The following is a 72,089-nucleotide window of genomic DNA, read 5'->3' on the forward strand; positions in this document are numbered from 1 at the left end:
GATCAATTGTGAACAGAAATTGATCACTGGGACTAGTGAGATGGCATTGGTACATGCCACCTCGATGGGATTGAATTGGAATCCCCTGGTATGTTTCTAACTCTACCGTTTGAGGTAAGTCAGCTTGAGCATGTCCCAAATTGCACATCTCTTCCCTCTCTTATTCCCACTCTTATATTTAACAGTGATCACTTTTCAGTTAAGTTTCAGCACCTAAGAAGAATTGTGTATTGATTATAGTATTCAACCAAAAGTATTAAGTAGAACAAACAAAAAAAATACTAAGAGGGATAACATATTAAGTTGCTCATCAACAGTCAGGGTGAGGGCTGATCAAGTCACCGTTTCTCATAGTGTTCATTTCACTTTAACAGGTTTCCATTTTGGTGCTCAGTTAGTTGTCACCTATCAAGGAGAACAAGTGGTATTTGTCCCTTTGGGATTGGCTTATTTCACTCAGCATAATGTTTTCCAAATTCCTAACAGGGATCACTTTTCAGTTAAAATTAGAATACTATACAGCAGTCAAAAACAACGAAACCCGGTCATTTGCAACAAGATGGAGGAATTTGGAAAACATCATGCTGAGTGAATTAAGCCAGTCCCAAAGGGACAAATATCATATGTTCTCCCTGATCGATGACAACTAACTGAGCACCAAAGGGGAAACTTGTTGAAATGAAATGGACACTATGAGAAACAGTGACTTGATCAGCTCTTGTCCTGATGGTTGATGTACAATGTAATACTTTATCCATTTTAGTGTTTTTTTTTTTTTGTTCTAGTACTGTTGGTTGAACTCTGTAATTAACACACAATTATTCTTAGGTGTTTAAATTTTAACAATTTTATTTTTTAAAGATTCTGTTTATTTATTTGAGAGTCAGAATTGTGGACACAGAGAGAGAGAGAGACAGAGAGAAAGATTTTCCATCTGCTGGTTCACTCCCCAAACAGTTGCAATGGCTGGAGCTGTGCCAATTCAAAGCCAGGAGCCAGGAGCTTCTTCTGGGTCTCCCCCGTGGGTGCAGGGTCCCAAACACTTGGGACATCTTCCACTGCTTTTCCAGGCCAGTAGCAGAGAACTGGATTGGAAGAGGAGCAGCTGGGACTAGAACCGGCGCCCATATGGGATGCCGTGCTTCAGGCCAGGGCTTTAACCTGCTGTGCCACAGCACCAGCCCCAACCGTGATGCTCTTCTAATCAACTTCCTGCTTGTTCTTATTTTACTCACACTCTTCTTCTTCTTGCTCTTCAAAGCATGAACTTCATAACCTCTATATCTCTGTCTATCTTGGAGTTAACTTTTTGGGTTCAGTATACTATAATCTTCCTCTTGGAGGCAGATTTCCCAGACATATAGATAACATTTCAGAAGGTGCTTTATGTTTTTGGGAACAGCTTATTAATAGTTAGCTTCCACCTAAATTTTTTGTCAGGAATTAGCTGTTAATTTACTTTAATAAACTGATTACATTATAGATCTGTGAGTGGGGGTGGGTATTGTAGTGCAGTGGGTCAAGCTTCTGCTTGGAATGACAGCATCTCACATCAATGTGCCTGGTTCAAGTTCTGACTACTCTGCTTCCAATCTAGCTTCCTGCACTGTGCATCCTGGGAGGCAGTTGGTAATGGCTCAAGTATCTGGGTTCTTGCCACCTACATGGGAGCCCCAGATGTAATTCCAGGCTCCTGGCTTTGGCATGGCACAACTCTGGCTGTTACAGGCATTTTTGGGAGTGAACTGGCAGTATAAGATCCCCTCTTCTGCCTTTCAAATAAATAAAATAAAATAATTATACTTAAAATTAAGTCTCTGATTCCTTGTTTAATTCTCAGTTGGAGATTTAGAATTTTCCTTTCTGATTCAAAGGATGCTGCCTATTAGTAGAGTAACTGATTGAGTAGGCAGTGCTGAATAGTTATTGATGATAAGATCTGTGATCATTACAGGTGATTTGGGTTCTGGAGCCAGCATCTGATTATAACTATTCCTGTACAACCAACAGTGATAGTGTTCTGTGTCCCCTCCCCCTTTTAAAAGTCAAAGTTACAGAGAAGCAGAGGCAGAGAGAGAGACAGAGAGAGAGAGAGCGAGAGAGAGAGAGGTCTTCCATCCACTGGTTCACTCCCTAGATGGCCAGAGCTGCGCCGATATGAAGCCAAGAGCCAGTAGCTTCTTCTAGGTCTTCCACATGAGTGCAGGGGCCCAAGGACTTGGACCATCTCCTACTGATTTTCCAGGACATAGCATAGAGCTGGATCAGAAATGGAGCAGCCGGAATTCAAACCGGCACCCATATGGGATTCCAGCACTGCAGGTGCAGCTTTATCCACTACAACACAGAGCCACCCCTCCCGCATTTTTAAAACTAGTATAAATGAAACAATGCTGAATTTTTAGTAGTCATAACTGATGCTCTAACTAAATCATCTTTCATGAAGTGTAGACTAAGATCATCGTGAATAAATGATTACTCTTAGATGGAATTCTCATCCATCCACCATCTAACCATCCATCTAACCATCCATCCATCCATTCATCACCATCAAATGGTGAACACATGATTATGGAACCTCTCCTCCAACCTGGAAACCGTGTTGTATGCAGTAAATTCAGTTGTAGGAGCAAAGTAGATTTGGCCTGTGTTCTTGAGTTTCTTTCTAAAGAGGGAGTCAGTGAACAAACCTACCAGGATGAGTGATATTATCAGGTGGTCATTGCTGCCAGAGGGACAAAATAACCACAGTCATAGAATAACTGATAAGGGAAACTCCCTGTAAGCAGTTCAAGGTAACATGTAGGAAAAGGAGTTATTGTAGCTGAGAACTGAATGGCTAGATGCCAATATTCAGAGATGGTACTGGAGACAAATATTCCAAGCAGTGGAAACAGCAAGTATTGAAGCTTAAGAGTGGTTGCCACTTGTTTAGGTCAAAGAAGGCAAGGAAAGAAGCCAAATGAGGTCAAGAGAGGAGTAGAACAGCCTTATTCTGGGCAATCTCCATCAAGTTTAATTAGGGGCAAAGTATAGGTAATAGGAATAAGGAAAAAAACATGGCTTAGGTCCTAAAAACAGAAACAAATGTGAGAGTCAGAAACATGGATTCATTTGTACTTCTCACAATCACGTTGTTTGCTCTCTGTTACCTGTCACATCTTTCTTTCTTTCTTTCTTTTTTTTTGACAGGCAGAGTGCACAGTGAGAGAGAGACAGAGAAAGGTCTTCCTTTGCCGTTGGTTCACCCTCCAATGGCCGCCGCGGCCGGCGCACTGCGCTGATCTGATGGCAGGAGCCAGGTACTTATCCTGGTCTCCCATGGGGTGCAGGGCCCAAGTACTCGGGCCATCCTCCACTGCACTTCCCTGGCCACAGAAGAGAGCTGGCCTGGAAGAGGGGCAACCGGGACAGAATCCGGCACCCCGACCGGGACTAGAACCCGGTGTGCCGGTGCCGCAAGGTGGAGGATTAGCCTAGTGAGCCGCGGCGCCGGCCATGTCACATCTTTAATTATATAACATAGATAGAACATAAGTTCTTCAGTGTTAAGGACACTCCTGATTTTGGAATAGTCTAGGAGAGGAGTTGTATTCTTGTGTGATTGCTTTCACACAGTTGGATGTGGTTGGACTCCTTTGATCCAAAGTCAAGGGAAGCAGTTGACAGTTGACTTTGCCATAACCAAGACTTAATGGGGCTCTATCTGCTGTTTCAATCCTTATGCATTTGCCCTGCCATCTGCTGTTCTAGAGGCTCCCTAAAATATTTGTGTTTTATCTGAAAAATATTCCACATTAGGAACAGTGTTCTGACATTATAGAAGTTGTGTTTTCTTTAATCTACATGTCTTATCAGAACATGGTATGATGATCATTCCCTGTTGAATCAAATAACAACTCAGATCAGAAAATATCAAATGCAAACTTGGAGGTACAGGGAGAGTAAAGAGAGCACAAATTCTCAGAATATTAGTGTTGACAGTCCAAATTTTCTCTTCTTAAAAGGAGACTTTAATCAGATACCCAAATGAAGTCTGCAAACTGAAGTCTAGGATCCTTTGGTGTCCCACATTTGCCTGACAAATATATAATTGGCCACTTGCCTATGACAATCATAATGCAAAGATAAGTCATTTACAATTCAATCCAAATTAATATTAAATTTGGAGAGAAATAAACTATGTAATCAGAAAGAGTGATACTTCACATGGCCTAGAAAAAAATCATTCCTCAACAGTCGAGACAAGGGCTATTAAAAATCATTGAATCTTGGCAGGCGCCGCGGCTCAATAGGCTAATCCTCTGCCTTGCAGCGCCAGCACACCGGATTCTGCCCCGGTTGCCCCTCTTCCAGGCCAGCTCTCTGCTGTGGCCAGGGAGTGCAGTGGAGGATGGCCCAAGTGCTTGGGCCCTGCACCCCATGGGAGACCAGGAGAAGCACCTGGCTCCTGCCTTATTGTGGGGTTAATCTTATGAGTGTAAAGTTAACTGAAAATATATCTTTGTGAAAATTAAGAATGGTAAAAGGAGGAAGAAGGATGGGAGGAGGAAGAGGATGGGAGTATGTGCTAGAGGGAGGGTAGGTTGGGAATTATCACAATGTTCCTGAATCTGTATATAGGAAATACATGAAATTTGTATACCTTAAATAAAATTAAAAATAAAGCAGTCAGGTGGTGAAATTTCATGTCTGTGTTTCTTATTTCTCAGGCCATAGCTTACCACACCTCCACACTCCTGCTAAGTCAGAAGCTTGCATGGCACCAACTTTTCCAGGTTTTTATGTATATGGGTAGTGACAAGGGATGGGGATTGAGTGAAGGGTGACAGTGAGAACCCTCCATAAAGACCACATTCAATGAAAAACAGTGGATTCTTCTTTTGGGATACAGCTTGGAATAAGAAAAGGCTGGAGTCTCCATGGTAACTCCAAGGCAGCACCAAGATAGAACCCCCTTCCCTTCTATCTTCTCCTAATAAACTCATTTGTGTGAAGTGACCTGTGAACTTGTGAACCTCCAAGAGGTTTGAGGAGACATGCTCAGTAAATAATAAGCCTATTTGATTCAAGAGAGAAGATGAAATGTGGATAAAGAGATTTTGAAGTCAGAGGAGGGACAGGGAACTTCCCTTTAACTGGGAGAAACCTCTGGTTCAGAGGATCAGGGAAGGCTTTGGGTAGAGAACAGATGGGCCAATTTGTGCGAATTTAAATGATGAGGGAAGTGAGGGTAGGTACAGGGAGTAGGACCTGGGAAGGCAGGTCCATGGAAGCTGCACCTCCTCTGGGAGGAACAGTGTCACTTCTCTGTGAATTCTGTAGCACTCTCAACTGCAGATGGGTGATGAGGGAGGACTCTGAGGCAGACAACCTAAGTCCAAATCCCATCTGCACCAAGTGCTGACTGCAACATTAGACAAGTGACTTAATGTTCCATGCTTCCTTTAAGATGAGAACAGTGTAGTGTTTTTGTGAGGCATAAATAAACTAAAATGTAGAAAGTCTTTAGAACAGTGCTTGGAACACAAGCAAGTACTACCTAAATAATTGTCAGCTGTAGGAAATATATTTATGATAAATGTCCAAGGATACCCTAAGCCAATATAGACCCTGAAAACCATATTTCTACCTTACTTTACATAATTGCTCGCAAATTTATCCACATTCAGAAACAATTAAAATGTTATGTTTGAAAATAAGGTATTGCAGGTTGATCCAAGTTTACTTAAATTTATCTGACTCCTTTTATTAAAATAACTTTATTATTATTACTGTTTATGAACAAAATATCTCCCAAACATGTCTAGGGACTAGATAAGTTTTGTTATACACTGGAATAATGTTATATCTTAATTCAATTTTCACAAACTTTTAGAAGCTTCCTCATATTCCACATACTGTCACCATATTCATCAGTCCAGAAATCAGTTCTAATGCATTTCATATAAAAATGTTTCTTTTGCATTCTTTTAACCAAAATATTAAACTATGGTCGACATGTAAAAACATTATGTGTTTAGAATACAACATGTATTTTGATATGTGTATATGTTGTAAAATGACTAATTCAACTAAATAATATTCATCTCACATTCTTGCCAACTTTAGAGGTGAAAATATTGAATACTGAGCTCTTAACAATTTTCATGAAATGTTCAATGAAATATGAAAGACAAACAGTTGCACATCAATCACTAGATGACAGGCAGCTTTGCAAGCCTCTTTAATTTTCATAACACTATCATTAGCAGGACAACCATGGGATATACTGTAAAATGTGGTTCCTTTGGAGAAAGGACAAGGACATTAAATGCATGAAACACCAGGAAAATGTAAACTAGGACTGTCCTGAGCAGACAAGTGTGCATGGTCACTTCCCTAGGCTGGGGGCATTTCATTTCATTTCAGTTATAGGAAATGGAACACAGAGATTTAATTAAACTTCCCCAGGGTATGGCTATAACCTAGATATGAACGAGTTGTGCAGAGACTGCTCTCAACTTTATTTTCTTCCTTACTCAAGGATGTCTCATTGTGGCTCAGATGGATCCTTGTGGCCTTGACTCCCCTTCTGTGCTGTGTGAATTCTGGATTGATTTCTGAGCAAGTTCCACCATTTTCTGCTGGAAGATGTTGATCCATGTGCCCCCCTCCCCTCATCAGTTTCCTTCCTCAGTTACTCCAGTGGAAATACCTCATTCTCATCAGCAATATTAAAGTCATCTCATGCCTTTGATCTCACCTGGACTCTGCATCTCTATGGATGTCTCCACTCACAGGACTCCCTGGTTCCCTACAACCAAATTCCACCTGACATCTCCAGGACTCTAATCCCTAGCCCTTCCCACAGAGTTCACTCTCCTTGATCATATGAAACATACAGAACTGGTGTTTGTATGACAACATCATCCAGTACAGGTGCTTAATAAACAATCTCATAATTGATTTTGTGGACTAAGGCTTGACATTTAAAAGACTCCACTGATTATATTACATGTTTTTTCCTCCTCTAGGTCTTTTACAAGATAAAAGCTCTTTGAATCTAATAGTGGCAGAGAAAAACTTAACGTTGTGACACCCTTGGCATAGACATCTCCTCTATACTGTTCTAGATGAGGACTTTGGGGTCAGGGAGAGAGGTGGCAAGTGAGGAGAAAAAAAGGCTGGGGATTGGGTGAACCAAGGTCTCAGCCTCTCTTTTTGCTTGAAGCGACTATTTCCAAGACATGATCTAACCCCATTGCACCTAAAGAGTTGAGAGTAGGGCCAGGTTTGGAAGAAGAATCACAATCGGGTATCAACCCCTCTCTGATTCTCCTTGACTCTTTTGTCAAAACCCCGAACTTTACTCAATTTGACATTTCTCTAAAATGTGTGGTTAAAAGCTTAATCTTGTATATGTAACACAGTTGCTTTACTTCATGACATCTGTTTCATTAGATTAACATTGTTTCTTCCTTCAATTGCCATGTTTTTCTGATAACTGTAGATCCACCATCCAAGACATCTAGTCCTGAGGGATGTTACAGGGCTATGGAATAAGTATATCTTAGTTCAGATTCGCTGCTGAGCCAGTGGAATGATGTGGTCTCAGTATTGCTATATAAGCCCTGTAATGCATAGAATTAATCATGGAAAATTGAAAATAGATCCAAGTTAAAAATAAGAGGGGAATGAGAGAGGGAGGAGCTGTACAATTTGGCACATATTCCCACAGACTTACCCCTAAGAGTGAAGTGAAAAACTTGCCATAGGACTCCAAATCCCATAAGGTGGGTGGTACTAATCCCATCTTATGTGATAAAGTGATCATATTAAGTGTGGAATTGATCATATGGATAGGATTAAAAGTCAAAAAGATCTCATAAAGAAGGCCAAATGTCTGGTAATATCAATAGATAGAATTACAAAGGAGAGAAGATTCCAAAATGGGAAGCAGTCCACACAGCAGACTAATAGAATGACAGATGCCCAGCACTCTGATCTCAGAATCAGCCTCTAAGGCATTCGTATCTGGCTGAAAATCCAAGGGCAGCATTTCAGGCATGGAAAGCGAAGACATAGTAGCAAAACCGGTTCTGCATGAAAGATCTCCATGAAATATCCTCAGCTTAATATCTGGATTCTGTAAAAGTTCTGTAACATGGCTGGAAAGCACAGCACATGTGTATGTAAGTGAAGTACTTTGTGATGAAGTATGAATGATCTCCAGAGTCGGCGAACTCAAAAGGCTTCCATAGCCTTGGCAGCTCATGACAAGAGCCTAGGGTGATTACTGATGCCATAAACAAGAGTGTCAATTTGTTAAGTCAACAACAGGAGTCACTGTGCACTTACTCCTCATGTAGGATCTCTGTCCTTAATATGCTGTACATTGTGATTTAATGATATAACTAGTACTCAAACAGTACTTTTCACTCTGTGTTTCTGTGTGGGTCCAAACTGTTGAAATCTTTACTTAATGTATGCTAAATTGATCTTCTGTATATAAAGATAATTGAAAATGAATCTTCATGTGAATAGATGAGGAGAGGGAGTGGGAGAGGGGAGGGTTGCTGGTAGGAGGGAAGTTATGGGGGGGGACCATTGTAATTGTAATCCTTAAGCTGTACTTTGGAAATTTATATTCATTAAATAAAAGTTAAAAAAGGTATGGATCCCCTAAATAAAGAATCATATTGTCTGCAAAGAGGGATAGTTTGACTTCTTCCTTCCCAATTTGTATCCCTTTAATTTCTTTTTCTTGCCTGATGGCTCTGGCTAAAACTTCCAAAACTCTATTGAATAGCAGTGGTGAGAGTGGGCATCCCTGTCTGGTACCAGATCTCAGTGGAAATGCTTCCAACTTTTTCCCATTCAATAGGATGCTGGCCATGGATTTTTCATAAATTGCTTTGATTGTATTGAAGAATGTTCCTTCCATACCCAGTTTGCTTAGAGTTTTCATCATGAAAGGGTGTTGAATTTTATCGAATGCTTTCTCTGCATTATTTGAGATAATCATATGGTTTTTCTTCTGCAGACGATACGATTCTTTATTTAGAGGGTCCACAGAACTCTATTAAGAGACTATTGGAACTCATAGAAGAGTTTGGCAAAGTAACAGGATATAAAATCAATGCACAAAAATCAACAGCCTTTGTATACACAGGCAATGCCATGGCTAAGAAAGAACTGCTAAGATCAATCCTATTCACAATAGCTACTGAAACAATCAAATACCTTGGAATAAACTTAAATAAGGATGTTAAAGATCTCTACAATGAGAATTACAAACTCTTAAAGAAATAAATAGAAGAGGATACCAAAAAATGGAAAAATCTTCCATGCTCATGGATTGGAGGAATCAACATCATCAAAATGTCCATTCTTGGCCAGCACAGCAGCTCAACAGGCTAATCCTCTGCCTTGCAGCGCCGGCACACTGGGTTCTAGTCCTGGTCAGGGCACCAGATTCTGTCCTGGTTGCGCCTCTTCCGGTCCAGCTCTCTGCTGTGGCCCAGGAGTGCAGTGGAGGATGGCTCAAGCGCTTGGGCCCTGCACCCGCATGGGAGACCAGGAGAAGCACCTGGCTCCTGGTTTCGGATCAGCGCTAGGCGCCAGCTGCGGCGGCCATTGGAGGGTGAATCAACGCAAAGGAAGACCTTTCTCTCTGTCTGTCTCTCTCTCTCACTGTCCACTCTGCCTGTCAAAAAATGAAACAAAACAAAACAAATAAAAAACCCCAAAATGTCCATTCTCCCAAAAGCAATTTATAGATTCAATGTGATACCAATCAAAATACCAAAGACATTCTTCTCAGATCTGGAAAAAATGATGCTGAAATTCATATGGAGACACAGGAGACCTCGAATAGCTAAAGCAATCTTGTACAACAAAAACAAAGCCGGAGGCATCACAATACCAGATTTCAGGACATACTACAGGGCAGTTGTAATCAAAACAGCATGGTACTGGTACAGAAACAGATGGATAGACCAATGGAACAGAATTGAAACACCAGAAATCAACCAAAACATCTACAGCAAACTTAATGTCAGCAAGGATCTAAAACCAATTCCTGGAGCAAGGACAGTCTATTCAATAAATGGTGCTGGGAAAACTGGATTTCCACGTGCAGAAGCATGAAGCAAGACCCCTACCTTACACCTTACACAAAAATCCACTCAACATGGATTAAAGACCTAAATCTACGACCTGACACCATCAAGTTATTAGAGAACATTGGAGAAACCCTTCAAGATATTGGCACAGGCAAAGAATTTCTGGAAAAGACCCAGGAGGCACAGGCAGTCAAAGCCAAAATCAACTAAAGGGATTGCATCAAATTGAGAAGTTTCTGTACTGCAAAAGAAACAGTCAGGAAAGTGAAGAGACAACCAACAGAATGGGAAAAAATATTTGCAAACTATGCAACAGATAAAGGGTTAATAACCGGAATCTACAATGAGATCAAGAAACTCCACAAAAACAAAACAAACAACCCACTTAAGAGATGGGCCAAGGACCTCAATAGACATTTTTCAAAAGAGGAAATCCAAATGGCCAACAGGCGCGTGAAAAATGTTCAGGATCACTAGCAATCAGGGAAATGCAAGTCAAAACCACAATGAGGTTTCACCTCACCGCAGTTAGAATGGCTCACATACAGAAAACTACCAACAACAGATGCTGGTGAGGATATGGGGAAAAAGGGACACTAACCCACTGTTGGTGGGAATGCAAACTGGTTAAGCCACTATGGAAGTCAGTCTGGAGATTCCTCAGAAACCTGAAGATAACCCTACCGTTTGACCCAGCCATCCCACTCCTTGAAATTTACCCAAAGGAAATTAAATTGGAAAACAAACATGCTGTCTGCACCTTAATGTTTATTACAGCTCAGTTCACAATAGATAAGACCTGGAATCAACCCAAATGCCCATCAACAGTAGACTGGATAAAGAAATTATGGGATATGTACTCTATAGAATACTACACAGCAATCAAAAACAATGAAATCCGGTCATTTGCAACAAAATGGAGGAATCTGGAAAACATCATGCTGAGTGAATTAAGCCAGTCCCAAAGGGACAAATATCATATGTTCTCCCTGATGGGTGACAACTAACCAAGCACCAAAGGGGAAACCTTTTGAAGTGAAAGGGGCACTATTAGAAACAGTGACTTGTTTAGTCCTTGTCCTGACTGTTGATGTACAATTTAATACTTTATCCCTTTTAGTATTTTTTTTGTTCTAGTTAATACTATTCATTGAATTCTGTAATTAACACACATTTATTCTTAGGTGTTGAAATATAACTGAAAAGTGATCCCTGTTAAATGTAAGAGTGGGAATAAGAGAGGGAGGAGATGTACAATTTGGGACATGCTCAATCGGACTTGCCCCAAATGGTGGAGTTAGAAACGTGCCAGGGGATTCCAATACAATCCTATCAAGGTGGCATGTACCAATGCCATCTCACTAGTCAAAGTGATCAATTTCAGTTCACAGTTGATCACACTGGTAGGTCTAAAAGTCAAAGGGATCACGTAAACAAGACTAGTGTCTGCGAATACTAACTGATAGAATAAGAAAGGGAGAGAACGATCCAACATGGGAAGTGGGATACACAGCAGACTCATAGAATGGCAGATGTCCTAAACAGAACTTTGGCCTCAGAATCAGCCCTTAAGGTTTCAGATTTGGCTGAAGAGCCCATGAGAGTTTTAGGCATGGAAAACCAAGACACTCTGGCAAAAAACAAAAACAAAACAAAACAAAACAAAACAAAAAAACAAACAAAAAAAACCAAAAAACAAAAAACACCTAATGAAAGATCTCTACAAGTGAGATCCCAGTGGAGAGAACGGGGCCATAAAAGGAGGAAATACCTTTCTCTGAAGGGATGAGAGAACTTTCACTTTGACTATGACCTTTTCTAGATAAGATCGAAGTCAGAGAACTCAAGAGGCTTCCATAGCCTTGGCAACTCATGACTAGAGCCTCGGGTGATTACTGATGCCGTAAACAAGAGTGTCAGTTCGTTAAGTCAACAACAGGAATCACTGTGCACTTACTCCTCATGTGGGATCTCTGTCCTTAATGTGTTGTCCAATGCGAATTAATCCTATAACTAGTACTGAAACAGTATTTTACACTTTATGTTCTGTGTGGGTGCAAACTGATGAAATCTTTACTTAATATATACTAAATTGATCTTCTGTATATAAAGATAATTGAAAATGAATCTTGATGTGAATGGAATGGGAGAGGGAGCGGGAGATGGGAGGGGTGGGGGTGGGAGGGAATTTATGGGGGGGGAAGCCATTGTAATCCATAAACTGTACTTTGAAAATCATATTTACTAAATAAATATTTAAAAAAAGTATGAATGATCTCATACTTTCTAAAGAAAAACTATACATTTTGTAAAATTGGGCTAAGCTAGAGTTGAAGTGGTGAGAAACATAGGTTGGGGTGAATTGGCAATAAGATAGGCACTGTCTTTGGCCACCAGACACTAGAAGCAGCCATTCATAATTTTGACCCTGAGCATTCAGAGGGACCCTGGACCCAAGATTCTCTTGATACAGCACAGTGAAATGGATTTTGGGCATCTTTCCTCCAGAATCATTATACAATAAGTTGTTTTAAGCCATGTAATGCATGACAGCTTGTTACAGTAGCCAGTAGAAGCTCAAACAGAAGGTCCAGTGCCATGGCTCACTTGGCTAATCCTCCGCCTGTGCGCCGGCATCCCATATGGGCACCGGGTTCTAGTCCCGGTCGCTCCTCTTCCTGTCCAGCTCTCTGCAGTGGCCCAGGAAGGCAGTGGAGGATGGTCCAAGTGCTTGGGTGCCTGCACCCACGTAGTAGACCATGAGGAAGCACCTGGCTCCTGGCTTCAGATCCGTGCAGTGCACTGGCTGTAGTGGCCATTTGGGTGGTGAACCAACGGAAGGAAGATCTTTCTCTCTGTCTCTTTCTCTCACTGTCTAACTCTATCTGTCAAAATAAATAAAAAAATAAACCAAAATCTTGAAAAAAAAAAAAACTGAAACAGAACCTGTGACATCTCCATGTTTTATGTGGCAGGTGTCATGCTGGATATCCAGGATGGAAGGAAGAATCATTTGAGGATATTCAGTTTGTACATTTTCCTTCCCAAATATTTGTGGAATGTTTAAGTGGAGTTAACCACTCAACAGCAGAGTGCTTCTTTCTGAAGTTATTAGGAGAAGTTGATGAGGGAAGCATTTACCTAAGAAGTGGGTAAGAGGTTACACACTAAGGAGCTATCTGAGGGCATAGATTCAACAAAAAGAGTTTGGTGGATGGTGACACTTGAAAATGCACCTCAGATTGAGAAAGTGGTAAATTATTGACACTGTGCATGGCGTAGGTTAAAACTGCAGAGAAGGAGTGCGCACTAAGCAGAGTGACAGTTGAGATGATGAGGACATCACACTCATGCTGCTACTGAGGCTGTGAATAATGTGACTGGTGGCTGGTGAGACTGGGACCATCCCCAAGTCCAGGCCTGAATAATCCTATAACTGCTATTTACCCTTTACCCTCCTTCTCACTCATGGTCACAATAGTAGGGAGTCTGTGAAGTAAGGCAGAAGACTTTCTGACTATATATATATATATATATATATATATATATATATATATATATATATTGTGATGCCTGAAACTTCCAGTGCCTTTGGATCCTGGCTCTCTGCAATTGACACCTACCAACACCAAAAGACAAATTCATTATTAAAACCCCATGATTCAAGGACAGTGACTGTAGTTTAATAACAAGACACACAGATAAGTGCACGAGAAAATGATTTATTAAAGGAAGACATTGAAACCTTTACATTGAGAACTGAAGATCAGGGTGTTCTTGGAAGACGGTGGTAACCAGGATCCAATATAGCTTACATCTCATTGATTACATTCATTCACAATTTCTGCCTGAAATTGAGAGAATGTAGGAATAAAAAGTAAAGTCAGTCACACGTATCCTGGAGGTAACAGGTTAACAAATCCAAGACATCACTGAAAAGCTGATTTGAAATAAGTTTATCTTGGAACAATTTTCAAGTAGTGCATGTTTTTTAAAAATAATATGACCTGAAGACCTCACCCTGAGTGGCCCAATGGTGCAGTTCAGGTCTCTAATGGAAGAACTTGAGTAAATAAATGGACAGAAGTGCCCAGGAGTTGTTTTCTGTAATGTCTCAGGATAGTGGACTCTGCTTTCACTTCCAATGGAGGACCCAGGCCTGAGAGACTTGGAGCAGAACTGGGGTGGGACTTTGGGAAGCTCTACATTCAGGGTATAGATCCTGCCTCATGACCCATGCAATTCTTGGCAGTGAACTTCAGTTTTGATGGACTTTGAAAATGAACTCCATGATCCACACTCAGATGCAGATGACCTCAGATATCCCTCCAAATCACCAGCTTTCATGACATACCCAAGTGACTGCTCCTGTTATGCATAGCATAGGAGTTAAAGCAACAAGAGTGTCTGCCAAGGGTAATGGCAGGGAAGAGAGTTGGAGGCGAGGAGGGGAAAAATGGGTCCTTAGAAGCTGGGATGGTCTCCTGGCTCTTCAGAACCTAGTAGAGAAACTCAGCCAATGATCTTTCTGGCAGAAGACCTGCCTCACTTCCCACCCTCTCTCTGACTCCATGTTCAACATTCTCAAAACTCTGGTGAGACTCCCCAGTGACTGACACACCCTGGTGAGTGGAGTTTTCCCTCAGGATTTCTACTAGTCAGGAGCATAGGAGAGCTTGGCCCTTCAACATCACTTCCCGTGTTCCAGGCTCTCTATGTCATGACACAAGGAGGAAGAAGGCAACCAGGTGGATGACCTGAGATGGAGGAGCTTGCCCAGGAATATCTGTGCACCTGAGTTTAATTCAGCAGATGTACTGCTGGCATCCGCTTTGTGGCAAGGCATATTCCCATTACATTTGTACCCCATAGAGTGGCAAGCTGACCTCATGCCTGGTGGTATGGCTGAATAGGTGCCCCTTTATATGAAGGAGAAGAAATTACCAAGATTTTTCCAATCAAGGCTCTGTCACTATAAGACATTGTATCTGTGCATTTCTTTGCTTCCACCATTGCTTCTGAACCCGCTGAAGGTGGCCCATATTTGGCCAACTGTTGTCTGAACTGCTCCTTAGTAGCAAACAGGAATGCTGAGCTTTCAGAGACAACATCTGGGCAGACGACTGCATTGCCTAGAGCACAAAAGTAGACACAATTTGCATAAGGAAAGCCTTTTCCCCCATGAGTTTCTCATGGAAGACTACATAGCATTCCTAAGGTTTTATGTTTTTATTCTAAAACTGTGCTGATGGCAGGGAAAGATCCTCTCAGTAGCAACTTCATCAGAATTTCTCAGCAAGTGGTGAAACTCAGTTGAGAAAACCAGTTTCTGAATCACTCATTCAGTGTCTGTTTTTCTGAACACAATCCAATACTTTGCTAAGCTTTTCCATTAGCTGAAATTCCAATTTCTAGATTTTAACCAACTCAGTTTTCCTGTCCATTCAAGAAACCTGATTAGTCCTAGATGTTGAAGAAGAGGAGTTTGGGGCATCCAGTTTGGAAGTGAATGGTACTCAGAATCTTACCACAGATCTGAGATGTGAGAGACCACCTGAGAATGGCCAGAGTTGATTACTGCTTTAAAGTTTAGAGGTGCTATTAGAGACAAATTTGGGGAATTCAGAACGTGCCATTGTATGCAGAACAGCTAGAAGCTAAGTTTCAAGGACAATTAGTCTCCACCCAGGTGAGAATCTCATAAAGGACACTGTGTTGGGCTCTTTCATTCTGCAGGAAAGTATGGAACCCTTAGACTGAGGGGAAGGACCAGTGCCCATTCCTGACCATACTGGGAGTTGTCCAGAAACCTGTAGAAATCACTGCTCCTGGTCTTGATTCCCCATTCCCTGAGGGCTGGCCACCATCTTGCATACAGAAAGGATACTGCAGGCTCCACTGAGACCCAGTATACAGACAACATCAAGCTTTGGCCAGGATTTGAAGAGGATAGGATCAGAGACAATACAGTGAACCAGGAGTAGGTTCAGAAAATAAGAGGATAAATAAGACTTAGACAGTCTTGGCTCATCCTGAGGCAGGAAGATGTGTGAAGTATTGTTTTGTTGAAGGAGAAGATAGGATTAGTTTTAACTCAATAAAAATCTTAGTTCTATTAGACCTGCTCTACCATTATTGGAGCACCTCTATAAAGTCAATAATACTCTTTTGAAGGTTTATTATTCAGGGATTCAAAAATATGCCTAGTCTTCTGGGAAAAAGGAGCTCTATGGAATTCTTTCCATGCATAACTTTTCTAATATTTGAATTTATGAACACAGGTGTTGAGGATGGGCTGGGGTTTGCATGCAGCAAGTAAATCCAATTGCAATTCCCACATGCCACATTGCAGCACCCATTTGAGTCCAGGGTTCTCCCCTTCTGATCCAATTTTCTACTAATGTTCCTGGGAAGGCAGTGGAGGATAGGCTGACTACTTGGCCCCACCCCCACCCTTGTGGGATACCCAAAGGGAGCTCCTAGCTCCTGGCTGAAGTTTGACCCTGCTTTGGCTTTTATGTTCAACTGAGGAGTGAACCAGCAGATGAAGTGCTCTTTCTCTCTCAACTCTCTCTCTCTACCACTTAAATATATAAGTATGTAAATCTTTTTAAAAAGTCAGTGAGGGCTCAATTGTCACCTGAAAGTATCTGGGAGCAGAATGTCTGATCACTGCAGTTACCAGCTTCCTATTGACAGCTGGCCTTTGATAGGCTTAATCTCACTTGATTCTCTGCTGACTGGAAACACATGTGTCAGCCAAGGAGTGGGACTCTAACAAGACTTCCTAAAATTTCCTTCAGAGAGTTTTCATGTATGATTTCCTTAGCACTGGGAAATTGAAAAAAAATAAGCTTTGGGGTAAGCAGAATGGCCATTTTAGTAAATTTAGGAAAATCTTTGGAATGTTGGGCTCTTCCAGACCCCATCCCTACCCCAAATAATATCACCCCAAATAATAAGAGCAGGGAAGGCCCTTACCAGACTCATCAAAAATCATACTCACCCTCAAAGCAACAAGAGGCCAGAATGACTAGCACGAGAGACACTGACAGTTTCATGATCATTAATTTTCTGTTGAGCTCTCAGCTTTAGAAATTGAAGAGAGATCTATACTGCACTACAGGAGACCCTGGAGATCAGGGGAATTTGTACCTGATGAATGCTTCTGGTCCTGCCCACAGAGGCAGGTGCCAGGTCACAAGACTGGTGTCCAACCCTCCTTTCTGAGGGAGAGCCATTGTCACTCCCATACCCACATCTCTGTACACAGGGCAGCAGCCTGAGGGATCTCTGCTCTACATGCCAGCCATGAACTCAGAATGCCTTGAAATGACCTTTGAGCCTCAGTTTGCTTTTGAGATTTTGATTATTGTACCATTTTTCTGTCAACATAGAGTCACAAATGTGTTCTGAGAACGTGAGGGTTGGAGTAGAGGACAGGAAGATAGGGGTAGGAAAGCCGAGAGACTGGGCATTGGTTATGGCAGAGAGGTCCATAAGAAGACGCTAACTAGGGGTCTTTCACATGCACACTGATCCAGTTGAAAAAGCTGTTTCCTCTACTGGTCTCCCTTTCCGTTTCCTCCTAACTTAGTTATATTAAAGCATGGTTAAAGAAATGTTTACGTGAGAAATATCTCTTGAGAATCCAGCTGTTACACCTGATTGTGCTGAGCTCACAGCTCAGTCAACTTCTTTCCTTAAGTGTGACATGGGCATATCACAGAGGTTCACATTTTCAGTTCTGTAAGATCAAGTCTAGGGGGTGTTGTCAGCAAGCACACAGAGCAGGAAGTTCTGGAGGTGGCTTTTCTCACCAAACACAGATGGAATGATAATTCACAGATAAATTGCCTTTGTGAAAAATTTGAAACTAATTGAATGTCCTGTGTATCCAGGAGCATAATTGCAGATTCTCTCTAATAAGTAGGGACATTCTGGATACCCTTGCCCAGGGTACCCTGAACCCAGTGCAATGCCATAGTTCAGAAAGACATCTTTGATCTTAGGCAAGGAAAGGCATCAGACCTCATGTCCAGTGCTCTAACATTTTCTAGGGACAGCATTGTGGACTGGCTTTTGTCTGGAGAGTCTTGTGAGTGGTCTGAAACTGTCTAAGTACCCTTGGGAGAGTGCAAGTAATGACACTGCCTGGAGTCAGCGTTGATATTTCTCCTGCTCAGCATAGAATGAGCCCAAAACTACTGGATCATGATCCTTCCAGAAAAAGTAATTGTAGATTCTTGCATCTAGCACCTAAACTTCTCTCAGATGGTTGGTATAGACATCTCAAATTTATCTGTGATCCCAACAGGAAGACATCCTAAAAACAAAAAATGGTGGAGACTTGAAGATGGTAGGTGGATACCACAGGAAGATAGGAGATAGAGAAAAATAGAACACAGAGGAATTCAGGGTAGAGACCTTCTTCTATAGGATATTCTAACATTGAGTACAACTCAGTATACATTTGTACAAAACCATAACATATAAACCAGGAGTGAATTGTACTGTAATCTATGAACTTTGGACCATAGTAATATCTCATTGAAGGATCAGCTACTGTAATAAATGTAACACTCTTTTTCAAGAAGTTAGGGAAGGCTTGGAATGTGTTGGGCAGATGCTACATAGGAAATCTCTGAACTTTCTCTTTAAATATGGGTATAGCATTTCTCTAAAAATACCATTTTAAGCATAAGCGGAAAACTACCAATACTTTTAAGAAATGGACAAAGGATTTGAATAGACAGTTCCCAAAAGGAAAAATGCAAATGACCAACAAGGGTAAAAATGTCACTGGCCATCAGGGAAATGCAAATCCAAACCACAATGAGATATCACTTCACCCCTATTAGAATGGCTGTTCTGAGGAAGCAAGTAACAAGTGCTAGTGAGGATGTAGAGAAAATAGAACTCCTGTACACTGTTGGTTGGAATGTAAATCAGTACTGCTGCTATGGAAAAAATATGGTGATTTTTGAAAAAAGAAATAGAAATAGAACTACCATATGATCCAACAATCCCAGTACTGGGTACATAACCAAAATAAAATAGTTGTTTCAAAGAGATACTGCAGCACTGTTCACAATAGCCAAGATATGGATTAACCAAGGCATTCATCTTCAAATGAATGTGTAAAGCAAATGTGACATATATATGTGTGTATATACACACACACACACACACATACACACATATACACTCACACACAATTGGACAATATTCAGGCATAAAGAATATTTGTTATTTGCAGCAAAATGGATAGATTAACCTTTAAACTGGGGAACTCATTCCTGATGTATAAAAGTAAAGGATGGCTTTTACTTAATATATGTATAGGCTTTCTTCATGGACAGCTCATGGGCCTATTTATAATTCCCCCTTTATTATCACTACTACTCTAATTTACCCAGGAGAAAAGATATATCTTTGATCAATATGAATATTAATTCTAACCATTGATTTAAATATATGCACTACAAAAGATAAATTTGTATAATATTCTGTGACACATACACAATTTTTTCCATGTCTGTGTTACATGTTCCTTGCTATGCTTAGAAGCATGAAATTGTCTAAGCATAAAGCATGCCTAGAAACAAATATCAGGCTCATCTCTCAAAGCAGCCACTCAGGGTGACATCCTGAACCCTAATCCCATTGCTTTAAGTTTCTTGGATGAATATTTGATGATTGTGGAGGAAGGATGCAGCTGAACCGAAGCTGTAGTCTTCCTCTTTCCATCCCAGGGTGGGATATCTCTGCCCCTTTCCCCAAGGTTACCATTGCCATTTGACATAATCCCAAGAGCAAATCACAGAAGTGCTTAAGCAGAGTGAATAGCTTGTACAGAAGCCTGAGGGTAGTTGGCACCTCCCAAGGTCAAGGAAGGCAAAGACAATCACTACATTGGGTCAAGATGTGAAAATAAAAAGCCAGCCTCATCTGATGGAAATCCTAGCCAACCTTAACTAAGGACAGTTTAATATAATAAGAACAAGGAAAACAAACAGGGCACAGGTTTTGACCAAGTAGAAATATATGTGACAGCCAAGACACAGGTCCAATCCTCATTACTTGTGAATGTATTGTTTCTGTCTGGCATAATGTGACACCATTCATTACATAATTCAGCTGCTGCCTATGTTGTTCTCAGTTAAGAATACTCTTGATTTTACAAGTGGCTATCTGAGAGGGGTGTGTGCTTATGGATGTACTCTCTCTTTCACTCAGTGGACATTGATGGATTCCTTCATTTCCAAGTGAAATGATGAGCTCTACTATTGAAAGGAGTAACTTTCTACTTGCCTAGGACTTGATGGGGCTCTGGCTGCTGCCCAGGACATTATGATCTTGCCTTGCCACCTGTGCCAAAGGGCCCTCTTGCTGCTGCTTACCCATCTGAAAAAATACTTCACATAGGTATAGGTTTCCATACTAAATAGATGTGTTTTCTTTAACCTCCATTTTTTCCCAGGATATCTGGTTGAGTCATTCTCAAGTGAATCAGATACCAGAAAGCAGCTCAGGAGAAATTTGACTTGCAAGCTGGCATTCACAGGGAGAAGGAGAGCCAGAAACTCAGAAAACTGTGTTGTTTCTATAATTTTCTCTTCCCAAAAATGATTTTGATCAGGGTCCCAAAGGAAGTTGACAAACTAGAGAAGTCTAGAATCCTTCTGTGTCCTAAGTTTCTTATCATAACTTTTTTTTGAGCAGACTTGTTTGCAAACCTCTGGAGCTAACCCAGTTCCATTGCCTAGAGCAAGTCCCAGACATTGGTATTTTTTCTTAAAATTCTATTAAATGTATACAATTCTTTTGACAGGTAGAGTGGACAATGAGAGAGAGAGACAGAGAGAAAGGTCTTCCTTTACCGTTGGTTCACCCTCCAATGGCTGCTGCGGTTGGCACACCACGCTGATCCGAAGCCAGGAGCCAGGTGCTTCTCCTGGTCTCCCATGCGGGTGCAGGGCCCAAGCACTTGGGCCATCTTCCACTGCCTTCCAGGGCCACGGCAGAGAGCTGGACTGGAAGAGGAGCAACCGGGACAGAATCCAGTGCCCTGACTGGGACTAGAACCTGGGGTGCCGGCGCCGCAGGCAGAGGATTAGCCTATTGAGCCACGGCGCTGGCCTATTTTTAGCTTTCTGAAGTGTCTGCTTAGTGTCCTGCACAATGGATGCACCAATTTACATATCAGCCAACAGTGGATTAGAATACCTTTTTCCCCCACATCCTAGCCAGAATTTATTGTTGATTTCTGTATGAGAGCCATTCTAACTGGGGTGAGGTGAAACCTTATTGTGGTTTTGCTTTGCATTTCCCTGATGGCTAGTGGTATTGAGCATTTTTTCATGTGTCTGTTGACTATTTGTATTTATATTGAAAAATGACTGTTCTTCCAGTGCTGTGGCTCACTTGGTTAATCCTCCACCTGTGGCACTGGCATCCTATATGGGCTCCCTGTTCTAGTCCCAGTTGCTCCTCTTCCAGTCCAGCTCTCTGCTGTGGCCTGGGAAGGCAGTGGAGGATGGCCCAAGTCCTTGGACGCCTGCACCCGTGTGGGAGAACAGGAAGAGGCACCTGGCTCCTGGCTTTGGATCCACGCAGTGCACCAGCTGTAGCGGCCATTAAGAGGGTGAACCAATGGAAGGAAGACTTCTCTCTCTCTCTCTCTCTTTGTCTAACTCTGTTTGTCAAATATAAAAATGACTGTTCAAGTCTTTTGCAAATTTCTTAACTGGATTGCTTGTTTTGTTGTTGTTGAGTTTCTTGACTTCTTTATATACTCTGTATATTAATTCAATATCAGTTTCATAGTTTGTAAATATTTTCTCCCATTCTGTTGGGTGCCTCTTCACTGTTTTTTTGCAGTGCAGAAGCTTCTCAGCTTGATGTAATCTAATTTGTCAATTTTTACTTTGATTGCTTGTGCTTCAAGGTCTTTTTTCATCTAGTCAATGTTTTGCAGGGTTTCCCCAATGTTCTCTAGTAATTTTAAGATATTAAGTTATAGGCTGGTGCCGCAGCTCAATAGGTTAATCCTCTGCCTAGCGGCGCCGGCACTCCTGGTTCTAGTCCCGGTTGGGGCGCCGGATTCTGTCCCGGTTGCCCCTCTTCCAGGCCAGCTCTCTGCTGTGGCCAGGGAGTTCAGTGGAGGATGGCCCAAGTGCTCCTGCCTTTGGATCAGCACGGTGCGCCGGCCGCAGTGCGCCGGCCACGGCGGCCATTGGAGGGTGAACCAATGGCAAAGGAAGACCTTTCTCTCTGTCTCTCTCTCACTGTCCACTCTGCCTGTCAAAAAAAGATATTAAGTTACAGATTTAGGTCTTTGATCCATTTTGAGTGGATTTTTGTGTAAGGTAGATATCTTGTTTCATACTTTTGCATGCAGAGATCCAGTTTTGCCAGCATCATTTGTTGAAGAGATTGTCCTTGCTCCAGGAATTGATTTTAGCTCCTTTGCCAAAGATAAGTTGGTTGTAGATGTGTGGATTGGTTTCTGAAGTTTATATTCTGTTCCATTGGTCTACATTTCTATTTTCTATTTTTGCCAGTATTAGGCTGCTGTGTAGGATGTCTTGAAATGTGGTATTGTGATGCCTTCAGCTGTATAAAATTGTATAAATTTTCTTTAGCTATTCAGGGTCTCTTGTGTTTTTTTTTCCATTTGAATTTTAGCATGGCTTTTTCTAGATCTGAGAAGAATGTCATTGGAATTTTAATTGGGATCACATTGAATCTGTAAAGTGCTTTTGGTAGTATGGACATTTTGATGATATTGATTCTTCCAATACATGAACATGGAAGATTGTTCAATTTTTTGGTGTCTTCCCCTTTTTCTTTCTGTATTATTTTGCAATTTTCATTGTGGAGATCTTTGACATCCTTGGTTAAATTTATTTCAAGGTATTTAAATTTTTTTTGTAGGTATTCTGTACGGGACTGATTTTTTAAAAAAAGATTTTATTTATTTATTTGACAGGTAGTTACAGACAGTGAGAGAGAGACAGAGAGAAAGGTCTTCCATCTGTTGGTTCATTACCCAAATGGCTGCAAAGGCCAGTACAGTGCTGATCCAAAGCCAGGAGCCAGGAGCTTCCTCTGGGTCTCCCGTGTGAGTGCAGGGGCCCAAGCACTCGGGCCATCCTCCACTGCTATCCCAGGCAACAGCAGAGAGCTGGAATGGAAGAGGAGTAACCAGAACCAGCGCCCATATGGGATGCTGGCGCTGCAGGTGGAGGATTGACCTAGTGTGCCATGATGCCAGCCCCATTTTTTTTTAAAGGGGACTGATCTTAGAAGTTCTTTCTCAGCTATGGCATTGTCTGTATATGAAATATGGAGGCTACTGATTTTTGTGGGTTGATTTTATATCCTACCACTTTACCAAACTCCTTTACGTGTTCCAATAGTCTCTTAGTGGAGTCTTTGGATCCTCTACGTATAGAATCATGTCATCTTCCTTCTTTTTTTCCAATTTGTATCCCTTTGATTTCTTTTTCTTGCCCACTGGCTCTGGCTCCAGGACTATACTGAATAGGAATGGTGAGAGTGGGCATCCTTGTCTGATTCTGGATCTTACTGAGAATGCTTCCAACTTTTCCTCATTCATGAAAATGCTTGCTATGGGTTTGTCATATATTGCCTTCATTGTGTTGAGGTGTGTTTCTTCTATACCCAATTTGCTTAAGGTTTTCATCATGAAAGAATGTTGTATTTTATCAAATGCTTTTTCTTAATCTATTGAGATAATCATATGGTGTTTATTCTTCAGTTTGTTAATGTGATGTATCACATTTATTGATTTGTGAATGTTGAATCATCCCTGCATATGAGGGACAGATCCCACTGTTCTGGGTGAATGATCTTTTTTATGTGTTGTTGGATTTGATTAGCTCATATTTTGTTGAGGATTTTTGTGTCTATATTCATCAGGGATATTGGCTATAATTCTCTTTCTCCGTTGTACCTTTTTCTGATTTAGGGATTAGGTGATGCTGGCCTCAAAGAAGAAGTTAAGGGGGATTCCCTCCATTTCAATTATTTTGAATAGCTTGAGAAGAATTGAAATTAGTTATTTAAATGTTGGATAGAATTTAGTAGTAAAGCCGTGCAGTCCTGGCCTTCCCTTTGTTGGGAGGGTCTTTATTAGTGATTCAGTATCTGTCTTGGTTATTGGTCTGTTTAGGTTTTGTATGTCTTCCTGACTCAATTTTGGTAAATTGTATGTGTCCGGAAATCTATCCATTTCTTCTAGGTTTCCCAATTTGTTGTCATAGAGCTTTTTGTATTTATTCCTCATGATTCTTTTATTTCTGTGGTATCTCTTATTATGTTTCCTTTTTCATCTGTGATTCTGTTGTTTTGGGTCTTTGTTTTTGGTTAATTGGGCTGGTGGTGTGTCAATTTTATTTTTTAAAAAATACCAGCTCTTTATTTCACTAATTTTTTTTGTTTCAATTTTGTTTATTTCTTCTCATTTTATCATTTTTTCCTTCCTAGTATTTTTGAGTTTGGTTTGTTGTGATTTTTCTAGGTCCTTGGGATGCATTGATAGCTCATTTCTTTGGTACCTTTCCATTCCTTGATGAAAGCATCAATTGTTGGGGGTGCACACAAGAGCTGTTGCTGATAGTTATGTTCAAATTGGTGTCTGCCCTCTCCCAGCCAGTCATCTGCACGCTGTGGGGTTGGGCCTGGGCAGAGTTAGTAGGTTCACTATCCCCCTTAGGACTCCAGGCCATACTCACTCCAAGGTCTTCTCACTGTATCACCAGTAGAACAGATTGCTGTAGTCTGATCTCACTTTCCTCCAGCTCTCAGCTGCTGGGATCATGTGCTGTTTCTGTATTCGTTCTGCATGTGTGAATCTTTTGCACTGATCCACAGCGTACCTCTTTTTTTGTGACAGTTTTCTCTTTAACTCTTCTAAGAATGTCTTCCTCAACTTTTAAAAAACTTACTGTTTTAGCACTCTAGCCTCAGAATCAGCCCTTGAGGCATTTGGATCTGGCTAAAAAGCCCATTAGAGTATTTCAGGCAAAGAAAGCTAAGACACTGTGGCAAAAAAAATGACCTAAATGAAAGATCTCTGTGAGTGAGATCCCGGTGGAAAGAATGGGCCATCAAAGAAGGAGGTACCTTTCTCTGAAGGGAGGAGAGAACTTCCACTTTGATTATGGCCTTGTCTAAATACTAATGGAGTTTGTGGATCTGAAAGGCTTCCATAGCCTTGGCAGCTCATGGAAAGAGCCTCAGGTGATTTCTGATGTCATAAATAAGAGTGCCAATTGTTAAATCAACCACAGGAGTCACTGTGCACTTGCTCCCCATATAGGACCTCTGTACTTAATGAGTTGTGCTATGAGAATTAATGGTGAAACTTGTCTTCAAACAGTACTTTATACTTTGTGTGTCTGTGTGGGTGCAAACTGTTGAAATCTTTACTTAGTATAGAGTTGGTATTCCATATATAAAGATAATTAAAAATTAATCTTTTGCCGGCGCCGCGGCTCACTAGGCTAATCCTCCGCCTAGTGGCGCCGGCACACAGGGTTCTAGTCCCGGTCGGGGCGCCGGATTCTGTCCCGGTTGCCCCTCTTCCAGGCCAGCTCTCTGCTGTGGCCAGGGAGTGCAGTGGAGGATGGCCCAAGTGCTTGGGCCCTGCACCCCATGGGGAGACCAGGAAAAGCACCTGGCTCCTGGCTCCTGCCATCGGATTAGCGCGGTGCGCCAGCCGCAGCGCGCCGGCCGCGGCGGCCATTGGAGGGTGAACCAACGGCAAAGGAAGACCTTTCTCTCTGTCTCTCTCTCTCACTGTCCACTCTGCCTGTCAAAAAAAAATTAATCTTTTTTTTTGGACAGGCAGAGTGGACAGTGAGAAAGAGAGAGACAGAAAGGTCTTCCTTTTTCTGTTGGTTCACACCCCCAGTGGCCACTGTGGCCAGTGCTCTGCGGCCGGTGTGGCACGCTGATCCGAAGCCGGGAGCCAGGTGCTTCTCCTGGTCTCCCATGTGGGTGCAGGGCCCAAGCACTTGGGCCATCCTCCACTGCACTCCCGGGCCATGGCAGAGAGCTGGACTGGAAGAGGAGCAACTGGGACAGAATCCGGTGCCCCGACTGGGACTAGAACCTGGTGTGCCAGAGCCACAAGGTGGAGGATTAGCCTATTGAGCCGTGGCACCGGCCAAAAATTAATCTTAATGAGGAATGGGATGAGAGAGGGAGTAAGAGGTGGGACAGGACTGGTTGGGGGAGGGCGGGTTTTGGGGGATGAACTACTATATTCCTAAAACTGTACCTGTGAAATTTGTATTCATCAAATAAAAGCCTTCTGAACAAAATAAAAATAAAATCACTATGGGAGACCAGAGTAGGAAGTCTATCTTCAGTAACTTCTTTAAGTTGTGTCAATGCATCATTCCTGCCAAAGAAGGGAAACAATTTTCCTGATGACTTGTAGAAAGAAGGTTTGTGAGGAACCACAATCTGCTCCTGGTTGTTGGCAATGACTAGAATCTCTGCGTGGGTTCTATCTCTGATATTGAAACAAGTGACTGTGACTGGGGCTGTGGCATAGTAGGCTAAGCCTCTGCCGGTGGTGCTGGCATCCCGTAAGGACAATGGTCTGTGTCCTGGCTTCCAACACAGCTCTTTGCTATGGCCTGGGAAAGCAGTGGAAGATGGCCCAAGTGCTTGGGCCCCTGCACCCACGTGGGAGACTTGGAAGAAGCTCCTGGTTCCTGGCCCCTGACTTTGGATCAGCCCAACCCTGGCCATTGTGGCTATTTGGAGAGTGAACCAGTGGATGGAAGACCTTTCTTTCAGTCTCTCCAATATCTGTAACTCTGCCTCTCAAATAAATAAATAAAATTTTTAAAGATTCATTTATTTTATTTGAAAGGCCGAGATACAGAGAGGCAGAGAGAGAGAGAGAGAGAGAGATTGAGAGAAGTCTTCCATCTGCTGGTTCACTCCCCAGATGGCCACAATGGCCAGAGCTGCACTGATCTGAAGCCAGGAGCCAGCAGCTTCCTCCACATCTCCCATGTGGGTGCAGGGGCCCAAGCACTTGGGCCATCTTCCACTGCTTTCCCAGGCTGTAGCAGAAAGCTGGATTGGAAGTGGAGCTGCAAGGACTTGAATCAGCACCCATATGGGTTGTCAGCACTGCAGGAAGCAGTGGCTTTACCTACTATGCCACAGCGTCAGCCCCAATAAATAAAATATTTAAAAAATAAAAGAAATGAGTGACTGTCTCCTTTCCTATAATTTGATGGGGCTCTGGATGTTGCCCCAGTCATTATAGACTTGTCCTGTCAGAGGGCCATTCAGATGGTTCTTATTCATCTGAATATACTCCACAGAAGATACAGGTGTCCACTCTAAAAGGGTGCAATTTCTAAACTCCGTGTTTTGTCAGCACATCTACTTATGCCATTATCCTTTGAACAAAAAAAAAAAAACCCATTAGTCAGCCCAGGGAAAAGTTCACCTGCAAACCAACATTACAGTAAGAAGAATTATACCTGAGGATTCAGAAGAATGTGTCTGCACGACTTCTTTCCTCCCCAAAAAGGATTTGATAAGGGTTCCAATGAGAGTTCACAAACCAGAGAAGTCCAGATTCCTTCTCTGTCCTGTTTCTAGGCCAGATACTTACTAACCACTCCCAATGGCAAGCATGCTGCAAATATAAACCTTTGGCAGACTGTGTCCAATATGAGTGGAAGTGAAATGGCCACACCAAAGTACAGCTGATATTATACTTGCCCAAGAAAATTTGAAATCAGACCCAGGGATATTCTCCTAGGAGTGCAGGAGATAGAGCATCAGGGATTTCTGAACTCCACCAGGGCAGAGCAGAGAGCGGGAGATAAAGAGGAGAACTGTGGTGCAGTCACTGGTTAGTGGTGCATTAAGTCTGTCACTATGGAGTGCACTAAGTTAGATTCAGTTTGTTTCATTAGATAGTTCCATCATGTTTCCAAGATGGCCAAAGAGGGAAAAGATAAGCTGCTTTCAACCAGGGGAAAATAGCAGAATAAAAGTAGAAGAAGTGCATTCCCAGACAAGAGTTAAGAGAAGTTTGCAGAGGAAGATTCACAGAAGGATAAAGACACCAGGTTTCAGTGTGGAAGGTGTGTATGTGCAGTAATGAGCAGAGACACTAAGCACAACACAGGCAGCCAAGAGCTGGAGGAGTTGCCATCTTTGGAGAGTGAGCTGAGGGCAGACAGTGGCAGCCTGTGCCCCTAGTGATCCTGTCTGAAGGAGAGCCTTGTGGACCACACTATCTTTGAGTGCGACCTGGAACCATAGAGGTAGCAGGATACACACCTAATATGGTGAAAGAAAAACAGATTTCTCTCTTCCCATTACCCCACAAGAGCACCTGACAACTGGTGGGAGAAAGCACCGTTTTAACAGCACAGGCTGTGACAGCTCTTGTGACCAGGGGATTTTTATCAGAGGGAGAAATCTGCATTCCCCATGGGCCTTGATTTTGACCAGAAGTGTTTACAGGGGTGGGGGCCATACATAGGTTTTGAGGTGCCCCCCATCCTCTCAACCTATTACAGACTACAAGGTTCAAACTGCCAAGACAGAATAGCCACTGGTAGCTGGTGCTGGTAATGTCTTTGCTGTCTCCATGGAGAGGACATGCTTGGGGCTGAGAGGATCCTCTACACCCCTGATTGTGGGAGCCTTGTGCACTGTGGCTGTGGGAATTCTGTGATGGCGTGATAGGGAGCAGAGTGTAGCTGGGTCTCTGAGCAATCATTATCTCTAGTGTCAGAGGCTCAGAACTCCCCAATGGCCTGAAGTGGGTCATTGCACAGGGTTTCTTGTTCACACTGATGACCACACACTTATGCTTTGTGTAGCTCATGTGCCAGCATGTGTGCTAAGCCTCGTCACTGATCACCTTGGAAGAGAGGAGGTGAGGTTTTGATTACACCAGCAAGTGGGATCACACCTTTTCCTCTGCTGACAATAGAGGAAATCAACCATGTCCAGCTTGGGTGTCAACTTGGATTCTTGCCCCACCCTGGAATCTGTTCTCCAGGGTGTGAGTAATTTGTTCTTCCATATCAATTACAACATCTTCCTGCTAACTCTAGCCCTCCAGGTTTGTAGACCACTATTCCTTAGGTTGTGAGATGAAATGTAAGGAAAGTTGATGTGAACCTTCCCTCTCCTAATGTATAGTTCTGGTGAGCTAGAGAAAGTCTCATTCCCTCCATCCTCTCGGGAAAGGAGTGATTTTTCATGAACAGACCATTGGAGTCTTCAGTGATGACATGAGGTTTTAGGTGAAATGTCTCTGAGAGTGCTTCCATTCTGATCAAACCCAGCAGTGGGAGCTTAGATCTCTTCACTGCTTTTGTATTTGCTGTGATTGTCTGTTCTGCCTCTCTTCTTGTGTGCCTTGTTCTTCTTCTGCTCCATCTTCCTGAGGTGCATACCGTACCTCATGTGTGTATACTTTGTATTAAACATTATGGAGCTACAAGAAATTCTGTAATATTTCTGGAAGGTAACTTCCCCCAATATTAGACAATGATTTCAAAAGGAGATTTTTGTTTTGTACAAAAATTGTTAATATCCAGTCATCACTGAAAGCTTTTTATATTTTTACAGTAACTGCCTCACCATGTTAATTCTTCAGAAATTGACTCTGATATAGATCGTTGAATGTGTGTGCTTCTTTCATGTTTGGGGATTTGCAACTTTCCTACACATCTTCAAAGGCTGCTGTGAATCCCTAGACTGATTAAGTCCTTAGAGCAGGAGGTACTACACAGTGACTGATGATGAGGTTTGTGTTTCAGGATGTGTGGTCTGTATCCTGGGAGCAATGTATGCTCATGGGATCATTTTGGATGGGTTACATTGCCAGTGTGTCTCAGATGACTGTTGCTTCTTAGTAAAAGGAATAAGTGGAACCATAAGTGTTGTAGTAGAGTTGATAGATGCTGTAATTACAGCTACCACAATGTGATCTACAATGAGATAGTAAAGAATAAATGATTAATTTAGATGGAAGTTGCATCCATGCAATCACCCAGTCATGAACGATCCATGTTTTCTTCAGTGAAGAGCATCCCCTGCACTCTGATCTAGAATTTGTGCTACAAATTTAGTGTATGAACAAATACATTCTGATCTTAGCTCTTTTAGAGCTCACTTTCTAAAGAGGGAGCAAACGAACAAACTTAAAATAAACCAAACACATCAGAATCCTACAAGAACAACAGTACAATCACAAAAACAGCCTAAAGTGATAAGCTGAGTGGTAATGTGGAGTCTCTAGTGTGCAGCCCTACAAGAACAGGCGCATTTACCTGAGACTTGGATAAGGGACAATGACATACGGGGCAGATATGGGAGGAGTGATCTGGGCAGAGGGATAGAAAGCACAGGAGCCTGAGCAAGAAGGTCAATTTCCAGTGTCATGCAAGTTAAGGGAAGTGGTCACGTGAGGTCAAGAGAGGAAAGGCACAGCCACATAGGATATAAATGCCAGCCAAGTTTAATTAGGGATAAAGTTAAGTGGGTAAAAAGAAGAAAAACAAGCATGGCTTATGTGTTAAAAATGAATATGAGAGCCAGAGATGTAAGTTCCTTTTTATGTACTCATAAATGAGTTGTTTGAAGTTGGGATTTTTTGTTGCATCATTCTTTTTTTTTTTTTTTTTTTTTTTTTTTTTTTTTTTTTTTTGTGACAGGCAGAGTTAGACAGTGAGATAGAGACAGAGAGTTTCTTTCTTCTGTTGGTTCACCCCTCAAATTGCCGCTACGGCTGGTGAGCTGCACTGCTCTGAAGCCAGGAGCCAGGTGCTTCTTCCTGGTCTCCCATGCAGGTTCAGGGCCCAAGCACTTGGGCCATCCTCCACTGCACTCCAGGGCCACAGCAGAGAGCTGGACTGGAAGAGGAGCAACCGGGACAGAATCCAGCACCCCAACCGGGACTAGAACCCGGGTGCCAGTGCCTCAGTCGGAGGATTAGCCAAGTGAGCCACTGCACTGGCCTCATTCCTTTTTTTTTTTTTTTAAAGATTTATTTATTTAATTTTAAACTTTTATTTAATAAATATAAATTTCCAAAGTAGAACTTTTGGATTATAGCGGCTTTTTCCCCCATAACCTCCCTCCCACCCACAACCCTCCCATCTCCCACTCCCTCTCCCATCCCATTCTCATCAAGATTTATTTTCAATTATCTTTATATACAGATCAATTTAGTCTATCAGTGAGCTCCCTCCCTATTCTGCCATCTTGGAGCCACTCCGGGGATTATTAAACTTGATGAATGTACACTGTACTTTTTTCTTAATAATAAATTTCTGATATATATCTTTTTCATGTTGGCATAAAATATATTTCCTTTATTTTATTCCTTATATAAATAGGATTCTACCCACATCTATTTGGGTTGTTGGGAATTTTAGCTCAGTCATATCATAGTGGTGAATCTCATTCTCTGTAAGATTTTCAAGTCCCAGAAGATGGTAGAGAGCTGCTTACCCTGGAGAGGAACTTGGAAAGGCCTCTGGCTTGGAGGCATCCTGGTGGACACTGAGTTGCCTGTAAGTCCAAGTCAACAAGTTTTCTCCTGAGACAGAGGCCTCACTTGCTTTAAACCAGCCTGGTGCTGAGAATTCATGTCTGTGTTTCTCAGTTCTCAGTCCATACCTTACCTCACCACACCGGCCCTGTTAAGAGTCTCCAAAAGTGTGGCTGTCCTGGGTTAGATGTGCACACACATAGTGACTAGTGCCTGCATTGAGCCAAGAGGAACAGTGAAAATCCTCACTGAGATCATACACACTGAGGAACATGTTCTATCCTCTGTTTCTAGAACAGGACTGGACAGAAGATGTAGCCTCCGTGGTGAGTCTGCACCAACCAGGAAAGAATGTTTCTTCTCCTCACACACAGAAATACTCATCACAATTGTTTACCTTCTTCTGCTGACTCGTTTGTGAGAGGAGACGTATGTAATATGAACTCATTTTTAGAAAGCTTATATTTAATAAATATAAATTTCATAGGTACAGCTTTAGGAATATAGTGGTTCTTCCCTCCATACTTGCCCTCCCATCCCCACTCCCATCCTATCCCCTATTCTCTCTCCCATCCCATTCTTCATTAAGATTCATTTTTAATTATCTTTATATACAGAAGACCAACTCTATACTAAGCAAAGATTTCAACAGTTTGCACCCAAACAGACACACAAAGTATAAAGTACTGTTTGAAGACAAGTTTTAGTTAATTCTCATAGTGTAGCTCATTAAGGACAGAGGTCCTACACGGGGAATAAGTGCACAGTGACTCCTGTTGTTGATTTAACAGTTGGCACTCTTATTTATGAAGTCAATAATCACCTGAGGCTCTTGTCATGAGCTACCTAAGCTGTGGAAGGCTTTTGAGTCCACAGACTCTGTCTTTATTTAGACAGGGCCATAAGCAAAGTGGAGTTCTCTTCTCCCTTCAGAGAAAGGTACCTGCTTCTTGATGGCCCCTTTTTTTCCACTGGGATCTCACTCACAGAGATCTTTCATTTAGGTCATTTTTTGCCACAATGTCTTGGCTTTCCATGTTTGAAATGCTCTCATGGGCTTTTTAGCCAGATCCAAGTGCCTTAAGGGCATTTGTGAAGCCAGAGTGCTGTTTAGGGCATTTGTCGTTCTATGAGTCTGTTGTGTGGCCTGCTTCCCATGTTGGATCATTCTCTCCTTTTTAATTCTATCTATTGTTATTAGCGGACACTTGGTCTTATTTACGGGATCCCTTTGACACTTATTCCTATCTATATGATCAGTTACACTCTTTTTTTTTTGACAGGCAGAGTGGACAGTGAGAGAGAGAGACAGAGAGAAAGGTCTTCCTTTGCCGTTGGTTCACTCTCCAGTGGCCGCCGCGGCCGGCGATCTGCGGCCGGCGCACCGTGCTGATCCAATGGCAGGAGCCAGGTACTTATCCTGGTCTCCCATGCGGGTGCAGGGCCCAAGCACTTGGGCCATCCTCCACTGCACTCCCTGGCCACAGCAGAGAGCTGGCCTGGAAGAGGGGCAACCGGGACAGAATCCAGCGCCCCGACCGGGACTAGAACCCGGTGTGCCGGCGCTGCAAGGCGGAGGATTTAGCCTAGTGAGCCGCGGCGCTGGCCACCAGTTACACTCTTAAAATGATCATTTTAACTAATAAAATGGCATTAGTACCACCCAACTGAATGGGATTTGGAGTCCCATGCCAAGTTTTTAGCTTTACTCTTAGGATAAGTCCAAGGGAACGTGTGCCTAACAGTACATCTTCTCCCTCTCTTATTCCCATTCTTATTTTTTACTGGGATAAATTTTCAATTGGATTTTACAAAGAGATTTATTTATTTATTTGAAAGACAGAGTTACAGAGAGGCAGAGGCAGAGAGAGAGAGAAAGGTCTTTCATCTGCTGGTTCATTCCCCAGTTGGCCACAATGGCCATGGCTGCACTGACCTAAAGCTAGGATCCAGGAGCTTCTTCCATGGGTGCAGGGGCCCAAGCACTTGGGCCATCTTCTACTGCTTTCCCAGGCCATAGCAGAGAGCTGGATTGGAAATGGAGCAGCCAGGTCTCTAACTGATGCCCATATGGGATGCTGGCACTGTGGACCAGGGCTTTAACCTGCTGTGCCCCAGCACTGCCCTCAACTTTTTAAAATTCTTTTTCAGGTCACAAAAATAGCTGCCACATGTCTAGAAAATAAAACAACCCTGCAGATTACAATTACCACTTGTCAGATAGGACCAGTGTCATCTAGGTTCTGGAGATATTTTTCCTACTTGTAATCCTATTGCTAAAGCTGAAGGCCCCAGCTTGTATTGCCAGATGGCTCCTTGCTAGGTTCTCAAGGAAGGCGATGGTAGGAGAATAAAAGGTGGGAGGAGGTCAGAAGCCAGATTATTCTGCTTATTTGTGCAGTTTCCTGTTGCAGTGGTTGTGCAGCAGTATCTACAGCAGACAAGTAACCGAGCCACAGTGGTTATCAAGTATGGACTCTGGGATTCTTGCTTAACTTGTTCTGTTCATTTTGCCTTCTTCATTTATCAATCATTGGATATTGCTAAAAGGGAGTAGCAAAGCATCCTAGAGTCAAATTGACGGATTTATGTTTATATAAACATGTTAAATAGTTGTTTGAAATTATTGGTGACATTTATAGCCTGGTTCTTCCTGGTCAGTGATTTTAAAAAGCAATTAAGGTTGGCCGGCGCCGCGGCTCACTAGGCTAATCCTCCGCCTAGCGGCGCCGGCACACCGGGTTCTAGTCCCGGTCGGGGCGCTGGATTCTGTCCCGGTTGCCCCTCTTCCAGGCCAGCTCTCTGCTGTGGCCCGGGAGTGCAGTGGAGGATGGCCCAGGTGCTTGGGCCCTGCACCCCATGGGAGACCAGGAAAAGCACCTGGCTCCTGGCTCCTGCCATCGGATCAGCGCGGTGCGCCGGCCGCAGCGCGCCGGCCGCGGCGGCCATTGGAGGGTGAACCAACGGCAAAAGGAAGACCTTTCTCTCTGTCTCTCTCTCTCACTGTCCACTCTGCCTGTCAAAAAAAAAAAAAAAAAAAAAAAAAAAAAAAAAAAAGCAATTAAGGTTTTTTTTTCCTCTCTTGGAAGCCCCTTGCATGCTGCTCTGTCTGGAGGTCTCTGACTCTAATAAATCTTGCTTTTAAATCTCTCTGCTTGCCTGCTTGGAAATTCTTCCATGTGGGATAAAGAACCGAGGTAATAATATTCTCTCTGCTGCCATTTTGCTGTAACATTTTGGTGCCGTGACTTGGATAGCAACTCCATTTGGACTCAGATAGCAACTCCAACATGACACAGATCCCACTTGAGTTCAACTCCAGTCAGCATTGGATCATCCTGCCGGACTGGTGAACATGCATATTGCTCTAGATTTTTCTTCAGAGAATCTTACTCTCCTTCATGGTAACTCTCACATCTTTTCAAAAATACCAGATCCCTGTCAGCCAGTTAAAAGTGATCAGCAGGCCGGCGCCGCGGCTCACTAGGCTAAATCCTCCGCCTAGTGGCACTGGCACACCAGGTTCTAGTCCCGGTCGGGGCGCCGGATTCTGTCCTGGTTGCCCCTCTTCCAGGCCAGCTCTCTGCTGTGGCCTGGGAGTGCAGTGGAGGATGGCCCAAGTGCTTGGGCCCTGCACCCCATGGGAGACCAGGATAAGCACCTGGCTCCTGCCATTGGATCGGCCGCAGCGCGCCGGCTGCAGCGGCCACTGGAGGGTGAACCAACGGCAAAGGAAGACCTTTCTCTCTGTCTCTCTCTCTCTTTCACTGTCCACTCTGCCTGTAAAAAAAAAAAAAGTGATCAGCACAGCTGCCAATCTTAAGACTCAGGGGTAAGGCTTGCTGATTAAGGCCAGCGCAATCCCTTGGAGCTGAGATTCTAGCCTAACCTCTCTTTTCTCCAGTGTGGATCAGCCATCCGAGTGGGACTGGAAGAAGGACTTGAGACAAATGATAGATCCTGGCTGGGGATACACTCCAGTGCTTCCAGAAGGTCTCCTGGCTGGAGATGAGACCCCAACAGCTGAAATGGTGCCGGGCGGGAAATGCACTTTCCTGAGTCTCCTGCCTTTTTGCAGCCCTCACGAGTTGTAAAGCCAGAGGCTCCACTCTTTGCACTTCTCATCTCAGCTCTGGGAATGTTGGCCTGTTCTAACTCAGCTTCCCCTCACAGGAATCAGCCTGACACGTGAGACTGATGGAAAGGCTTGGAGTAATCTTGAAATTTAGGCCAGGTCCACTCTTGCATTTTTCAAGGATTCCCTGACTGTACACCAGACTTCAATGACCAAATAGGGTGTTGTTGAAAACTACATTCTGGGCTGGTGCCGCAGCTCACTAGGCTAATCCTCCGCCTGCGGCACCCCGGGTTCTAGTCCCGGTTGAGGCACCGGATTCTATCCCAGTTGTTCCTCTTCCAATCCAGCTCTCTGCTGTGGCCTGGGAAGGCAGTGGAGGATGGCCCAAGTACTTGGGCCCTGCACCCGCATGGGAGACCAGGAGGAAGCACCTGGTTCCTGGCTTCAGATTGGCGCAGTGAGCCACAGCATGCAGACCGTAGTGGCCATTTGGGGGGTAAACCAATGGAAGGAAGATTTCTCTCTGTCTCTCTCTCTCTCACTGTCTAACTCTGCCTGTCAAAAAAAAAAAAAAAAAAAAAAAGGAAAAGAAAAAAGAAAACTACATTCTGGGGGCTGGCACCATGGCACAGCAGGTTAATCCCCCGCCTGCGGCACTGGCATTGCATATGGGTACCGTTTCTAGTCCTGGCTGCTCCTCTTCCAGTCCAGCTCTCTGTTGTGGCCTGGGAAAACAGTAGAAGATGGCCCAAGTCCTTGGGTCCCTGCACCCATATGGGAGACTGGGAGGAAGCACCTGGCTCCTGGCTTTGGATCAGTGCAGCTCTGGCTGTTGCGGCCATTTGGGCAATGAAATAACGAACAGAAGACATTTCTCTCTGTTTCTCCCTCTCACTGTCTATAACTCTACTTCTCAAATAAATAAATCTTTTAAAAAATGGAGGCTATCATGTTGCATGAAATAATAAAATTTATTAACAAAAATAAATTGATAGTAATTATATATTACAAAAAAAAAAAGAAAACTACATTCTGTTCTCCCTTCCTCAGAGATTAATTTGTTGGTGAGACTGGATGCAGCCTGTAGCGAGGCCATGGGCTCCAGGTTCCATGCCTCAATGAGCTTTTCCTTCACCCAGATCCCAACAAAATCTCTGTCTCTGTGATCCTCTAAAGGCTTTCCATATCTCGTCAAGTCTCCTCAATTCCTACAAACTCGATTCTTGGTGCTGTCAGTGGGTATTGGCTAGATGTCTCATTCATTATCTCTGGGTTAATCCCTTTTTTCAGACAGGCAGTTTTGGGTTTCAGACTCCCATTAAGTCCCCACATGACCTGAATTTGTGTAAATCTAAAAAAAAAAAAAAAAACCCAACAACAAAAGCAACAATGAAAATTTTGCCTGGGGGTTTCTAGGCAAGAATCTAGACCCAACAACTTCAGATGCTATTGATTATACATAGATTAATCCAGATAATAAAGTCTTGGACTTGAGACACTTCCTGACCTGACCCCTCAACCCTGAGGCTGGTTTGACTGAAAGCCCCCATGCTTAGACCCTTCCAATATTAACTTTTGGTTTTGGGGTATACTGTTACTGTCTTTTTGTAGGGCCTCCAGTTTTTCTCTCTCTATCCTGCCTATTCTGGGCTCTTACAGGATCCTCCTTGTAGGTCATTGCCATTTATGCTGTCACCTCCCAGATTCTCCTTAGGAATCTCTGGAGGAGTGACCATTGCTCTGATGGGTACCCTCTCCCATCAAACCTAACATAATGATGAACAATCTCCAGTGGAAAACTGGACTCAAATTCAATTATAATCTAAAAAGACGTCTTGGTAATAACAATCTCATGCATGAAAATTCGGTTCAGCTATAGTTGGAATTGGGTTTAAAATATTTCTCTCTTTTGAATCTAGGAAAATCAGTGCCTTTAAAAATATTGCTTTGTAATTTGCCAAACTTGTTTTGCAACTTGATTTTTTTTTTTTTTGACAGGCAGAGTGGACAGTGACAGAGAGACAGAGAGAAAGGTCTTCCTCTGCCGTTGGTTCACCCTCCAATGGCCACCGCGGCTGGCGCGCTGCGGCCGGCGCACCGCGCTGATCCGATGGCAGGAGCCAGGAGCCAGGTGCTTTTCCTGGTCTCCCATGGGGTGCAGGGCCCAAGCACCTGGGCCATCCTCCACTGCACTCCCTGGCCACAGCAGAGGGCTGGCCTGGAAGAGGGGCAACCGGGACAGAATCCAGCGCCCCGACCGGGACTAGAACCCGGTGTGCCGGCGCCGCTAGGCGGAGGATTAGCCTAGTGAGCCGCGGCGCCGGCCTGCAACTTGATTTAATGGGTTTCTAATGAAACAACAATGGGTAATCAATGCTTGTTATAGCCCCCCTAAGGTGGATTTTGCAATTTCTGTTTTAATGTCACTGATTTACAGCTAGAGTTTTATAAAAAGGGTAGAATTCCCTATAAATGTAATTTTTAAAAAAATATTTATTTATTGGCCGGCGCCGTGGCTCAATAGGCTAATCCTCCACCTTGTGGCACCGGCACACCGGGTTCTAGTCCTGGTTGGGGCGCCGGATTCTGTCCTGGTTGCCCCTCTTCCAGGCCAGCTCTCTGCTGTGGTCCAGGAGTGCAGTGGAGGATGGCCCAAGTGCTTGGGCCCTGCACCCGCATGGGAGAACAGGAGAAGCACCTGGCTCCTGGCTTCGGATCAGCATGATGCGCCAGCCACAGCACGCGTGGCCATTGGAGGGTGAACCAACGGCAAAAAGGAAGACCTTTCTCTTTGTCTCTCTGTCTCTCACTGTCCACTCTGCCTATCAAAAAAAAAAAAAGAAAAAATATTTATTTATATATTTGAAAGGCAGAGTTACATACAGAGAGAAAGAGAGTCAGGGAGAGAGCGAGAGTGAGAGAGAGCGAGAGAGAGAGAAAGGAAGAGGACTTTCCAAGGCCACAGCAGAGAGCTGGATTGGAAGTGGAGCATCCAAGACTTGAACTTTGACCCATAGGGGATGCCAGCACTGCAGGTAGTGGCTTTACTTGCTATGCCACAGCACCAGCCCCTATAATTGTACTTTTGACCTCAATTCAGATATAGATAGATATAACATCATCATCTTCAATTAGATGTAATTGCTAAATGTAAATTGGGTAGGGGCCATGGCTCACTTGGTTAATCCTCCGCCTGTGGCGCCGGCAACCCATATGGTGCCGGGTTCTAGTCCCAGGTGCTCCTCTTCCAGTCCATCTCTCTGCTGTGGCCTGGGAAGGCAGTAGAGGATGGCCCAAGTGCTTGGGTGCCTGCACCTGTGTGAGAAACCAGGAAAGGCACCTGGCTCCTGGATCGGCACAGTGCGCCAGCTGTAGTAGCCATTAAGAGGGTGAACCAATGGAAGGAAGACCTTTCTCTCTCTCTCTCTCTCTCTCTCACTATCTAACTCTGCCTGTCAATAAAAAAATGTAAATTGGGTAAAAGAAAAAGAGATAAATATGTTTAAATGTAAACTTTGGTACTCTTAGCATCTTATAGCCTATGGAAAAACTATTTGGGTTTGTTGACATGTTTTCATACATTGTCTATGAAAATAATTTAGCACTGCTTGAAAGTAACTAAGGTTGCTGCTCACTTGGCTAATCCTCCACCTGCGGCACTGGCACCCTGGGTTCTAGTCCCGGTTGGGGCACCAGGTTCTAGTCCCAGTTGCTCCTCTTCCAATCCAGCTCTCTGCTGTGACCTGGGAGGGCAGTGGAGGATGGGCCAAGTGCTTGGGACCTGAACCCTCATGGGAGACCAGGAGGAAGCACCTGGCTCTTGGCTTCAGGTTGGCACAGCGCGCCGGCTGCAATGCACCGGCCGTAGCGGCCATTTGGGGGGGTGAACCAATGGAAAGGAAGACCTTTCTCTCTCTCTCTCTCTCTCTCTCTCTCTCTCTCTAACTCTGCCTGTATTAAAAAAAAAGAAATTTGAAGTGTATTCTTATTTAGAAAATGTTGTCTTCTATTAGTCTATTTTTCTTTCACATAGAACTAGAATCTGATCCACAGGCCATTAAAGAAGGAGGTACCTTTCTCTGAAGGGAGGAGAGAACTTCCACTTTGACTATGACCTTGTCTAAATATGATCAGAGTCGGTGAACTCAAAAGGCCTCGATAGCCTTGGCAACTCACGACAAGAGCCTCAGGTGATTACTGATGCCATAAACAAGAGTGTCAATTTGTTAAATCAACAGCAGGAGTCACTGTGCACTTACTCCTCATGTAGGATCTCTGTCCTTAATGTGCTGTACATTGTGATTTAATGCTATAACTAGTACTGAAACAGTATTTTACACTTTGTGTTTCTGTGGGTGCAAACTGTTTAATGCTTTACTTAACATATGCTAAATTGATCTTCTGTATATAAAGAGAATTGAAAATGAATCTTGATGTGAATGGAATGGAAGAGGGAGTGAGGAGAGGGAGTGAGAGAGCGGAGGGTTGCGGGTGGGAGAGAAATTATGGCGGGGGGAAAAACCCATTGTAATCCAAAAGCTGTACTTTGGAAATTTATATTCATTAAATAAAAGTTAAAAACAAAACAAAACAAAACAAACAAACAAACAAAGAAGAACTAGAATCTGATCCTCTATTAAAGCAGTGAGGTTTTTTAAATGCGTATATGTTCGTAAATATTTTTAAGAATTCTTAAAAATCTGTTAAAAAATGGAAGCATCTCCTTTTTATTAGTTTTGTTTAATTGGTGACACTCTTCGTTTTCTAGCCAGCTCCAGTAAACTATTTTCTCTTCTGTAGCTCTGACTCTGTTAAAATTGTTTCAAGTTATAGGATGATTCCACATGCTAACTCTTATATTTAAGATTTTATTTCCAATTTTTGGGATGACCAGACAGATTTTGTGTTTTGCTGAAGTTATCAATTTTGTTCTCTTAGTGTCTCTGTTAAGTTCTGCTTATTTAAAAACAGCTGAATTTTTTTATTGAGTTATGATTTGTTTAAATATATACTCATTCTAAAGCATTTGGGTAATCACCTTGTAACAATGATCAGACTTGTTTTATATTATTTCAAGATGTTAAGGGATCCTGTTTCTACCAGATATTTTAAACCTTGGCATCCTTCACAGGCATTAAAAAATCAAAGTTCCAAATTCTTTGGACTTTGATATTTCCAGTTGGGCCCCTAGAAATATCAAAGGATATATATATCATCTTTTTTTTAACTTTTATTTAATGAATATAAATTTCCAAAGTACAGAATATGGATTACAATGGCTTCCCCCCCCATAACGTCCCTCCAACCCGCAACCCTCCCCTTATCCACTCCTTATCCCCTTCCATTCACATCAAGATTCATTTTCGATTCTCTTTATATACAGAAGATCAGTTTAGCATACATTAAGTAAAGATTTCAACAGTTTGCTCCCACACAGAAACATAAAGTAAAAAATACTGTTTGAGTACTAGTTATAGCATGAAATCTCAATGTACAGCACACTAAGGACAAAGATCCTACATGAGGAGTAAGTGCACAGTGACTCCTGTTGTTGACTTTACAAATTGACACTCTTGTTTATGGCCTCAGTAATAACCCTAGGCTCGTGTCATGAGCTGCCAAGGCTATGGAAGCCCCCTGAGTTCACCGACTCTGATCATATTTAGACAAGGCCATGGTCAAAGTGGAAGTTCTCTCCTCCCTTCAGAGAAAGGTACCTCCTTCTTTGATGACCCGTTCTTTCCACTGGGATCTCACTCGCAGAGATCTTTCATTTAGGTTTTTTTTTCCCCAGAGTGTCTTGGCTTTCCATGCCTGAAATACTCTCATGGGCTTTTCAGCCAGATCCACATGCCTTAAGGGCTGATTCTGAGGCCAGAGTGTTGTTTAGGACATCTGCCATTCTATGGGTCTGCTGTGTATCTCACTTCCCATGTTGGATGTACAATGTAATACTTTATCCATTTTAGTATTTTTTTTGTTCTAGTACCATTGGTTGAACTCTGTAATTAACACACAATTATTCTTAGGTGTTTAAATTTTAACTGAAAAGTGATCCCTGTTGGAATTTGGAAAACATTATGTTGAGTGAAATAAGCCAATCCCAAAGGGACAAATACCACTTGTTCTCCTTGATAGGTGACAACTAACTGAGCACCAAAAAGGAAACCTGTTAAAGTGAAATGAACACTATGAGACACGGTGACTTGATCAGCCCTCACCCTGACTGTTGAATAGATATATATATCATCTTGTAGAGATACCAACTAATAAGGCTATTTAGATTATATTAAATGTACTGTCAAGATGTGAAGTGTAAAATTTTAAGTTATGATAATGTAAAATATTACTAATATTAATGTTCAAAAGTTTAAAGGTCTAATGATCTTGTGTTACCAGACATGATGATTATTTTAATGAAAAAGGTGCAGAGGCCTAAAGGGATAAATGTTATATAAAGTCGTAGAGGTGCTTTCAAAAATGCTATGTGGACTAAGCAAGTGCCTCCTGTGGGTTAATGAGCTTATAATTTTAAGCATGGCTATTTAAAGTCTTTTGTCATCCACAGTTTTGTATATTAGGTTTACTGTTCATGGAAGTTAAAACATTGTTGATTCTGTGTGTAAGTATGTCCTCTTTCAGGTTCCAAAGGACTTCTTTTTCCCTGACCTCTATTGTTTCAATACTTTGGGATAGTTCTGTAAGCAGATAAAGCCAATAATGTACTACAGTTGCAACTTAGAAAAAGTATGGTTAATACAGATTACTAGTGGCAGGAAGAATTCTATTCAATTGATGGTAATTAAAAAACAGATTTTAAGAGGCTATTAGTAAAACTGCTTTATTGCTCTATCTTGTATATTATGTTATACGTGTGTACATATTGTATGTCTACATGGGAAAATTTATTTAGAGCTGTTTTAATGGGCTTAAAAATAAGATTGCTCATAAATTTAAACTGCTAAATTAATTGAAGATACTTTTTTGGTTCAAATGACCTAAATAAGTCTCTGTATCAGATGTTTTAAATTTGTTGGTAGAAAGAAACTAAAACTGTTTAAGTCACTGACATGTTTATACTTGGGTTTGCTCATCAAATAAGTTACACTTGTGTTATAAATTTAAGGAATGTTTGCCAGTCAGGAAAGTGAAGAGGCAACCAACAGAATGGGAGATGTTATTCGCAAACTACACAACAGATAAAGGATTAACAACTAGAATCTATAAAATGATCAAAAAGCACCACAAAATCAAAACAAACAACCCAATAAAAAAATGGGCCAAGGACCTTAACAGACATTTTTCAAAAGAGGAAATCCAAATGGCCAACAGGCACATGAAAAAATGCTCAGGATCCCTAGCCATCAGGGAAATGCAGATCAAAACCACAATGAGGTTTCACCTCACTCCAGTTTAATTGGCTTACATACAGAAATCAACCAACAACAGATGCTGGCGAGGATGTGGGGAAAAAGGGTCACTAATTCACTGTTGGTGGGAATGCAAACTGGTAAAACCACTATGGAAGACAGCCTGGAGAGTCCTCAGAAACCTGAATATAGCACTACCACAGCACCCAGCCATCCCACTCCTTGGAATTTACCCAAATGGAATTAAAGGGGAGAAAAAAAGAGCCTTTTGCACCTCAATATTTATTGCAGCTCAATTCACAATAGCTAAGACATGGAATCAACCTAAAAGTCCATCAACGGATGACTGGATAAAGAAACTATGGGATATGTACTTTATGGAACACTATATAGCAGTAAAAAACAATGAAATCCGGTCATTTACAATAAAATGGAAGAAGCTGGAAAACATGCTGAGTGAAATAAGCCAGTCCAAAAGGGACAAATATCATATGTTCTCCCTGATCGATGGCAACTATATGAGCATCTAAAATGATACCCATTGAAGTGAAATGGACACCATGAGAGACAATGACATGATCAGCCCTTGTCTAGACTGTTGAGGAACAACTTACTATTTTATTCCTTTTAGTATTTTTTTTGTTGTTGTTGTTGTTGCTCTGTTTGTTCTACATAAGACCACTGGTTGAACTCTGTAATCAATGCACAATCATTATGAGGCATTTAAAATTAACAGAAAAGTGATCAAAGTGATCTCTGTTAAACATAGGAGTGGGAATAAGAGAGGGAGGAGATATATAGGTTGGCACATGCTCACGCGGACTTACCTCCAATGGTGGAGCTAGAAATGCTCAGGGGATTTCAACTCAGTCTTACCAAGGAGGCAGGTACCAATTCCAGTGCACTTGGTAAAGTGATAAGTATAAATACACAACCGATCAAAAAGATAGGGTATGTGTCGATGAGATTTCACAAATAAGACCAGTGTAAGCAAACAATGAAGGATAGAATTAAAAGGGAGAGAAGGATCCTGCAGGGGAAGCAGGACACACAGCAGACTCATAGAATGGTAGCACTCCTGCCTCAGAATCAACCCTTGGGACATTCGGATCTGGCTACAAGGTCCATGAGAGTCTCACAGGCATGGAAAGCCATGACACGGTGGCAAAAAAAAATCTAAATGAAAGATCCTGGTGAACAAGACCCCAGAAGAAGGAACAGGCCATCAAGGAGAGAGGCGCCTTTCTCTGAAGGGAGAAAGGAACCTCCACTGTGATACGGCCTTGACTAAACAAGTTCAGAGTCGGTGAACTCAAGGGGCTTCCATAGCCTAGACAGCTCATAGCAAGAGTCTCGGGTGATTGCTGATGTCATAAATAAGAGTGTCAATTGTTAAATCAACAACGGGAGTCACTGAGTACTCTCTGTCCTTAATGTGTTTTACTATGAAACTTAAAAACAACACTACTAGTCGAACAATACCCTATACTTTGTGCGGTTGTGTGAGTGCAGCCTGTTGAAATCCTTGCTTAGTATATACTAAGTTGATCTTCAGTATATGAAGGTAATTGAAAATGAAACTCGATGAAGGGCAGGATGGGAGAGGGAGTGGGAGAGGGGAGGGCCGTGGGAGGGAGGGAGGTTGGGGGGGTGGAGCCACAACAATACACAAGTTGCACTTTGTAAATTCACATTTATTAAATAATAAAAAACAGATTAAATTGGGTGAGGGAGGGCCCTAAATTCAATGACTGGCATCCTCAAAAGAAGAGAAGACAGACACCAAGATGACCCTGTGAAGACAGAGGCAGAGGTGGAATTCTGTGGCTATAGGCAGGAAGATTACTCCACTGGAATCAGGAGGTATGCCCACTGGCACCCTGATTTTGGACTTCTGGCCTGTAGAACTGAGAAAGAATAAATGTCTTGTTCCACCCCCCCCCCCCCAAAAAAAGACATTTAAGGAATGTTTCCAAATATGTGCTCTCTTACCTTGAAATTTGTAGAAGGCATTGGACATTCTGGTAAATACTTTTTTTTTTTTTTTGACAGGCAGAGTGGACAGTGAGAGAGAGAGACAGAGAGAAAGGTCTTCCTTTGCCGTTGGTTCACCCTCCAATGGCTGCCGCGGCCGGCGCACCGCGCTGATCCGATGGCAGGAGCCAGGAGCCAGGTGCTTTTCCTGGTCTCCCATGGGGTGCAGGGCCCAAGCACCTGGGCCATCCTCCACTGCACTCCCGGGCCACAGTAGAGAGCTGGCCTGGAAGAGGGGCAACCGGGACAGAATCTGGTGCCCTGACCGGGACTAGAACCCGGTGTGCCGGCGCCGCTAGGCGGAGGATTAGCCTAGTGAGCCGTGGCACCGGCCCATCTGGTAAATACTTTTTATAATTGTTAATTAAGAGTTAAAATTTCTTGCTAAGTTTTCATTTGATATTAAGTTATTGACAGTAGGTGATTGAGGAAGGCTGACTTGTTCTTTCATTTTTCTATTCTCTTAAGGATGGGAAACTGACTCTATTCTGAAGGACTCTCCAGTTTGATCTTTAGACCTTATAAAAGGGATGGCTAACATTTTTCTGTAATAATAGCATAGCCAAAACAAGACCTTATATTATGATTTTACAGCTAGATTTACTATGCTAAGGGCACAGTAAATAGGCAAAATCCCCATTTTCAAACCTAACAAAAGGAGAGAAAGTTTTTACTAATGACTTCAAATTTTATAGATAAGGTGGTCATCATTTTTTGATGGTAAAGTGAGGACATAGCTTTCCTCATGGGTATTGTCTACCTCACAGAAAAACCCATATCAGAGCATGCCTGTGATTATAGACTTCTAGTTTAGGCCACCAAAGATTAGAGATGGGACTTCAAGACCTCCTTGACTTGCATCCTCTTATAGGTTTTGCTGGTCTGCTTTAACAAAAACCAGGAGGAAGAGGAAGCTAGGCAGCAGAAGCAATGTGAAGATGAGTGGTGGCCAATTAATGGCTACTTTACACAATGATCTGCCATCCGGGAGACCCAACAGGCAAGTCCACTGCATTGGTTTTTAATGTGGAGAGCCAAGGCTTCAGCAGAAATTAGGTTATAAAGAGCCCTGGCAGCTCTGCCAATCAAGAGTTGGGTCACTGGAAACAGAACTGCCCTGGAGTTGAAGGACTCCTAGCTCAGAGCAGAAGACCTTGTTGGCTCTAAGCTGAATAGCCTTTCACTCGGCCCAGCTTCCAAAGTAACCACTGCTATTGAGGGGAGGCCAAGTAGGGTCAGCAACATTGCAGTCAGAACTGTACGTTAACTATAAATGGTTTTCTTTTAGAGATGCCACTTACCTTCTCTTCCAGCCAGCTCTCCTCCCACATCAGCTAGGTAGTGGAAGTAACAGGTGCCTTTCCTAAGGGTGTTCACACCTCCCTTATGATGGACCCCATGTGAAAAGACAGATATGTCTGAGCCTCATAACTGGCAAGGCCTTAAAGCCCACCTGATCATTACCAGGCCCTTCTATCAGTTCCTATTTGCCTCTCAATGGGAAAACTTGCTCATGGTGTAGATAGCACTTTTCTTAGGTCTTCTAGTAATGACTCTGTCCTTTGTTTTAGACTCTGTGATATTAAATTTAAACTGCTTGTTAGATTCTTTTGCTCCAGACTTGAATCAGTGAAATTCTAGATGGCCATGTGCATGAAACATTGGATGGAAGCAGTTTCTGCAAGCTGGCACTATTGTCTCCCTCAAGAAGCCACCTCCTGCTGAGAAGCCACCTCCTGTTGGAGCCCTGTCTTGACTGCCCTTCCCAACAATGCCCCTTTTCAGCATGAAGGAGCCAGAGTGATCATTACCCAGTCCTCCTAACAGAAGTTAGGGTCCATTCTTCTGCTGCGGGGGATGTGAAGAGTCAGATGGGTTAATAGGCAGTCAGTGGAAATTGATGTGGAAAATGTTCCGTCTAAAAGTTATCATTAGCAAGATTAGAAGTGTCTGCCTGCCCACTCTTTGAGAGTTTCTAATCCTGTCATGAGAATAGAAAGGGAATGGTCGGTCGGTGCCGCGGCTCAATAGGCTAATCCTCCGCCTTGTGGCGCTGGCACACAGGGTTCTAGTCCCAGTTGGGGCACCGAATTCTGTCCCGGTTGCCCCTCTTCCAGGCCAGCTCTCTACTGTGGCCCGGGAGTGCAGTGGAGGATGGCCCAAGTGCTTGGGCCCTGCACCCCATGGGAGACCAGGAGAAGCACCTGGCTCCTACCTTTGGATCAGCGCAGTGCGCCGGCCGCGGCAGCCATTGGAGGGTGAACCAATGGCAAAAAGGAAGACCTTTCTCTTTGTCTCTCTCTCTCACTGTCCACTCTGCCTGTCAAAAAAAAAAAAAAAAAAAAAAAAAAAAAAAAAAAAAAAGGGAATGGTCACTCTATCCTTCTGAGCTCCCAGTTTTCTATAAAATAAATTAGGTATCCCACCCTTGTGATGGCTCTTTGTTTTATCATGAGCAAGCCAAACAGGATAAAGGATTGGAAATCAGGTCTTTTGAGTTTTTTCCATGCCTTGTTTTCTTTTTCTTTTTTTTTTAATTTATTTTTTAAGGAATACAAATTTCATAAGTATAACTTTAAGAATATAGTTATTTTTTCCATTATATCAGCCCTCTCATCCTCACTCCCACTCCTCCTCCTTCTCCCTCTTCCCTTGCCAGTCCAATTATCCATTAAGATTCATTTTCAACTAACTTTGTATACAGAAAACCAACTCTACACTAAGTAAAGATTTTAACAATTTGCACACACACAAAATTGTTTGAGAACTGGTTTTACAGTTAACTCAGTTAAAGATAATTGAAAATGAATCTTTATGTGAATGGAATGGGAGAGGGAGTGGGAGATGGAAGGGTTGCAAGTGGGAGGGAAGTTATGGCGGGGAAAAACCATCGTAATTCATCTTACTTGCTTCTTACCCCTTGATTACTAAGTCTGTGCTTTTCTTATGGTTGTCTAATGGTAGATGTCTAGTAAATTATTATGGAAATGATTTTGGGAACACTAATTAGCTTCTTAACAAAGATGTTACCTATTACATTACATGTCTCTCTCCTGTGTTGATTTGGAAACAGGACCTTACCTAAATGTAAAGCTTTGGTAAAGGCAAAGATCAGATCCAACTGTCAAACCACACATGAAGTTGACATCTTGAGTCCTGAAATCTTCATTTTATATTTCCAGGATGCAGATTAGGATCTCATTGAGGAAGGATAGAGCTGAGCAGAGGATGTAGTTGAGTGTTTTTACCCAGGGATGTAAATCCCTTCCCCTTGGTCCAAAAGTTACCATGGCGGCCAGCGCCACGGCTCAATAGGCTAAACCTCTGACTGTGGTGCTGGCACACCAGGTTCTAGTCCCGGTGGGGGTGCCGGATTCTGTCCCGGTTGCCCCTCTTCCAGGCCAGCTCTCTGCTGTGGCCTGGGAGTGCAGTGGAAGATGGCCCAAGTGCTTGGTCCCTACACCCACATGGGAGACCAGGAGGAAGCACCTGGCTCCTGGCTTTGGATCAGCATGATGTGCCGGCCCCAGCGCGCTGGCCGCAGCGGCCATTGGAGGGTGAACCAATGGAAAAGGAAGACCTTTCTCTCTGTCTCTCTGTCTCTCACTGTCCACTCTGCCTGTCAAAACAAACAAAAAACAACAACAAAAAAAACCCAAAACAAAACCAAAGGTTACCATGGCTATGTAGTTTAATCAGGATTGATCTAGAGTCTTGGGTCCAGGATCTATATTTGAAAGTAGAGCCAGAGTGCAGATGTCAGCTCCTGATGACTTCCTGGTCCTTTCACCTAAATTCTAAACTTGACATTGCCTGATATGCACCCTTAAATATTTAATCAGAATATCCATGTAAGAGTTCATTTAATGCCTTAGATATCTGTACCAACATCTGTCCAGTGTGAGCTATTAATTTGTTCTTCCACTTCAATAACGCATTTCCTATTAACTGAGTCATGTAAATTTGTAAGCCTTCAGTCCTTAGGGATGTTAGGAAAAGTATAAGTGGAAATAATATGTTTTTTCTGCTAAAGTAGTGATTCTCAACTGTGGATAATTTACTCCTTCCATTTACCCATGGTGGTGGTGGTGATTTTTTAAATCTCAAGACAATTTGTGTCTACAATGATGACACAGATCTTTAAATAAAATTTTTGATTTTTAAGATTTAAGAATGTTTTCCAAACAATACAACAAAACCTGGGAATTTGAGCTTGTGGTGTTAATCAGTGCTTTTTTTGTTTCACCAAAAAATCCTTTTATTTAATGAGTACAGATTTCATAAATATAACTTTAGGAATATAGTGATTCTTCCCACCATAACCACCCTCCTATCCACACTCCCACCCCTCCTCCTCCTCCCTCTCCCATTCCCTATCTCATTCTCCATTTATTTATTTATTTAGAAAGCCAGAGTTACCCAGAGAGAGGAGAAGGAAAGAGAGAGAGAGGGAGACAGAGAGAAAGAAAGAGAGAGAAAGAGAGAAGGGAGATCTTCCATCAGCTGGTTCACTCCCCAATTGGCTGCAGCAGCTGGAGCTGTGCCAATCTGAAGCCAGGGGGCAGGAGATTCTTCTGGGTCTCCCATGCAGGTAAAGGGGCCTAAGGACTTGGGCCACCCTCCACTACCCTCCTAGACCATAACGGGGATCTGGATCAGGAGTGGAGCAGCTGGGACTTGAACTGGCACCCACATGAGATGCTGGCACTGCAGGGCGTAGCTTTACTCTCACTATGCCACAGCACTGGCCTCTCATTCTCCATTAAGATTCATTTTCAATTAACTTTATACACAGAAAACCAACTCTATACTAACTAAAGATTTCAACAATTCATACACACACACATACACACACACACAAAACTGAGAACAATTTTATAGTTAATTCTCATAATAGAACTCATTGAGGACAGAAGCCCTGCATAGGAAGTAGGTGCACAGTTACTCCTATTGTTAATTTAACAATTAACACTTTTATGTATGACATCAGTGATTACCTGAGGCTCTTTATTTATTTATTTATTTATTTTTTTTATTTTTTGACAGGCAGAGTGGACAGTGAGAGAGAGAGACAGAGAGAAAGGTCTTCCTTTGCCGTTGGTTCACCCTCCAATGGCCGCCGCGGCCGGCGCGCTGCGGCCGGCGCACCGCGCTGATCCGATGGCAGGAGCCAGGAGCCAGGTGCTTTTCCTGGTCTCCCATGGGGTGCAGGGCCCAAGCACCTGGGCCATCCTCCACTGCACTCCCTGGCCACAGCAGAGGGCTGGCCTGGAAGAGGGGCAACCGGGACAGAATCCGGCGCCCTGACCGGGACTAGAACCCGGTGTGCCAGCTCCGCTAGGTGGAGGATTAGCCTAGTGAGCCGCGGCGCCGGCCTACCTGAGGCTCTTGATAAGAGCTGCCAAGGCTATGGAAGCCTTTTGAATCCACAATCTCTGTCAGTATTTAGACAAGGCCATAAGCAAAGTAGAAGTTTTGTCCTCCTGTCAGACAAAAGTATATCCTTCTTAGATGTCCCCTTCTTTCCACTGGGTTCTCTCTCACAGAGATCCTTAATGTAGGATATTTTTTTTTGTCACATTGTCTAGGCTTTCCATGCCTGAAATGCTCTCATGGTTTTTTTTTTTTTTTTTTTTTTTTTTTTTTTTTTTTGTCAGGCAGAGTTAGACAGTGAGAGAGACACAGAGAGGAAGGTCTTCCTTTTCTGTTGGTTCACCCCTCCCCCGCAAATGGCCACCATGGCTGGTGTGCTGCAGCTGGTGCACTGTGCGGATCCAAAGCCAGGATCCAGGTGCTTCTCCTGGTCTCCCATGTGGGTGCAGGGCCCAAGGACTTGGGCCATCCTCCACTGCACTCCCAGGCCACAGCAGAGAGCTGGCCTCAAAGAGGAGCAACTGGGACAGAATCCAGCGCCTTGACTGGGACTAGAACCGGGGGTGCCGGTGCTGCAGGTGGAGCATTAGCAAAGTGAGACACAGTGCCAGCCCTCATGGGCTTTTCATCCAGACCAGAATGCCTTAAGGGCTTATTCTGAGGCCAGAGTGCTATTTAAAGTGATTGTCATTCTGAGTCTGCTGTGTGGACTGCTTCCCATGTTAGAACATTCTCTCCATTTTAATTCTCTCTGTTATTATTACCAGACACTTGATTTTATTTGTATGAACCCTTTAACACTTAATCCTATCTATATGATCACTTTAAACTTAATATGGTCCTAGCTTAATGAGATTTGTGGTCCTATGGCAAATTTTTAAATCATACCCTTAGAAGTAAGTCCAGAGGAATGTATGCAGAACTACACAACTTTACAGTTACAAACTTCCACATCCATCTCTTATTCCCACTCTTATTTTTTCCTGAGATCTCTTTTCAACTGACTTCATGCAAACATGATTAACTCTATGGTAAGTAAAGAGTTCAACATAAACTATGGGGATGAGAAAAGAAAAAAACAAAACAAAATAAAACTGTTCCTCAACAGTCAGGGCAAGGCTATTCAAGTCATTGCTTCTCAAAGTGTCAATTTCATTTCTACAGATTTCTTTTTACATGCTCTATTAGTTTGCACAGATCAGGGAGAACATATGATATTTGTCCCTTTGGGACTGGCTTATTTCACTAAGTATGACGTTTTCTAGATTCATCCATTTTGTTGCAAATGATTGAATTTCATTTTTTTCCTGCTGTGTCATATTCTATAGAGACATATCCCATAATTTCTTTATCCAGTCTTCTGTTGATGAGAATTTATGTTGATTCCATGTCTTAGCTATTGTAAATTGAGCTGCAATCATTGTTTTTATTTTCATTGTGTTCATCTCAAATTACCCATCCATTCTTTCTCTTCCTTCTTCTCTTTTTATCTTAATTGTTTTCTTGCTTCTCCCCTACTTCTTCAAGGTGCAAATGGCTTCATAACCTGCAAGTCTGTCTATCCTGATATAATCAGTTAAATGAAATGTAACGCTGAATGTTTCCTCTGGGAAGCAGGTGCCTCTCACTCATACACAACATGTTTAGTAAGTGTAATTTTGGGGAGAACTTACTAATATCTACCTTCCATTGATCTTTTTATAGCAATTATCTCTGAAAAATAATTCACCTTAAGAATTAATTCTATTATGTATGTTTGAATACTTTTCATTTTTTGTTGGTTTTTTAGATTTTTACTTTCAAAGGATGTGTGATTTACTAGTGACTCTTATTAGGGTTGGAACTGCTGAACAGTGAATTTGATGATTTTTGAATTTGAATCCTGGAGGCAACATCTGGTCTTGTATGTCTTTGGTAAAGTTACAGTGAAGGTCTCTCTGAGCTTCTTGTGCTCTTTTGTAAACTTTTTACCAATTAAACTATGCTGAATTTTTGTGGAGCTGATAGAAACCCTAGATTAAGCTCACACTGGGTTGTCTATCAAAGGATCATCATAACAAGATTATTTATAAATGATGTTTCCACCCATCTATCCCTCCCATCCATCCATCCATTCTTCCATCCAAGAATCCATCCATCCATCTACCCATCCATCCATCTAAATGCTATCCAGTGTTGAACACATAAATATGAAATCCCTCCTGCACTCGAGATCCTGTTCTGTGGGGTGTGCATTTAGTGTTGGAACAGCTTGGAACTGGTCCTTACTCTTCAGGAGCTCACTTTCTTTTGAAAAAGCAAAAAACCCACTTATTAATAAATGAGATATGTCCAAAAGTGTTAAATACAGCAAGAATTACAAAAATAACTACAAAAAGAAGGAAATGACAGATTCCTTGATCAGTGTGGGTTCCATCAGCAGTCAAAGAAAGCCAGTAGGGAGTGAAGGAATTATAACCTATAATTGTATAAGTGGAAGGTGATATCCAAGAGCTAATCAGGGAAATACTGAATGTAGAGGAAAGAATATGTACACAGGCCTGAGGGTGGAGGAGACTTGCCAATGTCAAGGAAGGCAAAGAACATGATAAAATTGGGTCAACATGGAAAAGAACAGTCTAATCTGATAGAAATCCATGCCATTTAATTAGGGATTAGATCGATGTAATAAGAACAAGGGAAACAAATTTGACCTGGATTAAAAAAAATGAAATGCATCTGAGAGCCCTCCTTATGTATGAATGCATAGTTTCTATCTGAATTACAGTGACATCCTGTTTACCTCATTTAGCATTTTTGGTTAAGAATACACTTGACAATGACTATTAGAGGAGGGAATGTACTTCTGGATGTATTTTCACTCAGTGAACATAGGTGGGTTCTATCATTTCCAAGTGAAATGATGATATTTGATATTGAAATGAGTGACCACCTCCTTTCCTAGGACTTGGTGGGCACTGACTGCTGCCCTAGTCATTATGGACTTGTCCTGCCAGAGGACCATCCAAATGGTTCTTTTTTTATATTTTATTTTATTTAATGAACATAAATTTCCAAAGTACAGCTTATGGATTACAATAGCTTCCCCCCACCATAACTTCCCTCCCACCCACAACACTCCCCTCTCCCACTCCCTCTCCCCTTCCATTCACATCAAGATTAATTTTCAATTATCTTTATATACAGAAGATCAATTTAGCATATATTAAGTAAAGATTTCCACAGTTTGCACCCACACAGAAACACAAAGTGTAAAATACTATTTGAGTACTAGTTCAGGCATTAACTAAACACCTAAGAGTAATTGTGTATTAATTACAGAGTTCAACCAATAGTTTTAAGTAGAACATAAAAAATACTAAAAGGGTAAAAAAGTTCTTTTTTTTGTTATATAGTTTTTTTTATTTAATAAATGTGAATTTATAAAGTGCAACCGTGTATTGTTGCAGCTTCCCCCCGCCCCCAACCTCCCTCCCTCCTGTGGCCCTCCCCTCTCCCACTCCCTCTCCCATCCTGCCCTTCATCGAGTTTCATTTTCAATTACCTTCATATACTGAAGATCAACTTAGTGTATACTAAGCAAGGATTTCAACAGGCTGCACTCACACAACCGCACAAGGTATAGGGTATTGTTCGACTAGTAGTGTTGTTTTTAAGTTTCATAGTAGAACACATTAAGGACAGAGATCCTACATGGGGAGCCTGTACCCAGTGACTCCCATTGTTTTTTTTTTTTTTTTTTTGACAGGCAGAGTGGACAGTGAGAGAGAGAGACAGAGAGAAAGGTCTTCCTTTGCCGTTGGTTCACCCTCCAGTGGTGCTCTGCGGCTGGTACACCGCGCTGATCCGATGGCAGGAGACAGGTGCTTATCCTGGTCTCCCATGGGGTGCAGGGCCCAAGCACTTGGGCCATCCTCCATTGCACTCCCTGGCCACAGCAGAGAGCTGGCCTGGAAGAGGGGCAACCGGGACAGAATCCGGCACCCCGACCGGGACTAGAACCCGGTGTGCAGGCGCCGCAAGACGGAGGATTAGCCTAGTGAGCCGCGGCGCTGGCCCACTCCCGTTGTTGATTAACAATTGGCACTCTTATTTATGATGTCAGCAATCACCTGAGACTCTCGCTATGAGCTCTCTAGGCTATGGAAGCCCCTTGAGTTCACCGACTCTGAACATATCACAGTGGAGGTTCCTTCCTCCTTTCAGAGAAAGGCGCCTCTCTCCTTGATGGCCTGTTCCTTCTGCTGGGGTCTTGTTCACCAGGATCTTTCATTTAGATTTTTTCTTTTTTGCCACCGTGTCATGGCTTTCCATGCCTGTGAGACTCTCATGGACCTTTTAGCCAGATCCGAATGTCCCAAGGGTTGATTCTGAGGCAGGAGTGCTGCCATTCTATGAGTCTGCTGTGTGTCCTGTTTCCCCTGCAGGATTATTCTCTCCCTTTTAATTCTATCCTTCATTAGTTGCTTACACTGGTCTTATTTGTGAAGTCTCATTGACACATACCCTATCTTTTTGATCGGTTGTGTATTTATACTTATCACTTTACCAAGTGCGCTGGCATTGGTACCTGCCTCCTTGGTAAGATTGAGTTGAAATCCCCTGGCACATTTCTAGTTCCACCATTGGAGGTAAGTCCGAGTGAGCATGTGCCAACCTATATATCTCCTCCCTCTCTTATTCCCACTCCTATGTTTAACAGAGATCACTTTTCTGTTAATTTTTGAACGCTTAAGAATGATTGTGCGTTTTTTACAGAGTTCAACCAGTGGTCTTACATAGAACAAACAGAGCAACAACAACAACAACAACAACAAAAATCCTAAAAGGAATAAAATAGTAAGTTGTTCCTCAACAGTCTAGACAAGGGCTGATCATGTCATTGTCTCTCATGGTGTCCATTTCACTTCAATGGGTATCATTTTAGATGCTCGTTTAGTTGCCATCGATCAGGGAGAACATATGATATTTGTCCCTTTTGGACTGGCTTATTTCACTCAGCATGATGTTTTCCAGCTTCCTCCATTTTGTTGTAAATGCCCGGATTTCATTTTTTTTTTTTTACTGCTGTATAGTGTTCCATAGAGTACATATCCTATAGTTTCTTTTTCCAGTCATCTGTTGATGGACATTTAGGTAGCTTCAATGTCTTAGCTATTGTGAATTGAGCTGCAACAAATATTGAGGTGCAAATGGCTCTTTTTTTCTCCCCTTTAATTCCACCAAATGGTTCCTATTCATCTGAAAACTCCACATCACATATAGGTGGCCATGCTAAAAATGTGTGTTTTACCTTTGTATTTTGTCAGCATATCTAGTGGTATCATTCTTTGGTTTATCAAAAAACAATACTCAGTCCAGGGAAAATTCCCCTGCAAACCAACATTCACAGGGAGAACAAGGACAGCCAAAGACTCAGAAGATCATATTGCTTTTACAATATTTTCCTCCCCAAAAGGGATTTGATAAGGGCTTCAGATAGCTCTCAAATTGCAGAATTCTAGAAAACTCTGTCCTAAGATTCTATGACAGACACTGATTCATCATTCCCAATGGCAAGCATGCTGCAAACATAAACCTTTCACAGACTTTGACCAAACTGAGTTGGAAAGAAATAACTGCACCAAAAGACAGCTGATAGTATACTTGCTTAAGAAGATTTCAGGCCATATTCTGGAATACTCTTATGCATTTGAAGTCTTTGCCATACTTAACTTACCCACCAACATTTTTTGAGAATCATACTTTTCAGTGATTATAAAGCAAAAAAGATGGCCGGTGCCGCGGCTCACTAGGCTAATCCTCCACCTGTGGCGCCGGCACACCGGGTTCTAGTCCCGGTCGGGGTGCCGGATTCTGTCCCGGTTGCCCCTCTTCCAGGCCAGCTCTCTGCTGTGGCCAGGGAGTGCAGTGGAGGATGGCCCAAGTGCTTGGGCCCTGCACCCCATGGGAGACCAGGAAAAGCACCTGGCTCCTGGCTCCTGCCATTGGATCAGCGCGGTGTGCCGCCCGCAGTGCGCTGGCCGTGGCGGCCATTGGAGGGTGAACCAACGGCAAAGGAAGACCTTTCTCTCTGTCTCTCTCTCTCACTGTCCACTCTGCCTGTCAAAAAAAAAAGTTTATTGAGCTTCATGAATACTTATTAAGTTTACTTTAATAGTGTTTCATGTATGTATCTTCCATCTGGGGATAAGACATATTATATTTCCTTTATTTCACTTATTCTGTTAATAAAATTCCATCTTCACCTACTAGGGTTATTGGGAATTTAAGCTCGAGTGTGTCATGAAGGCGAGTCTCTTCCTTTTCAAGATTTTCAAGGTCTGCAAGAGGCGTAGAGAGCTGCTTACCCAGGACAGTAACTTGGAACATTTTCTTGTTTGGAGGCAGTTTGATTGGCAGTGAGATGTCTGTAGTGCAAGTCATCAAGTTTTCTCCTAGGACAGGGGCCTCACTTGCCTTAGACCAACCTGGTGCTGGGCACTCATGTCTGTACTGTTCAGTTCTCAGTCCATACTTTTACCACACCAGCTAAGATATGTCAGAGGCCTGCAAATATGTGACTTTCCTGGGCTAGATGTGTGCACACATAGTGACTAGGGCCTGGGATTGAATCAAGTAGAACAGTCAAAATCCACATTGGGACCACACGTGTTGAGGAACATGTGCTGACCTTTGTTTCTGCAATGGGGCTAGAGAGAGGATGTGGCTTCCAGGGTGTGTCTGCAGCAATGAAGAAAGAATGTCTCTCTTCCACACACACACACACACACACACACACACGCATATTGCAACTGTTTTCTTTCTGCTGACTCATTTGTGGGTTGAGGTCTTTATGAACCTGTAATAGGCTTGAGATCACACTCAGGGTTATTCAGGAAAGGTGCACAGAGATGTACAAATGAGCCCTGAGGAGTCATAGGAAGGAGAAGGAACTTTCAACTGTAGAAACTTGCTCTGTCTCAGAGGATCAGAGGAGGTTTTGAGCCTAAACATAGTGAGTTCAGATGGTGAGGGTGGTGGGGGTGTGCACAGGGGATTCAGCAAAGAGGAGATCAGGAGGGGATAATTACTCACTTTCAGGTGTTGTCCCAACCACACTGGAATATCCCCAGGCCATCAGAAAGCCCCTGGGAAGTGAGGGCCATGAATACCTTTCATATCACAATCCTATCAGAGCTGTAAAATGAGAAACTGTTTCAAAGCCCTTCCAAGGCTAGATCCTTTCAGGGAACAATCCCTGGGCACCCTGCTTGCCCAGAACCAGCTCCAGATACTGCCTTTCCAGGAAAGTGCCCCAAGGTTCCTTCAGCAAAGGCTGGAGTGGCTGAATGGTCATTCTGCTGGTGGCAGTCTGTGGAGCCATCCACAGGATGCTGGATTGCTGTGACAAATTGGGAGAGTCGTGGGATTGTGGCAGCTTCCACCAAGATTTTAAAGGAATTCCCGAGAAGTCAAGCAGAATGGTGTTCCAGGGTTGTGTCCTGACAAGATGGAGTCTAGTGAAGCTGTGAGGATCAAACACAATGGTTGCACAGGGTGAAAATTCTGCCTCATGGCTCATGAACTTCTCAGTACTGAGCTCCACCTTCTAAGGGCATTTGCAGCTGAACTTCACAATCTAAACCCAGGGTCAGAAAGACAAAGAAACACCATTCAATTATCGCATTATTTTCTTCTTTTCTTATTTTTTAAAGATTTATTTATTTGAAAGGCAGAGTTACAGAGAGAAAGAGGGAGAGGGAGAGAGATAGAGAGAAATATTGATTTTCCATTTTCTAGTATATTCCAAAACAGCCACGGCTGGGCCAGGCCAAATTTAGGAGCCTGGCACTTTACCCAGCTATCCCATGTCAGTGGCAGGGCCTGAAGTTCTTTTTTTTGACAGGCAGAGTGGACAGTGAGAGAGAGAGACAGAGAGAAGGTCTTCCTTTTTCCATTGGTTCAACCCCCAATGGCCGCTGCAGCCACTGCGCTGCAGCCAGTGCACCGCGCTGATCCGAAACCAGGAGCCAGGGGCTTCTCCTTGTCTCCCATGCGGGTGCAGGGCTCAAGGACCTGTGCCATCCTCCACTGCACTCCCAGGCCACAGCAGAGAGCTGTACTGGAAGAAGAGCAACTAGGACAGAATCCGGTGCCCACACTGGCGCCACAGGTGGAGGATTAGCCTATTGAGCCACTGCACCGGCCTCGGGCCTGAAGTTCTATGGCCAACATCCGCTGCTTTCCCTGGTGATGATTAGGAAGCAGAATATCTGGGTTATGAACTGACACTGACGTGAGATGCTGGCATTGCAGGCAGTGGCTTACACCCTTGCATCACACCTGAGGCCCCCATCACCATTTACTATGCAGAAACATGTAAGTATTGCAGCATCACAAGGCAACACAGGAGATGAAGCTGCAGAAGTTTCTCACCTCACCCACAACAGGGAAGTGAGTGGAAGGCGAAGAGGGGCCTTAAATGACTGGGACTCAGTTTCTGGGTCTGAAGTCACTGGGAGAGAAAGTCAGCCAGCTACAGCCTGAGTCTCACAGAGCATGGGTTGGAATGTTGTCCCTTTCTTTGTCTTCAGGTTGAAATCACCCAACACTCCCCAGGAGATTCCGCAGACATTGTGGCCCCTTGGATAAGTGAAGGTCTGCTTCAGGAAGCTCACAGGTTGCATGGCTGCAAGGTGTGCCCATCAGCATCCTCATTTGTGGCCAGGTTATCCTTTTTCTCAGGAAAAAGCTAACATGGATTCATTCCTGTCCTATGACCTGAGAGGGAGAGACTTGTCTAGGATGTGGTGTGCACATAGGTTTAATTCAGCAGGTGTATGTGGTACCATCCACCTATGGCCTGGTGTCACCCTATTGTAAGGACAGAAGCCCTGTCACCTGGAAATCACATAAAAGAGTAAGATGATCTCATTCATCACGTTTGAACAGAAGTCTTTATGCACAAAGAGGAAGAAATTACCAGTGGTTTGCCGTTTACAAGTCTGTTCACAAGGGATATCTGATCCATGTGTTGTTGGTTCCAACTTCACCTCAACAGCATCGAGAGATATGTTAACATTTTCAAAGCTGTAATAACCTGAAAACAGATTCCCCAGTCATTACATCGCCTTAGCTTACAGTAAGAATCACTGGATAGACCACTGTGTACTCTAGAGTACAAAAGAAGAAATGTAATTTATGCATGGCAAGTAGTTACTCCTCACACCAATCAAGTTGCCCATAGCTGTACTTTTCCCCATAATTGTGATACCAACCATGTCAGACCTTCAGGAGCACACAGAAAGTCACAGAGCTAGGACCAGAAATAGTTTTTTTTTATCTGACTTGTCCCAAATGGTAGAGTTAGAAACGTGCCAGAAAATAGTTTTTTAATCACTAATTCATTTTCTACATTTTTTACAGTCACATTCACTACTTTCCAATGCTGATTTTCCTCTACTGGAATCTCTATTTCTAGTTTTTAAAAGACATTTTATTTCTTTGAAAGGAAAGAGTTATAGAGATAGGAAGAGCGAGCGAGCAAGCGAGAGAAGAGAGAGAGAGGAGTGAGTGAGAGAGAGAGAGACAGAGACAGAGAGAGATCTTCCATCTGCTGGTTCACTCCCAAAATTTCTACAATGACTAGGGCTGGGCCAAGCCAAAGCCAGGAGCCAGGAGCTTCTTCCAGGTCTCCCATGTGGGTGCAGAGGCCCAAGAACTTGGGCTATCCTCCACTGCTTTCTCAGACACATTAGTACTGAGCGGGATTGGAATTGGAGCAGCTGGGACTTGAACCGGTTCCCATATGGGATGCTGGGGCTGCAGGCAGGGGCCTTAACCCCCTGTGCCACAGTGCCTGCCTCAACCCACCATTTCTAGTTTTTACAAAACTATGTCTGCAAATTGCATGCAGAGAAACTTTCAGTAATCTATTTTTGAAATAAATGATTATTAGTGTCTTACCACAGATTGAGCAGTAAAAGGTAAATTTGAGATGAGCAAGTGAAATTGCTAAAATGTGAATTGATATTTTGAGCTAAATTGGAGAAATTCAGATTATGCCATTGGGTAAAGACATAGCTAGAAACTAAAATACACAGGGAGATAATCAACTACCCCCCAACAGAGGCTCATGCAGGAAGTTGAGTTTGGCTCATTCATTCTGAATCTTTGGAATCCTTACAGGGCCAAAGAAGAGGAATCTGTGTCCCATTCATGCTCTAGTGGGAACTGTGGGGGAAAACTGGAAGAGAGACAAATAAGGGCACTATATAATGATTAAGGGATCAATTCAACAGGAAGAAGTAACTATTATAAAGGTATATGCACCTAATAACAGAGCACCAGGCTATTTAAAAGATATGTTAAGTAACTTAAGGGAGACTTAGACTCCAATACAGTAATATTGGGGGACTTCAATACTCTGCTTTCGGCAATGGATTCATCAACCAGACAGAAGATCAACAAGGAAACAGCAGATTTAATCGACTCTATAGACCAAATGGATCTAACAGATATATATATATATATATATATATATACACACACACATATATACATATATAATATATATAGTACTTTTCATCATACTGTTGCAGAATTCACATTCTTCTCAGCTGTACATGGAACTTACTGTAGGACTGACATATGCAAACACATGGAGACTGAACAACAACTCCTGAATGAACACTGGGTCATAGAAGAAATCAAAAAATTTCTGGTAGTAAATGAAGATAACAACACAACATATCAAAACTTATGGGAAGAAGCAAAAGCAGGGTTAAGAGGAAAGTTTGCAGCAATATGTGCCTACATCAAGAAATTGGAAAGGCACCAAATAAATGAGCTTTCAATGCATCCCAAGGATCTAAAAAACTGCAGCAAACCAGACCCAAAACTAGTAGGAGAAGAGAAATAATTAAAATCAGAGAAGAAATCAACAGGATTGAATAATAAAAACATTACAAAAGATCAGATGAATGAAGAGCTGGTTTTTTGAAAAAAAACAAAACAAAACAAAACAAAATTAACACACCATTGGCCCAACTTACCAAAAAAAAAGGAGAGAAAAGACCCAAATCAATAAAATCGGAGACAAAAAAGGGAGTGTAATGACAGAAGCACAAAAGTGAGAAGAGTCATTAGAAATTAATACAAAGACTTGTATGCCAGCAAACAGGGAAATATATCAGAAATGGAAAGATTCCTGAACACATACTAAATACATAAATTGAACCAGGAAGACACAGGAAATCTTAAAAGACCCATAACTGAGTCAGAAATAGAATCAGTAATAAAGGCCCTCCCAACATATATGCGCAAGACTGGAAGGATTCACTGCTGAATTCTACCAGATATTTAAAGAAATAACTCCAGTTCTCAAGCTATTCAAAACAATTGAAAGAGAGGGAATCTTCCCAAATTCTTTCTATGAAGAATCATAGAAATCAACTTAATTACTAAACCTGAAAAAGACTCAGTAGAGGAAGAGAATTACAAACCAATTTCCCTGATGAACATAGATGCAAAAATCCTCAATAAAATTCTGGCCAATAGAATGCAAAAAAAAAAAATAAATCAGAAAATGATCCACACAGACCAAGTGGGATTTGTCCCTGGTATGCAGGGATGGTTCAATGTTCACAAATCAATCAATGTGATACAACACAGAAAGAAACTGCAGAAGAAAAACCACATGATTGTCTCAATAGATGCAGAGAAAGTGTTTGATAAAATTCAACACCCTTTCATGATGAAAACTCTAAGCAAATTGGGTTTAGAAGGAACATTCCTCAATACAATCAAGGCAATTGATGACAAACCCACGACCAGCATCCTATTGAATGGGGAAAAGTTGGAAGCATTTCCACTGAGATCTGGTACCAGACAGGGATGCCCACTCTCACCACTGCTTTTCAATATAGTTCTGGAAGTTCTAGCCAGAGCTATTAGGCAAGAAAAAGAAATTAAAGGGATACAAATTGGGAAGGAAGAACTCAAACTATCCCTCTTTGCAGATGATATGATTCTTTATTTAGGGGTTGACCTTTAAAAACTGTATATAGGCTGGCACTGCGGCTCAATAGGCTAATCCTCTACCTAGCAGCGCCAGCACAGTGGGTTGAAGTCCCGGTCGGGGCGCCGGATTCTTTATTTAGGGGATCCAAAGAACTCTACTAAAAGACTATTGGAATTCATAGAAGCATTTGGCAAAGTAGCAGGATATAAAATCAATGCACAAAAGTCAACAGCCTTTTTATACACAGGCAATGCCATGGCCGACAAAGAACTGCTAAGATAGCTACAAATACAATAGAATACAATAGCTACAAAAACAATCAAACACCTTGGAATAAACTTAACCAAGGACGTTAAAGATCTCTATGATGAGAATTACAAAACCTTAAAGAAAGAAATAGAAGAGGATACCAAAAAAATGGAAAAATCTTCCATGTTCATGGATTAGAAGAATCAACACCGTCAAAATGTCCATTCTTCCAAAAGCAATTTATAGATTCAATGCAATACCAATCAAGATACCGAAGACCTTCTTCTCAGATCTGGAAAAAATGATGCTGAAATTCATATGGACGAACACAGGAGACCTTGAATAGCAAAAGCAATCTTGTACAACAAAAATAAAGCCGGAGGCATAACAATACCAGATTTCAGGACATACTACAGGGCAGTTGTAATCAAAACAGCATGGTACTGGTACAGAAACAGATGGATAGACCAATGGAACAGAATAGAAACACCAGAAATCAACCCAAATATCTACAGCCAACTTATATTTGATCAAGGATCTAAATCCAATTCCTGGAGCAAGGACAGTCTATTCAATAAATTGTGCTGGGAAAACTGGATTTCCACCTACAGAATCATGAAGCAAGACCCCTACCTTACACCTTACACAAAAATCCACTCAACATGGATTAAAGATCTGAATCTACGACCGACACCATCAAATTATTGGAGAAAATCAGAGAAACCTTACAAGATATTTACACAGGCAAAGACTTCTTGGAAAAGACCCCGGAAGCACAGGCAGTCAAAGCCAGAATTAACAATTGGGATTGCATCCAATTGAGAAGTTTCTGTCCTGCAAAAGAAACAGTCAGGAAAGTGAAGAGGCAAGCAACAGAATGGGAAAAATATTTGCAAATTATACAAGTGATAAAGGGTATCTACAAAGAGATCAAGAAACTCCACAACAACAAAACAAACAACCCACTTCAGAGATGGGCCAAGGACCTCAAGAGACATTTTTCAAAAGAGGAAATCCAAATGGCCAACAGACACATGAAAAATGTTCAAGATCACTAGCAATCAGGGAAATGCAAATCAAAACCACAATGAGGTTTCACCTCACCCCGGTTAGAATGGCTTACTTTCAAAAATCAACTAACAATAGATGCTGGTGAGGATGTGGGGAAAAGGCACAATAACCCACTGTTGGTGGGAATGCAAAATGGTAAAACCACTATGGAAGTCAGTTTGGAGATTCCTCAGAAACCTAAATATAGTCGTACCATACAACCCATCCATCCCACTCCTTGGAATTTACCCCAAAGAAATTAAATTGGAAAATAAAAGAGCTGTCTGTACCTCCATGTTTATTGCAGCTCAATTCACAATAGCTAAGACCTGGAATCAACCTAAATGCCCATCAACAGAAGACTGGATAAACAAATTATAGTATATGTATTCTGTGGAATACTATACAGTGGTAAAAAGAAGGAAATCCAGTCATTTGCAACAAAATGGAGGAATCTGGAAAACATCATGCTGAGTGAAATAAGGCAGTCCCAGAGGGACAAATATCATATGTTCTCCCTGATCAGTGGCAACTAACCGAGCACCAATAAGGAAACTTGTAGAAGTGAAATGGACTCTTAGAAACAATGACTTGATCAGCTCTTGTCCTGACCGTCGAGGAACAGCTTACTACTTTATCCATTTTAGTATTTTTTTGTTCTACTTAATACTACCAGTTTAAATATTTAATTAACACACAATTATTCTTAAGTGTTTAAATTTAACTGAAAAGTGATCCCTGTTAAATATAAGAGTGTGAATAAGAGAGGAAGGAGATGTACAGTTTGGCACATGCTCACTCGGACTTACCCCTAATGGTAGAGCTAGAATCGTGCCAGGGGATTCCAATTCCATCCCATCAAGTGGCATGTACCAATGTCAACTTACTAGGCAACATAAGCAGTTTCAGTTCATAATTGAACTCTTAGAACTAAGGTCTAAGAGTCAAAGGGATAACATAAACAAGACTAGTGTCTGCTACTACTAACTGATAGAATTAAAAAGGAGAGAAAGATCCAACATGGGAATTGGGATACACAGCATACTCACAGAATGGCAGATGTCCTAAACAGCACTCTAGCCTCAGAATCAGCTCTTAGGGCATTCAGATCCAACTAAAAAGCCCATGAGCATTTCTCTGGCATGGAAAGCCAAGACACTGTGGCAATAATAAATGACCTAAATGAAAGATCTCTGTGAGTGAGATCCCAATGGAAAGAATGGCCCATCAAAGGAGGAGGTACCTTTCTTTGAGGGAAGGAGAGAACTTCCATTTTGATTATGCCCTTGTCTAAATCAGCTCTGAGTTTTTGAACTCAAGAAGCTTCCATGGCCTTGGAAGCTCATGACAAGAGCCTTGGTTGATTACTTTCATCATAATTAAGAGTGTCAATTGTTAAATCAACAATGCGAGTCGCATACAGTGATGCTCCCCACGTAGGATCTCTGTCCTTAATGTGTTGTACTATGTGAACTAATGGTAAAACTAGTCCTCAAACAGTACTTTATATTTTGTGTTTCTGTGTGGATGCAAACTGTTGAAATCTTTACTTAATATATACCAAGTTGATCTTCTGTACATAAAGAAAATTGAAAATGAATCTTGATGAAGAATTGGATGGGAGTGGGAATAGGAGATGGATGGTTGCGGGTGGTAGGGAGGTTATGGGGGGGAAAACCACTATAATCCGAAAGTTGTGTTTTCAAAATTTATATTTATTAAAAAAAGTTTAAAAAATAAAATAATAGAAATTATGAAACAATAAAATTATGTACAGCGAGGGATGCAATTTCATTTCTTTTTTGTTTATACTTTATTTTATTTAATGAACATAAATTTCCGAAGTATAGCTTATGGATTACAATAGCTCCCCCCCATAACTTCCCTCCCACCCACAACACTCCCCTTTCCCACTCCCTCTCCCCTTCCATTAATATCAAGATTAATTTTCAATTATCTTTATATACAGAAGATCAATTTAGCGTATATTAAGTAAAGATTTCCACAGTTTGCACCCACACAGAAACACAAAGTGTAAAATACTATTTGAGTACTAGTTCAGGCATTAACTAAACACCTAAGAGTAATTGTGTATTAATTACAGAATTCAACCAATAGTTTTAAGTAGAACATAAAAAATACTAAAAGGGTAAAGTATTAAAACCTTTTTTTTCTTTTTCTTTTTTTTGTTTGTTATATAGTTTTTTTTAAATTTAATAAATGTGAATTTACAAAGTGCAATTTGTGTATTGTTGCAGCTTCCCCCCCCCAACCTCCCTCCCTCCCGTGGCCTTCCCCTCTCCCACTCCCTCTCCCATCCCGCCCTTCATTGAGTTTCATTTTCAATTACCTTCATATACTGAAGATCAACTTAGTATATACTAAGCATGGATTTCAACAGGCTGCACTCACACAACCACACAAGGTATAGGGTATTGTTCGACTAGTAGTGTTGTTTTTAAGTTTCATAGTAGAACACATTAAGGACAGAGATCCTATGTGGGGAGCATGTACCCAGTGACTCCCGTTGTTGATTAACAGTTGGCACTCTTATTTATGATGTCAGCAATCACCCGAGACTCTTGCTATGAGCTCTCTAGGCTATGGAAGCCCCTTGAGTTCACCGACTCTGAACTTGTTTAGTCAAGGCTGTATCACAGTGGAGGTTTCTTCCTCCCTTCAGAGAAAGGCGCCTCCCTCCTTGAGGGCCTGTTCCTTCTGCTGGGGTCTTGTTCACCAGGATCTTTCATTTAGATTGTTTTTTGCCACCATGTCATGGCTTTCCATGCCTGTGAGACTCTCATGGACCTTTTAGCCAGATCCGAATGTCCCAAGGGTTGATTCTGAGGCAAGAGTGCTGCCATTCTATGAGTCTGCTGTGTGTCCTGTTTGCCCCGCAGGATCATTCTCTCCCTTTTAATTCTATCCTTCATTGTTTGCTTACACTGGTCTTATTTGTGAAATCTCATTGACACATACCCTATCTTTTTGATCGGTTGTGTATTTATACTTATCACTTTACCAAGTGCGCTGGCATTGGTACCTGCCTCCTTGGTAAGATTGAGTTGAAATCCCCTGGCACATTTCTAGTTCCACCATTGGAGGTAAGTCCGAGTGAGCATGTGCCAACCTATATATCTCCTCCCTCTCTTATTCCCACTCCTATGTTTAACAGAGATCACTTTTCTGTTAATTTTTGAACGCTTAAGAATGTGCGTTTTTTACAGAGTTCAACCAGTGGTCTTATGTAGAACAAACAGAGCAACAACAACAACAACAACAACAACAAAAATCCTAAAAAGAATAAAATAGTAAGTTGTTCCTCAACAGTCTAGACAAGGGCTGATCATGTCATTGTCTCTCATGGTGTCCATTTCACTTCAATGGGTATCATTTTAGATGCTCGTTTAGTTGCCATCGATCAGGGAGAACATATGATATTTGTCCCTTTTGGACTGGCTTATTTCACTCAGCATGATGTTTTCCATCTTCTTCCATTTTGTTGTAAATGCCCAGATTTCATTTTTTTTACTGCTGTATAGTGTTCCATAGAGTACATATCACATAGTTTCTTTATCCAGTCATCCGTTGATGGACATTTTGGTTGATTCCATGTCTTAGCTATTGTGAATTGAGCTGCAACAAATATTGAGGTGCAAATGGCTCTTTTTTCTCCCCTTTAATTCCATTTGGGTAAATTCCAAGAGGTGGGATGGCTGGGTGCTGTGGTAGTGCTATATTCAGGTTTCTGAGGACTCTCCAGGCTGTCTTCCATAGTGGCTTTAGCAGTTTGCATTCCCACCAACAGTGGATTAGTGTCCCTTTTTCCCCACATCCTCGCCAGCATCTGTTGTTGGTTGATTTCTGTATGTAAGCCAATGTAACCAGAGTGAGGTGAAACCTCATTGTGATTTTGATCTGCATTTCCCTGATGGCTAGGGATCCTGAGCATTTTTTCATATGTCTGTTGGCCATTTGGATTTCCTCTTTTAAAAATGTCTGTTAAGGTCCTTGGCCCATTTTTTATTGGTTGTTTGTTTTGATTTTGTGGTGTTTTTTGATCATTTTATAGATTCTAGTTGTTAATCCTTTATCTGTTGTGTAGTTTGTGAATAACGTCTCCCATTCTGTAGTTTGCCTCTTCACTTTCCTGACTGTTTCCTTTGCTGTAAAGAAACTCTTCAATTTGAGGTAATCCCATTTGTTTATTTTATCTTTGATTACTTGTGCCTCTGGGGTCTTCTCCAGGAATTCTTTGCCTGTTCCAATGTCTTGAAGGGTTTCTCCTATGCTGTCAATTAGTTTCATGGTGTCATGGCGCATCTCTAGTTCTTTGATCCATGTTGAGTGGATTTTTGTGTAAGGTGTAAGGTAGGGGTCTTGGTTCATCCTGCGACATTTGGACATCCAGTTTTCCCAGCACCATTTGTTGAAGAGGCTGTCCTTGTTCCAGGGGTTGGTTTTAGGTCCGTAGTCAATTATGAGTTGGTTATAGATGTATGGATTGATCCGGTGTTTCTATTCTGTTCCATTGGTCTATCCATCTGTTTTTGTACCAGTACCAGGCTGTTTTGATTATAACTGCCCTGTAGTATGTCTTGAAGTGTGGAATGTGATGCCTCTGGCCTTGTTTTTATTGTAAAGTATTGCTTTAGCTGTTCTCGGTCTCCTGTTTCTCCATATGAATTTCAGCATCGTTTTTTCTAGGTCTTTGAGGAATGACTTTGGTATTTTGATTGGTATTTCATTGAACTTGTAAATTGCTTTTGGGAGAATGGACGTTTTGATAATATTGATTCTTCCAATCCATGAGCATGGCAAGTTTTTCCATTTTTTTGTGTCGTCTTCTATTTCTTTCTTTAGTGTTTTGTAATTTTCATCATAGAGGTTCTTGACATCCTTGGTTAAATTTATTCCAAGGTACTTTATTGTTTTTGTGGCTATCGTGAATGGAATTGATCTTAGAAGTTCTTCCTTGGCCCTGGCATTATCTGTGTATACAAAGGCTGTTGATTTCTGAGCATTGATTTTGTATCCTGCTACTTTACCAAACTCTTCTATGAGTTCCAATAGTCTCTTATAGGAGTTTATCAGGTCCCCTATATATAGTATCATGTCATCTGCAAATAGGGATAGTTTAACTTCCTCCTTTCCCATTTGTATCCCTTTAATTTCTTTTTCTTGCCTGATGGCCCTGGCTAACTTCTAGGACTATATTGAATAGCAATGGTGAGAGTGGGCATCCTTGTCTGGTGCCAGTTTCAGTGGAAATGCCTCCAAGTTTTCCCCATTCAGTATGATGCTGACCACTGGTTTATCATAGACTGCCTTAATTGTGTTGAGGAATGTTCCTTCTAACCCCAATTTGCTTAGGGTTTTCATCATGAAAGGGTGTTGTATTTTGTCAAATGCTTTCTTTCCATCTATTGAGAAAATCATATGATGTTTGTTTCTCAATTTATTAATGCGATGTATTATATTGATTGACTTTTGAATATTGAACCATCCCTGCATACCAGGGATAAACCCCACTTGGTCTGGGTGAATGATCTTTCTGATGTGCAGTTGGATTCGGTTTTCCAGAATTTTGTTGAGTAGTTTTGCATCTATGTTCATCAGGGGGATAGGTCTGTAGTTTTCTTTCTCTGTTGTGTTTTTTCCGGGCTTAGGAGTTAAGGTGATATTGGCTTCTTAGAAAGAATTTGGGAGGATTCCCTCCCTTCCAATTGTTTTGAATAACTTGAGAAGAACGGGGTTAGTTGTTCTCTTTGATTTTACAGATTTGGGTCTTCTCTCTCCTTTTTTTGATTAGTTGGGCCAATGGTGTGTTGATTTTGTTTATTTTTTCAAAGAACCAGCTCCTGGTTTTGTTGATTTTTTTTTGTTTCAATTGTGTTTATTTCTTCTCTGATATTTAGTATTTCTTTCCTCCTTCTGGATTTGGGCTTGATTTGCTGCTGTTTTTCTAAATCCTTGAGGTGCAGGGAGAGTTCATTTGTTTGATTCCTTTCCAGCTTCTTGATGTAGGCACCAATTGCTATAAACTTTCCTCTTAGCACTGCTTGTGCTATGTTCCACAGGTTTTGATAGGTTGTGTTATCATTTTCATTTGTTTCTAGAAATCTTTTGATTTCTCTTTTAATTTCTTTGATGACCCACTGTTCGTTTAGGATCATGTTGTCCATTCTCCATATATTTGCATATGGTGTAGAGATTCTTGGGTTGTTGATTTCGAGTTTCACTGCGCTATGGTCTGAGAAGCTGCATGGTATAGTTTCAATTTTTTTGAATTTGTTGAGGTTCCCTTTATGGCCTAGCATATGGTCAATCCTAGAGAACATTCCATGTTCTGGGGAGAAATACGTGAACTCTTTGGCTGTGGGATGGAAGGTTCTGAAGATATTTATTAGGTCTATCTGGTCTATAATGTCAATTAACTCTGTTGAATTTCTGTCTGGTTGATCTGTCCATTGGTGAGAGTGGGGTGTTGAAGTCCCCTGTTACTATTGTATTTGAATCTATATCCCCCTTTAAATGCTTTAGTAATTCTTTCAGGTAGCCAGGCGCCCTGTAATTAGGTGCGTTTACATTTACAATAGTAATGTCTTCCTGTTGGATAGATCCTTTAATCATTATATAGTGCCCTTCTCTGTCTCTTTTAATAGTTTTTATGTTAAAGTCTATTTTGTCTGATATCAGGATGGCCACACCAGCTCTTTTTTGATTTCTGTTAGCTTGGAGTATCTTTTTCCATCCTTTCACTTTCAGTCTGCATGCATCTTTGCTGATACGGTGTGTCTCCTGAAGGCATCATATAGATGGATTCTTTTTCTTGATCCAATCAGCTAGTCTATGTCTTTGGGTAGTATAATTTAGACCATTCACATTCAGTGTGATTATGTTAAGTACTGTCTTTTCCCATTCATGTTTCCTCAACGAGCTGTTTATGTATTTTGAACTTTGTTTGTAGGTTACTCTACATTCGCTATTTTTTGTAGTGAAGTTCTTGTTTTTGTATTTCTGTGTGCAGCACATCTTTGAGCAATTGTTGTAGGGTTCGATTCATGGATACAAATTCTTTCAGCTTCTGTTTGTCTTGGAAGATCTTTATTTCCCCTTCATTCATAAATGATAGCTTTGCAGGGTATAGTATTCTAGGTTGGCATTGTCTTTTAAAACTTGAAATTATCATGCCATTGTCTCCTTGCCTGTAGTGTTTGTGATGAGAAGTCTGGGGTGTGTCTGATTAACTTACCCCTGAATGTGATTCGTCGTTTTCCTCTGACACATTTTAGGATTTGTTCTTTGTGTGTCACTGAGCTGAGTGTTGCCACAATGTGTTGCGGTGAATTTCTCTTCTGGTCTATCCTGTTCGGAATCCTGGCTATCTGTTGAATTTGCCTGTTGTTATCCAGCTGCCTTTGTTTGAAGTTTTCTGATATTATTTCATTGAAAACACCTTCCAATCCATTCTCTCTTTCCACCCCCTCAGGGACTCCTATTATCCAAACATTACACTGTTTGATTGAATCTTGTAGGTTTCCAACCATATTTTTTATTTTTTAAATTTCTTCTTCCTGCGTTTGAACTGACTGTATTATTTCTGGAAGTTTGTCTTCGCATTCTGATATTCGGTCTTCTATTTCATCTGTTCAATTTCCGAGGGATTCCACAGTGTTTTTTATATGGTCAATTGAGTTTTTCATTTCCAGTATTTCATTCTGGCTTCTCTTTGGGATCTCTATTCCTTGGGCTTGTTTTTCGTTCAGCTCTCGACACTGTTTCTCATTATTTCTAGGTAATCTGATTATTAATTTTCTGAATTCTTTTTCTGGCATAGTTTCAAATTCTTCTTCTTCTTCAGCCTCTGTTATGGTTGGTTTAGCCTGCTCCATTGGCAAGTTTATATGTTCTTCTATATTCTTATTGTGGGTTTTTTTTTTTTTTTTTTGCATTCCGTCTGGGTGGTTTTTCAGGTTGATTTCCCTCTGCTATGGCTGCTGTGAGTCTGTACCAATATCCAGTGTAAGCAGGCTGCTCTGCCTTCTAGAGTTTATTTGTTTATTTTTTACTTATTTATTTATTTATTTTTTGTAACTTGAGTGGGCTGGTGTCAGGGCTTTGAGGTGCCAAATCCGCTGCTTTGGGGGCCGGTTTCCTTGTTCCTATGTTCGCTCTTACGTGTCTGTGCCTGGGGTTCATTGGTCAGCCACTCTCTTTCACTGCACCTCCTGCGTGAGGA

The 72,089-nt window shown here is 42.1% G+C and overlaps 1 protein-coding gene across 1 annotated transcript; it reads right to left on the bottom strand.

Moving 5' to 3' along the window:
* Positions 1–13,924: 13,924 nt before the first annotated feature.
* LOC149128276 (secretoglobin family 1D member 1-like) lies at positions 13,925–17,167 on the bottom strand. The gene is made up of 3 exons (XM_089304155.1): positions 17,113–17,167; positions 15,051–15,238; positions 13,925–13,954 (listed from the first exon to the last, which is right to left on the bottom strand). Exons 1-3 carry the CDS (start codon positions 17,165–17,167, stop codon positions 13,925–13,927), a joined length of 273 nt encoding a protein of 90 aa, XP_089160281.1.
* Between the last annotated feature and the right edge of the window lie 54,922 nt (positions 17,168–72,089).

The sequence above is a fragment of the Oryctolagus cuniculus genome, chromosome 1 (assembly GCF_051225735.1).
Source record: "Oryctolagus cuniculus isolate XC-2025 breed Fujian yellow rabbit chromosome 1, ASM5122573v1, whole genome shotgun sequence".
NCBI classification, from domain to species: domain Eukaryota; kingdom Metazoa; phylum Chordata; class Mammalia; order Lagomorpha; family Leporidae; genus Oryctolagus; species Oryctolagus cuniculus.

Bases quoted from the DNA above. Each gene is read 5' to 3' on its own strand.
- LOC149128276 (XM_089304155.1), bottom strand. From the start codon at position 17,167: ATGAAACTGTCAGTGTCTCTCGTGCTAGTCATTCTGGCCTCTTGTTGC. The intron at 15,239-17,112 runs GTGAGTATGATT...TTTGTGCTCTAG, and splicing joins GGCCTCTTGTTGCTTTGAGG to GCAATGCAGTCGTCTGCCCA. The intron at 13,955-15,050 runs GTAATTTCTTCT...TCTCAATTTCAG, and splicing joins CCTTGATTGGAAAAATCTTG to GCAGAAATTGTGAATGAATG.